Source organism: Cyanistes caeruleus, chromosome Z, assembly GCF_971803275.1.
Source record: "Cyanistes caeruleus chromosome Z, bCyaCae1.hap1.1, whole genome shotgun sequence".
NCBI classification, from domain to species: Eukaryota; Metazoa; Chordata; class Aves; order Passeriformes; family Paridae; genus Cyanistes; species Cyanistes caeruleus.
Genome location: NC_141732.1, coordinates 64,322,965 through 64,390,631, shown reverse-complemented (window position 1 = coordinate 64,390,631; position 67,667 = coordinate 64,322,965). Strand labels below are relative to the sequence as shown.

The 67,667-nt window shown below is 40.2% G+C and overlaps 2 protein-coding genes and 3 long non-coding RNA genes across 10 annotated transcripts; 2 read left to right on the top strand and 3 right to left on the bottom strand.

The window, feature by feature from the left end:
* Nucleotides 1-13,690: 13,690 nt before the first annotated feature.
* On the bottom strand, nucleotides 13,691-28,596 carry LOC111941376 (uncharacterized). Of its 4 annotated transcripts, none has more exons than XR_015280079.1 (8): nucleotides 28,307-28,596; nucleotides 23,783-23,914; nucleotides 23,117-23,176; nucleotides 19,871-20,704; nucleotides 19,331-19,376; nucleotides 17,341-17,487; nucleotides 15,117-15,319; nucleotides 13,691-14,408 (listed from the first exon to the last, which is right to left on the bottom strand). It is a non-coding gene; the product is annotated as an uncharacterized LOC111941376 (long non-coding RNA). The 4 variants fall into 4 exon arrangements; XR_015280078.1 differs by lacking the exon at nucleotides 28,307-28,596 and adding an exon at nucleotides 24,587-24,711; XR_002869992.2 differs by lacking the exons at nucleotides 19,331-19,376; nucleotides 28,307-28,596 and adding an exon at nucleotides 24,587-24,711 and having other exon boundaries at nucleotides 19,871-20,013; nucleotides 20,538-20,704.
* GZMA (granzyme A) lies at nucleotides 24,896-29,935 on the top strand. Its single transcript, XM_023944501.2, has 5 exons — nucleotides 24,896-25,007; nucleotides 25,702-25,846; nucleotides 27,437-27,575; nucleotides 28,254-28,526; nucleotides 29,229-29,935. Exons 1-5 carry the CDS (start codon nucleotides 24,950-24,952, stop codon nucleotides 29,385-29,387), a joined length of 774 nt encoding a protein of 257 aa, XP_023800269.1. The 5' UTR covers nucleotides 24,896-24,949; the 3' UTR covers nucleotides 29,388-29,935.
* Nucleotides 29,936-40,289: 10,354 nt separating this feature from the next.
* On the bottom strand, nucleotides 40,290-52,319 carry LOC111941481 (uncharacterized). The gene is made up of 7 exons (XR_015280075.1): nucleotides 52,244-52,319; nucleotides 50,086-50,204; nucleotides 45,731-49,431; nucleotides 44,668-44,779; nucleotides 43,543-43,694; nucleotides 42,088-42,175; nucleotides 40,290-40,366 (listed from the first exon to the last, which is right to left on the bottom strand). It is a non-coding gene; the product is annotated as an uncharacterized LOC111941481 (long non-coding RNA).
* A 2,765-nt stretch (nucleotides 52,320-55,084) lies between these two features.
* GPX8 (glutathione peroxidase 8 (putative)) lies at nucleotides 55,085-64,135 on the top strand. 3 transcript variants are annotated; one of them, XR_015280504.1, is made up of 4 exons: nucleotides 55,085-55,337; nucleotides 55,927-56,188; nucleotides 58,070-58,309; nucleotides 63,294-64,135. XR_015280504.1 is itself a non-coding variant. In XM_086868003.1 (3 exons), the coding sequence occupies exons 1-3, from the start codon at nucleotides 55,131-55,133 to the stop codon at nucleotides 58,231-58,233; spliced, it is 633 nt and encodes a 210-aa protein (XP_086724129.1). In that variant the 5' UTR covers nucleotides 55,085-55,130; the 3' UTR covers nucleotides 58,234-64,135. The 3 variants fall into 3 exon arrangements, 2 of the variants coding, with proteins under 2 accessions (XP_086724129.1, XP_086724130.1); XM_086868003.1 differs by having other exon boundaries at nucleotides 58,070-64,135; XM_086868004.1 differs by lacking the exon at nucleotides 55,927-56,188 and having other exon boundaries at nucleotides 58,070-64,129.
* Nucleotides 59,463-64,697, bottom strand: LOC147648520 (uncharacterized). The gene is made up of 6 exons (XR_015280505.1): nucleotides 64,530-64,697; nucleotides 64,263-64,334; nucleotides 63,700-63,749; nucleotides 60,765-60,812; nucleotides 59,979-60,008; nucleotides 59,463-59,502 (listed from the first exon to the last, which is right to left on the bottom strand). It is a non-coding gene; the product is annotated as an uncharacterized LOC147648520 (long non-coding RNA).
* Nucleotides 64,698-67,667: the final 2,970 nt, after the last annotated feature.

Here is a 67,667-nt window from a genome sequence, read left to right as displayed (position 1 = left end):
GGGTTCCATGCTGTACAGGGAACCCACAATCTAATATCAGTGAGTTGTGTTTCCAGCTGAATACTTCTGAGAAGCATTTTTCCAGTTCTTTTATAAATAATCTATTTCTTGAGCAAAAGCAGTCTGTGAGACAGTCTTGCTGTTGTTATTTATGCCCTCTGAAAAGTCTGACCCCACCTGTTAAAATTCCCATGAAATGGCAAAACTTCATGATACATGATTAGTCTGTGCTGGTATATGGGCACAGTCTCCTCACTAGATTAATAGATTTTGTTCATTTTACTCTTTAGATAAATATTCACCTCCACTCTTCTGAACTTAAGAGTTCTGGACACTGTTGCTATCCAGTATAATGCATAGAGCCCAGATAAGCAGAAAGAACTAATATCTCTTTAAACATAGAAAAATATTTAATGCATGACCCTTGTTTCTAATTTTCAAAAGACAGTCCCTAAACTAAAAATACGTTGCCGCACATTCCTGAACAATCCAACCTTTTCCCAGGCTTCCTTTTCAAAAAGCCGTAAGCACAATGCTATATGAGAAGCAAAAATTCAAAGGGAAATGCCGAAAGGAAGCTGAGCTGCAAAGTCCAAAATGAAAAGCCAGAAATAGGAAGTAAGAGATAAGAATCAGGAAAGTGAGATAGCGGCAAGGACTCCCCTTTGTATGATTTCTTTTCTTGTATCTTTTCAATGAATTACTAATTACTCTTTGTTTCAGCTGTAACATAGCAACACCACTCTGGTAAAAATAGGTGCTTTGGGACATTTCCTACTTGCTGAAGGCGAGAGATGTTTACATGCTTTCTCCAGGCAGACCAGGTGCTATGCAGAGAGCTGGGTAGGCTCAAACTGCAGGAGCTACCATAGAAAGGACTGGATATGCTGGGTTACCTGCACAGAGCCTCAGGAATGACGGACACAGCTTCTTTGGAGCACAGCAAAAATATGCTTGCCCATATGTCCATGTGCAAGTATGTAGCATGTCCAACCTGGGAGCTGCTAGCCAAACCTACTGCACATGATTTATGCTCTGAGTTTTCCATTGAAATTGAGCTGAACCCTGTCAGGTCTGTGCTGCTTACCGAGCCCATGCAGCACAGTCCTGCTCTTCCATGGGCTCCAGTGGCTGGCTCTGCAGGACTTCTGCCTGTATCACCTCTTCACAGAACAGGTATTACCAGTGATTTCACAGTCACTGCAATGATCTGCATAGCAGAAATCTCTGGCTTTCTCTCAATTCAGTTACAAACCAAGTCAAATAGTTCTTCAATGCTTGGAGAAGGTGTTCAAGAGGCAAAAAAAGTCACAGAGTGGTGTAAAAGTTCTACTACATGGCAGCAACGGTCAATTTTTTCCATGTTGCGCAAGTGTTGGGGTCAGAGGTGCAGGATATGTGCCCTTATCTGTGGTGCCTGGCTCTGCTACCCAAGAGAGCACTGAATTTCACATAACACCATGGGGACAGCTATTAAAGTTAAGTAGAGAAACTGGGAATGTGAGTGTGTGAGGTAGATAGAGTTTTCTTTAGTCACTGGGTGAGAAAATTAGAGTTTAGAGTTTAAGCTATTTTAGAAAACAAGAGACAAGATGGAGGACTTAGGATGTTGTCCCTTTCTTCTTCTTCTTACTTCTTCATCCTCTTCTAAGGGTTTTTGGGTAATAATGAGTGATTGGATAAAGAATGCAGCAGTGCAGCACACAGGTATTGGGTCATTGGATCACTAAGAAAAATAACTTACTTTTACATTTGATTATTGGACAGATATATAAAGACCTTGAAGAGATCCTTCATTATCCATTTTGCACCTCTCTATCTTAGTGTATGTAGCTCCTTGTATTCTGTGTATATGTAATATAGATAAGGAAAGAATAAGCAACCAAGTCCAAACAAGAGAAAACTGCCCCTCTCATCAATCTCAGTCCTGAGGAAAAGAACCCAACCACCAGTGTCACATCCCAACAGGCAAGTCTGAGTTTGTCACACACAATAAATATGTAGTTCATTTAAATGGGGAAATAGGATGAAAAAATATGTTGTGACTTTCTTAGGCAGAAAACTTTCTTTAATACTTTCAAGATGTCTACATTTCCAGAAGAAGAAAGGTGTTTCTGTGCCCAAGATCTCCAAGATCTATACCAAAGGATTTCTGAACAGTACAAGAAAGTAACATACTTTTTCTATACTTCAGAAAATTTGCTTCTCTGGATACAATATCTGGTCACTCACAGCCCAAAACTCTGCCTTCACACACCCCCTCATATTATCAATATTTTTGTCAGGAGCTGTTTCTTTTGTGACATTGCTTGGTTCTAGAAATCTAAATCACCCCAGATAAGTCATAAGTACACCTATGGAGAAATAAAGCCTGTCCATATAGAAAAACACCTATTTAAGACAGACCTTCAAATATTCTGTTTCTTTATCAATAAAAAACCCCAAGATGTTCTGTTTCTTTATCAATAAAAAGCCCCAAGATATGAATGATGGCTCTGCATGTTCTGCTTAGAGGGTCAGGTGCCCATATGGTAAACAGGTTTACTGCTAAGGTGGCAATTTTGTCCTTCACTGTTTGACATAGTGAACTGATGTAGAAACACACACTCATTTCTCTATTGCCATGATGCTCAGTTGTTTTCTGCAGAACTAGAAAAAAATGTATTAGATTTGAAAAAACATTTTTATCAGTTTTTTCTGGACATAAAAAATAACACAGCAGTCAGTAAAATTACAAATACAGTATAGATTTTATATTTTCTCTATGCAGGCCAAATGGTAATTATACTCTGATTCTATGAGCCCCTGATAATTAAGTCAAATTCCCACTGAATACATATTTTTTCTTGGTACCTGTGCAGAATCTGAAAGTGCACTGTTTGGTTTTCAATTCCTAGGTACAGATATTAGAATCATACATTTTAGGATTGGTGGGAAGTATACTTTTGCTTGCAACTCAAGTTGATTTTGATCTCTGTTTTTTAAAATAAAAAAATTGGTAACTCTATAAACCCTTATGGGAATAGGACCATATCTTAAGTAATAATGTGATTTCTACTTTTCTGTAGTAAAACATGCCTTTTGAAACTTCATTGCAGTTAAGTAGTGTTACTGTCTTACAACACTCTGCAAATGTTTTTGCCATGCTTTATATATAGTTTAGACTTGACTAAGTAGCTATTTCCTGTAACGAATGACAAACCTATTAAAAGCTTCTTGTGCTCCATGTGTTGCTAACAAGCAAATCTGTAGTCATATGTGTGAAATGTTGAGTTGTTTAAGGTAGGGTTAGCTGTCCTCATGAGCTAATGTTTCCATGTATTCTTTGCAATACAACCAGGATTATTTCCGTTGGCAGAGAAAAGTCAATCTGAGGTAATTAATTTAGATAAGCAAACATATCAAATTTATATCAATCATCATTTTTCTTTAAGAAGAAATCTCTCCTTTCATAAGTACTCATCTTTGAAATACAGAAGTTTTCCAGAATGATTAGATGATCTCAGAAAGGCCAGAGGAGGACGTGTGCATTTCCTAACACAGCTTCAGGGAAGAGTCAGACAAGGTCTGAAAGGAGTAAGCACAACAATGAGAACTGTTTTTCAGATTTTTTCCAGTGTTACACTTACTTTCTTTCCTTGGGATGAGTGGCTGTTTTATTTTTACTTCTCTCTGCCCCATAATCTCTCTGGTTCAGCCTTAGTCCTTACTGTACTGTTTCTCTCCTTTATTATACCATACTTTCTCTCCAATCTATGCAGAAATTTACTTATGCCATACACAAAGAAGACCCGAGAAATAAGAACTCAGCAGACTGTGTTTCTTTATTCCATCTTTATTGCTTTCTCTTGTTCACAGTCTTCACACTCCGTCCATCTTGTCTATGCCAGCTGAAGCACCTGAGATTTTGGATTAACTGGAGCAAAGCCTTGTTAAGGGAGACTTTCAGCGGAGGGTCCTCAGGCCATATATAACTGTATAAACCCTTATGGGAATAGGACCATATCTTAAGTAATAATGTGATTTCTACTTTTCTGTACTAAAACATGTCTTTTGAAACTTCATTGCAGTTAAGTAGTGTTACTGTCTTACAACACTCTGCAAATGTTTTTGCCATGCTTTATATATATGAGTTACTCATGCTACATGAGTTGGTATCTACTTCAGTGAATAGGTTTGGAAACAAACTGAATTAACATCTTGACTTCCATAAAAAGATACACCAGCCAGAGTCTCCAAGAGCAATGCAGTTGGAGGGACCTAAGATAGGACCATTTGTTTCCCAAGTGTGGTGGAAAGATTTCCACGCATATGCTTCCTACATCCTTTTTCCTTTGCTGCATAAATCATATGGCTCTTTTTGCAAATATTATTTTTTTTTCTTTCCTGGAGCACACATCTTGTGGGTGAATGCTGACCCAAATAACATGAGTGCTGTGTCACTTATTTCAGCAGGGTCAGGATTTCACTATGCATTCAATGCTTTATGATCTCTGCTGTGTGTTTTTAGGGAACTATGGAAAGGAATGTTTGCAAACAAGCACTAATCAGAAAGAAATGAGGAGTAGCAGCTGCATGTTTCCTGTGACAAATTTGCTCTCATTAAGAAACAAAACCTTTCTACAACGAGCCTAATAACTTCCAAATCTATATTGGCTTGTATTTCATTATTTTCAGCTTTCTTAATATATTTCTAAAAGAGGTGTAATAAGTAGCAATGTTACAAACACAGAACACAACCTTGCATCTTTACTCAGAAATGTGATAATTTATATGTACTTATATACACTCAGCATATATGAGAGAACAAAATACAATACATGAGTAAACTTTTTTTCTTTTTAATTTTATTCATTGATCAAATAACCTTAGTTATTTGATCAAAACTTGATGGTAATTTTCAGTCATTTAACCAAATGCCCAGATTTATTCTATAAGAAAACTGCTTGGGGAAAAAAAATATGCATGAAATATACAAAGCTGGAGCTGTCTTTCCAAGTTGCGAATTTCACAGACTGAATATGTGATTTCTCCATAATGGCACATTATTCTTCTCTTTTACTCTATCTTCTGAATTGTTAGCAACTGGAGTTATTTTAGATGTTTCCTGACCATGATAGAATAAGCTTTTTAAGCCAGAAACACTTCTGAAACAGTTCACAATCAGATGTATTTTCTTAGATGATTTATTTAAAACCAGATAGCTGCTACCCAGTCCTAAGTTTTAATTGTGCCCTGCACTGTGTTATGGATCCTCTTCCCTGCACTGGGGTTGGTCTGTAATATTTTGGACTATGAACACTGGTAAGTATCTCATCCAAACTGTAAAGCAGCTGCAAAGGGAACAAAGAGGAAGGTAAGCTGCAGATAGTTGTTGATAGTAGGAAACAGCCCCCAGAGCTGTGGTGTACAAGATGTTCCTTCATGTGGATGAGTGGCCATGAGGCTACTTGGGCCAGAACTGAGCAAGAGTACCTTCAGTGTATAGCTGTACCAACCTTCAGTTGGCTATAGTTCTTTGTTCTCTTTTAAAAACATGAAATGTTTGGTTTTATAATTAATAAAGCATTGGATGTAAAAATAAAAAGTCCCATTTTCAACAATCAGCATAAAGGGATAGGGGTTTTTTGTTTGTTTATTGCCTAAGATAAGTGCTTGAAACAGGACTTGGAAACCACTGACTGTGCAGATGGAAACACTTTCAAAGTCGCCAGAAGAGTTTGTCTGGGCAGACACTTCCCAGGATGGCTAAGCTGCAACCCAGCATCATGAGGAGGGAAAAACACAGCAGCACTGCTGGTGGCATAACAGCCCTTCTGGAAATTACTGTCCCAAATATGAGTTTCAAAATGGGTAAGCACTACTGTGACCCTGACTTCAGTAACTGGGTGCAGGAAAAACACTGGGAAGGAAAGAGGACTGGAAGAAAAACAATTTTAATATGGCTTTAAAATTTAGTCTAGCTTTTGCATTTTCTTACCACTGTCAGTGCTCTCACCTTGTTCAGGTACTCTCAATATTTCTGCTCAATGAGGCCAAGACCACTCAATAAGATCAACATCATTGTTCATATGCCAGATTAGTCTGTTAGAAAGTTTGGTGTTTTTTTAGTAATTCAATGTTCTGATGTAGAGTGCCTGTCAAACCTCACTGTGGCACTTGCAGTCAGATTGTTGCTGCAGCATTCCACAGGACAACTCCAACCATACATTTCTACTCCTAGAGGAGCACAAACACCACTCCACTCCACAGTGAATGTGGTAGCCTCTGAAGCTGATGCACCTAGAATCATGAGCACCACAGTGCCCTGTATCACCCTTCTCAGCACCCTCATGTTCTCAACTACCTACTTTTTATTATAGAGCCATACCAAGGAAACTAGCTTAGAACCCAAATAATATTGAAGAAAGAAAATTAACAATGCATTGGTATCAGCAATTTTCTCTTCTGCTTCTGTCTGTGCAATATCTTCAGTGATGCAGGTACAATTGCTGCCTCCACATTATTTGTCGTTCCTATTGGGAACGGCGAGGAAGAACGACACAGGACTCTCAAGGGAGTCACAACACGAGAATTCCCCAGTTTATTGCTTCAGCCCTGTCTTATAGACAGATACGTGGAAAGTACAGAAAAGAAACTCTTATTGGTTAGCAAAGTACTACATCACCATCATTGGTCAGGGGCACTTTGCCCCCCTGACTGTCTCCTGCAAGGAGAAACACAAGGAACAGACAAACAGCACCTGGCAGTTGTTTTCTGTCTCTGAGGATTGTTTTGAAATCCTCCTTTGAATTCTCAGGCTAGCTTCTCAGGCAGGACTGAGAGGCTATGGGCCTGCAGTCTCTGCAGCTCCCTGCAGCCTGTTCCAAAGCTAGCATCCATAACTCACCCTTTTCTGTTAGAAAAAATAAAAAAGGCAGTGTTTGTTATATTCTACTGGGCCCTTGTAGGATAGAGAACAAACACAGCTCAAGAGGTTTCTTTGCTAGAACTTTGAATGGATGCTGATCTAGAATTCATCTAGAATTTTGGCTTATGTTTTGGTATTTAAGATTTGTTCTCTTTGCAAGGACTTGATGGTTGACTCTAGTATTTCTAATTCAGTGAATTAATACACACACTATACAAAACACTATATACAACATTGTTAGTCCGTTCGAATTGACAGTCCAACATGTCAATAGAGTAGTTTGAAAGAACACCGAAGTGATAAAAACAATGCACAATGCAATTCATGCTGCTTTGATCCCCTCTTCTTATCCTGCTTTTTTTTTTTTTTTTTTTTTTTTCAAGTATAATTGAGGGATTTTTGAGGGATTTATAAAGTTTCTATGGTTGCTGTTGTTGTTCATCGGGTTTGAACAGTAGTTCATGAATTTCAGGAAGGTTTAGGGAACTCGAAGTTACCATTTCTTCACGGTTGGTTGTTAGTTTTGTAAACACAAGACTTAAAAGGTACGAAGTGAGTTAGTTTGGGTCACGCAGGGGTTGCAGGACTTTGGCGCGGCTCAGACCGCTGGAGGGTTTGTTGAGGTATTTCTTCGGGTCGGTGCAGAAGGTCCCGGTGAAGGGGCCTGCCGCTGTCTTTCTCTCCCCCCGCCACCTTTATGGGTGCGGGGGGGCCGCTGCTAGAGCTTAGATCGGGAGCGCAGCACGGCAAGCGCTCTCTCTCCCTCCCGCTCTTCCCTGCTGGAGCGCGGGGCAACCATGAGGGCGAGCCGTCTCGCACACGCGCGGGGCGAGCGAGGCCACCGGCCCCCCCCCCGCGCTTTCTCGCCAGTGGCAGCCGCGCGCCCCGCCGCGTTGGTACCGGGGGGATTGGTTCGCGCACACGCGGGGCAAGCGAAGCCGCCGGTTCCCCCCGCTGCTTTTCTGCCAGGGGGAGTCGCGCGCCCCGCCGCGTTGGTACAGGGGGGGTTTGCTTGGGCGGGCCCCCCCGGAGGCGGCGGCCCGCCGTGTTCCGGACCCGCGCTCGGACTCTTTCGGCAGCGCCCCGCGCGCTGGGTGCGGGGGAGTTGAGCGCTTAAACCTCTCTGGAGAGGGAAATTTTCGGGCTGCAGATTGCTCCCGCTCGCCGCCAAAGTCCTCCGAGGGTCTGGGCAGAGCTAAAAGAGCACTATGCAGCTCATCCACGGTTTCATCTCCCGGTCCCTTATCTTGTACAACGGAGGAACTTTCGGCATCAAAGTTTCTCCTCCCGGTTTCACTGTCCTCAGACTGGCTCCGTTTCAGCGCTTTAAAAAGCACTCCCCAGGTGGCTGCCAGGCTACACACGCTGATATCTCCGTTAATGAATTCCATACATAAATGGTTCTCTATCGACAGCCAAAGTTTGAGATCAAAGGCATTGTCCATAGTTATGTCAAAACCTTGCTCTTTCACCCACTGAAATAAAGCACGCATGGCATCTTCAGAAACACTGAGTCCCATGCGGGGCAGGGCATCCTGCCATGCAAGGTAGGCAAGCTGTTCATCAGCTGAAGTACAGTTCCCCATTATGAGGACTTTATCTTGGCGGCTCCACGAATGCAATTATGCACACGCTATCGGCTCGGACCCGGGAATTTGAGCTCTGCTTCGCCAAGACAGCCGTTCCAAACCCGTTCACCGGCAAGGCTCCGTTATCCTGTTGGTTTCCAGAACCAGCTTCCTCTAGGAAATCCCAGGAGAATTCCACTTACCCCTCTAGGGGGAAGGGCTGGCTTTTTCCCGCTTGCTGCTTACCCTCAGGGGATTAGCAGAAGTCACGTCGGTTGCTTTCTGACCTCGGGGGTCAGCTGCACTTCACGTCGGGTTACCGGACCTCAGGGGTCGGTTCAACATCACGTCGGGGTCACCAGATGTCGTTCTGATTGGGAACGGCTAGAAAGAATGACACGGGACTCTCAAGGGAGTCACAACACGAGAATTCCCCAGTTTATTGCTTCAGCCCTGTCTTATAGACAGATCCGTGGAAAGTACAGAAAAGAAACTCTTATTGGCTAGCAAAGTGCTACATTACCATCATTGGTCAGGGGCACTTTGCCCCCCTGACTCTCTCCTGCAAGGTAAACACAAGGAACAGACAAACAGCACCTGGCAGTTGTTTTCTGTCTCTGAGGATTGTTTTGAAATCCTCCTTTGAATTCTCAGGCTAGCTTCTCAGGCAGGACTGAGAGACCATGGGCCTGCAGTCTCTGCAGCTCTCTGCAGCCTGTTCTAAAGCTAGCATCCATAATTATTCTTTTCATTATGATGTGGATTGTACATTGGAGGAATTTGTTGGCAAGGTCTGAACCACTTTGAAAGACAGGACCTCTCACAGCCACAAGTGAAAAGGAAAAGTAAAGTTTTTCCACAGATCTCCATCAGCATGCCCAACGTTCTGAGAAAAATTATGAGCTCAGTGCAAATATTTGTTACTTGAACACTGCTAAGACCAGTATCCAGAAAGGACTGTGGCTTTTGGCAAGGGATGCCCAAGTGAAAGCCATGTCACTGTCAAAGTGATAGTGTCACAGGTTTTACACATATACTAGTTCACCCTATTTTCATTCTTCTATTTTCAAAACATTTCTGCTTTTTTTCTGGTAACAATTTTCTGGTATTCTTTCTGAGCTAAAAAAATATCTGTTACTTTTGGCTGTAACAGTTTGAGACAGACTGACCAGTGAGTACATCCTAACAGGTAACATCTTCTACATTGTTTCAAGATAACCTCAGCCAACAACCATGTACCATTTTTTCCTTTAAATGGAATTCCTAGAATCATTTGGATTGGAAGAGTCCCTAAATTTCATCTATTCCAACTCCCCTGCCATGGATAGGATCACCTTCCACTGGATCACATTGCTCAAAGCTCCACCCAGCTTGGCCTTGAACAGTTAACAGGGACAGGGGAACCACAACTTCTGGGCAAACAGTTCCAGATCCAGTCACTATCCTCTGAGTAAAGAAATTCTTCCCAACATCTCATGTAAACCTACTCTCTCTCAGTTTGAAGCCATTCTCCCTTGTCCTGTCACTACTTGCTCTTGTAACAAGTCCCTCCCCATCTTTCTTGTAGGCTTCCTGCAGGTACTGGAAGGCAGCAATTGGGTGACCCCAGAGCCTTCTCTTCACCAGGGTGAACAATTCTCTGAGTGTTTCCTCACAAGAGAAGTGCTCCATCCCTCTGATCACCTTCATAGCTCTTCTCTGGACTCATTAATTAAGAGTTAATGAAATACTCATAACTATTGCTTTTTAGTACAGATTTAATTATGAGTGCATAAAGCAATATTTGATTTTTTTCATTTACTGATATTACTACTGCTCTAATTATTACTTGATTTTCTGTGTGGCTGCAAAGAAGCTTGGTTTTTATTGAAATAAAGGTGCTGTAAGAATGTGTTAGTAGGGCAAATTTTCTTGCTTTTTACAAGAAAATGCATTAATAATCCATAAGAATGAAGTCTCTGAAAATCTATTGTTTATATATTAAATATAATATAAGCTTTTGTAAGTAGCTAAGGTATATAAATTCCTATTGTATTATTATAAAAGGGCTTTTTTTTTTTTTAATAAAGGTCTTTTTGTCCACCTTTCTGTGGTTCCTTGCTTTGAAAAAACCTGTGCCACCTTGAAATGTGATAAAATTAAACCTACTTGTAGTCTGTTGGACATTAATTCTGAATTGCATAAATAAATCCAAAAAGAGCTCATTCAGATGATTGTGGGGTTATAAGTGTACTGGGATAGAAGTGTCTGAACCAGCTGCCTGGTCACTGATGAAATTCGGATGCATATTTGAAATTAGTAATCTGTAATTAAAAGATAAGCAGACACACAAAAATTACTTACTGTAATTTGTCCAACTATGATGAACTGACTAATTCAGAGTTTGAAAGAGCCTTCTGAGTTTATTTCTTTTTGGTAAGTATTCAATATAATTATCTTTAAAATCTGATGGCTTGTTTGGTTTTAATTCTGTTTTCTAAATGTTTCTTGCTGATGCCAGATTGCATTGCCCAAAAAGAAGGTTACTTTTACAGCTTGTTAGGTAGCAGGTGGCTCTGTAGTCAGAAGATAAAACAAAGACTTTAACTAGAAATTATGGAGGCAGTCCATGCTTCAAACATACCATCACACTTTCAGGAAACAATAGTTTATGACAATAGATATTGACACCCTCTGTACTAAGAAATAGAAGCTTGTTTAAAAAAAATAATTAACAAAACACTGAACATGCATTAGATGTACAACCAAAATTAGTACAAAACATCAAGCACTACTGCTCAGCACAAGAGCAGGAAGAACATAAGCACTGAACCTGACTGGCATCTGCACCCCAGTGTGATGTGTATGAGCCGTCAGTCCCCTCTCATGGACAGAGGCGAGGGCTGCGTGTCAGCAGCACTGTGTCCTCTGCTCAGTGCCACACATCACATGTCAGTGCTGTTTGACAGCTCTTTGCACAGCCTTAGGGGCTGCCCTCTATGCCAAATCATGACTGAGCGACAGGAAACGAGCGAGTCAGACCTCTCAGAATATTACCCTTAAGCAATACTGCTACCTACAAGACCTAAGTAAAAACAGATACAGAGGCAAAAGTGTGACAGAGAAGTCAGCTCTGCACAGACGAAGCTGAGAAGTGGGGACATAGACAGGAGCATATGCCTGGCCAAGGGCAGAGGGATTCCTGAGGCAGGATCCCTTAATCCACTCATAAATTCCCAGTAAAGATAAAAATAGGACAGGAGAGCTGGTCTGGTAGAAGAGGCCAGTGTTTAGGAACTGGGAGGATTGCCCAAGGGGACACCTCACAGGCACCTAGAGAATAATGTCAAGGAATACTGGGTTAAAAGAGACAAGACTAAATTTCTGTCACTGAGTGAAAGTGAAATTACAAATGCTCTGTTAGTATGTAGTAAACTCTGCCACAAGCTGCTGAAAATTTGTTCTTCTCAATCTGGTAAAAAAATGTGTTTCCAGCTCAATTTTTTCAGGCTTTGTTGGTGTTTGTAATGGCAAATCTGTAACATCCATGGAGCTACTCTCCTGTTTTGATCTCAGTTCTGAGAGCCAGCCCAGCAGTGCTTTTAGCAGCGAATGACACCTGTGGTCACCTCCTTTTCCTGGACCTTTCTTCTGCCCATCTCCAGCAGCAGAACCAGTTATTCTTCCACCATGTGGAAGAGGTGCTAACAAAATGCAGAACTGTGGAATGCTTTGCAGGACTCCTTCCACTCTCCCTGACCCAAAGTACCCCTCCTCACAGGGAGAGGTGGGAGGGCAGGCACTCTCCCAAGACTCTGGTACTTCAAAGCTAGCAAAGCTTCCCTCCCATTCCCTACATGGGTAGGGAATAAAGCCTCAGGGTGGACAGAAACCGAGTGAAGGCTGCTGCTTGCTAACTGTTGCTGGGGAGAGGCCCTGGGGGCTGAGATGAGGCCGGGTAAGTGTGTGGGTAAGTGGGTGGGTTAATGGGTGGGGGATCCACAGGGGCTGGGCAGGGGCAGTCGAGCCTAGCAGTGATACTCTTCCACATAATCCATCACCCATAAACAAAAAATTGTGATGATGTGAATGAAGTAATTGCAGGAGATCACGCACAGGAAGCCCAGCATCTGAACTCTGATCTAACCCAACTCAACTGTTGGGCTGTGGTTTCCAGACTTTATCACACAGTCTTTTCCATCAGTGACAGAGACAGGCTCTGCTCACGTGAGTGAGGGTGTGAAAGTCTTGCCTTTGCCAAGTTAAACACCAGCTGGTGGACATGGGGCTTCGTGGTGTGACGTCTCCCATCATGTACCTCAAACAGTTAAAAGGGACTAATTTGTGTTGCAATATCCTCTGAGACCCCCCAGGTGTAAAGTGAGAACAATGGTACATTATTCTTCCCACTTTTATATAGCTTTTGCTTTTTTCCCCTCAGTTTTTTTCAGTTCTCTCTGTATTCCTGTGCTGAGCCAAATCCCACTAACCTCATTTAAGGTCTTCCTTCCCACAACCTTAAACAAGAGCTGGGTCTAAGCCCCCACACACCACAGTGGCAGGTTTTATTGTGCTATGGCCAATGACCAACCCAGTTTTGTAGTGTCCAACTGCTTCTTTCCTGCACATATATCCTTTTTGAGCTCGTTCTGCTCTGCTCAGGATTGTGACACAGCTCCTGGTGAATAATCAAGGCCAGTAGGTTGTTGTGCTGTAGTTATTTACTCATGCCTCTGCAACATACTGAAGTTTACAGTATTTGGTACGTGTTAGTGCAGTAAGCACAGAAGCACAGAAACCCTGCAGGTGGTCACTTCAAAAAAAGGTCTGGAAAATATTTGGCAGGTAATGGAGTACAGCAAGCTAACCACAGATTTCTTCAGAAACACACCAGGTCCTTCTGCTACCAGAAGTCTATTGAAATCTAGAGCCAGAGTCCTGCTTGTTTTGACAGATGTTAGATAGGAGCTGTGCTAAAGAACTATAATTACATCTCTTACAATCAGGATTTATACTTTTTAGGTAAACTATTAACTTAAAGCACGAGATCATGAGCCAAGCTGGAAGACTATTTAGTTGATTTGATCAACTAAACAAAACATAACCCAAAAAACCAAACAAAACCAGACCAAACATCCCACCTCCAAAAAAAACCCCACATGCACAGCTACAAAAAAAACAAAGCACCAAAACAAACAAACAAAAAACCCAAGGGAAAAAAGGATAGACATTATTTTTATCTCTATATTTGTATTTTTATTATGAAGATTATTGGAAAAACTGTTTCTCTCTATTTAATATTTTAAGTCTTTGAAATTGAATTTAGAAAAATAAAGAAATAAATAAATATTCAATAATGGTAAAATGAAGTATTTGGGGTTTAATAAAATTACAGATAAATATTTTAACATTTTAAGATTTTCCTTTTTTTTTTTTTCAATTTTTTCTCATTCAGCAGACATCTCATTCACACTCAGTCTGAAACTGAACTTTTGTGTACATACACATTAACAAATATTGCTTTATCCCAGGTGCAATGAATACTTTCCCATCCCAGTAAAAAGTAGAGTGGAATCCAATACAAATTATGTTTTCTAAGTGGCAGTCTCCTGCTAAAGATTAGTAAAGGTGTTATCTGTATAAATGTGGATATTTTGAACGGTTCTCATAAAGCTGTGGTGGTGTCAGCAAAGCTGTAAAGCTGGGAGGAACATTTCAAAGGAGGTGTGTCAAAGCAGCAGGACCCAGCTCTATTGCACAGCACAGTATTCGTTAAAATGCTCTTGACTCTTTCATGGATCTGTCATGGGAAATGGTTCTTTTTATCCTGTCAATAAATTCTTCAGTCAGCTGTGTAGAAACTCCAGGTATGCTTGAATTTTCATGTTCTTCTCCAAAAGAAACAAACCCCTGGTGCTGACCAGCACAGATTATGGCCCACCTGAATCTCCCTGGAAGACAAATAAGAAGTAGCTGTCAGTGTGTCCATTTCTCTCCAGAGGAGCATGCAGTGCCACCTGCAGTGCACAAGTATTGGAAATGCTGCCTCTAACCTTTTCCAGCCTACGAAATCGAGCTTACATCACCTCATGAGAGCTGGTTGAGGAATAGAGGGGTTGCTTTTCAAACCTGAGGGAGCCTTTGGTGCAAATGCTGTGGACCAGGAGAGTGCTATCATAATTCTCTTTCAAAATGTATTTTTTATTGCTGGTATAAATTGATTCTCTCTTCTTTATCAATTGTCTCTTCTGGATTCAGCACAGAGAGCATCAAAAGCAAAATCCAAACAGGCCTTTTGGGTATGCAGTTAATTCTGTACTACTCAGATGCTGACTCCTGGAAAGAATCAGGTAATTGAGACCCTGATCACTCTGCTTTTTCTCCCATAAATTCAGGTGGTGCCTAAGGAGCTAAAGAAATATACCTGAAGTAAGAGATAATCCCAGGCTCAAATTCCCATACTCTCAATCCTGATTGGTACACTGACCTAAACTGACAAGTTTTAACATGCCTTTTTCACTGCAATAGTCTCTCATACATGTGATTAAAATCACTTACAACATGATCAGCCTCTTAAGATGTCTAACACCACTTTGTTTCCAGTGAAAACTGAGTAATCGTTAAATATATGCCCGCCACTTCATAACTTTACTTCTTACCTCACAAGCATCGCTTGGGTATAATTTACTATTCCCTGTAGCACACAACACGCTGTTGGTTATTTTAGGGCCATTGGCACAATGTTTGTCACAGCTTTTTCTACTGACAATTTTAAGGGTTGCCTTCTGGAGATATTTTGTTGGCTTTTCTGGTGGTGTGTGTCCCCAGCCTGCCACCTGGTAGAGTGTGCCAGGTTCAACATCTACAAAAGAGTCAGGCACAGGCAAAATTTGCATATATTTATTTAGCTTGGCAGTATCATTCAGCTAAAAAGGAAATAAGAAAGAAGGAGAAACAAGGGAAAGCCAGATTTCTTTTGCAGAGAGGAAGGGAAGTATCATCTAGTTTCAATTCTCATTTATTCTCATTTTGCCAATACTTCCCTTAAAAATCACTTTTTACTATTTACGAACTGATTCTGAGCTTAATTGCCCCTTTGAAAATTCAGAAGGCTTTCCATAGTAGCAGTGCAGCAATTTCTCATCTATGGCAGCTTTCCATTGGATGTGGTGAGAAATGTAAAACCTACATGGGAGTTAGGTTGTTGGATCTATGTCTTGTTCACAAACCTAACTTGTCACTAAACTCCAGTGTTGAAATCAGATTCTGGTGCTTGACTGACAGAAAAGTCTCAAAGCACAGTGCAATGTGCCCATGAACAAAGATGAAAACAAAAGCTATAAGCAATTAGACACAAAAGCAGCAATATAATTGAGGAAAAATCAGGTCTCAGTCTATTCAGACTGCCAATTTTTGCTCTGAGAAAGTCTAAAAGGTTTAAATGATTCAAACTGTCTGTGTTTTGTTGACCTTTGCCTGGCAGATCCATCCTTCAGCAGAGGTCAGTTTAAGCCTGTAAATGAAAGCACAGCCAAACCCTGAGATATATCCTCACTGTGCTTGGTAAGGGCTCACAGCTACAGAGTAGACGTTCTCAGTCTTATGATCACTGCACCATGATTCATTTCACAGGGTGGTTCTCAACTAAACGATTCTGGCTTTATACCTTTCCAAAAATGCACTCCAACAAATCAAGAATTGATTTTTTTTAAAAAAAAATCTTTGCAGTTATTATTGGCAGTGCTGCTGGAAAGTTACAAAGATGGAAAGCTTATTCCAAGCCATTTAATACTCCATTACTGCAGAAGAGATGGGAAGTAAGATCTAGTACTGTCCCTGGTTCTGTGTCAGATTCAAAGGATTTTGTGGTATCCATTTGATTCTGGAACAGAGTTGTGATTTTCAGCTCTAGAGATATTGCTTCCTAGTGATCCATTTCAGTCTTGTGTTCACAGATACCCTGTTGCTCCTGACAAGTGGCCACAAGAGAAGCCAGTGAGATGAGCCTGTTCTACACTGACAATGAAGCAGATGCAGAATGCTCACTAATATCTGGGGGAAGGAGTTCCTCAGAGATGGGCAGTGACCAGGTGCTTGAGCCACAGATGCCTGTAAATGTTCCAGCAAACACAAAAAGGGACATGCTTATCTTCCTCTCTGTGTCATTGCCATGTCAAACTAATGATGCCATCTAAATACTAAAAAACAGGTGCCAGTCATAGAATAATAGAACCACAGAATGTTATGGTTGGAAGGGGCCTGAAAAATTATCTAGTCCCAACCCCCCTGCCACGGGCAGAGGCACCTCCCTGTAAATTCAGATTCTTGCATCCCTGCCCCACTTTGGCATCAGATGATAATGCTGGCAAGGACATTTTCCATGCTTCATTCTGCAGTGTCCTGAGCCTTCTCCAGCCTGTGACCACTCCGTGCTCCTAGAGCTGAGTCTGTATATCCTGTATCATCCACACTTTCACTTTACCCAGTTACTCCAGAAAATTAACAGAAAGTTTCATCTCCATTTTAATTTAGTCCAGCACAAGATATAAATCTGGGACAGAGATGAGAGCCAGACTCCATTGCCTACATCCCTTCAGCATTGCCTTTGCAAAATTAGTGAGGAATGTGATTTGTGGTTTGGAGGGGTTGCTGCAGTGAATGGATTAAAAAGGGAGTTTTAGAGCACAGAATGAGCTTGAAGTATCAGCCCTGCTCACAAAGTCAGTGATCCTTTAACTTCATCTAGATTAATATGACCAAAAGTAGACTTTTCTATGATACTGTTAAGATATTTAAACAATACTTCTTCAATATCCAAGTGTAGCCAAAATTATCATTAGCAAAATTTCTTTCATAAAAATATAGCAGTAATTAAAACAATACCTTGATGAGCATTTTGTCATTATAAAGGGAGGACAATCACATTGACAATGAGGAAAGGTTTCCATAATCCCAAATATCTGCTGTCTTTTTTCAACAATGGATGCCCAATAAGTTCCAGGAACAACTCTGTCTTCCAATCCATCTATTCTGTAATTTATAGAAAATATAGGAAGAGAAAGTCACCACAGGAACTGAGCAACATCTCTGATAATCAGGACCTGTAATACAATACCATTTCATTTTATAACGATGTGATTAAAACACTACAGGAATTCATTAATTTCAATGTTTTAACACAAACTTCTTTTTTCCTCTATAAACTAATGTTTCTTTACTGTGAATACAGTTTAATGAAATAATTGTATGATAACCAACCTCCAGAAATGTTCAGAGTTTGGAATTAATTTCATGAAAGAGCCTCCCATCTTTATAAGGGGAGTTGCTTGCACAAGGGCTGCTGCTACTGATGCTTTCCTTAATCTCTGAAAGGTTGCCTTTGGATTTATGACCTAATCCTGCAAAGCACTGAAACTTTGCTGATGTCAGTAGCACACCAGAACACACTTCAGTGCTCAGCACTTATTCTGAGAATTATCCATACAGGAAGATGCTCTGCTAAAGTATCTTTAATATTAATCTGTTTTTTGTATTTAATTTTCTAAACACAGGATTCAGCACATTAAGGAAGAAGGATGTGTGTTGCCTAACCCAAGACATTCAGTAGTGAATGCTATAAAAAAAGGAGAATGCTAAAATTCAAAGAGTTATATGTTTACTTCCTGCTAATAAACATTAGAGTTAAGCAACTAGTAAATTCCACTCTGTTCCAACCTCTATAAGTATCATCAGAAATGTATTTATTAACGTTTGCCTTTCCTCATTTTGCCCTGCTAAACTTAATGCAGCCCAATAATTTGATGTTGCAGAACACATACTGCCAGTTTCCTGTGCTTCATTTTCAGAACATAATCTCACTACAAATAGGAAAATTTATTCAAAACAGAACAAATAATTTATCAATACTAACTATAAAAGAACTATTTTCTTCATTCAAGATGCATATCTCACTGGAAGATACAATTAATTTATTTAAATGTGAAAATTTGTCTGTGAAAATAGCTGCAAAGGCAGTGGGAAGTCCAAAAATTTCTCATTTTATTTCCAAAGTCCATTTCTTCCTCAGAGAGAATGACATGTCTCTCTGTGACATCTCTGTCACTCTAACAGGTGGTTCACAGGCCACACAGAAATCCATGTTGCTGAATTCATGCTGTTTTACCTAAGAAAAAATTTGTTTCAGACATGATTATCACATGAGATCCATTAGTTAGGAAGATTTACCTGCACTGCAATTGCACCAGGCATAGAAGAGGTGTTGGTGGGTTTTGTGTGAGCACTGTCTTACAGCTTAGGAGAAGGAAACCAGACTGCTTCAGCTTTGTCAGTGACAAAGACTTGAAGTCAGCCCAAAACAATGTGCTGTTAGAAACCCAAATCAGTGACCAGAGCACATTCTCCACGGGATCAGAGACAGTGCCTTTTCCACTGAACAGCTTACAAATCTGAATTTTTGTAAGTGTACCTGTCACTGCATATCTCTGACATATCGACTGAAGAATTAAAGACTCCAGATCCTATTAAAAAGTCCCTTCCAAAAAGGAAGGTTTGGTTTTGTTTTGTAAATTGGAAAAACAGAGAATGTTAGGAATGAATATTTACAACCAAAACTGATTCAGCTGAAAAATACTTAAAGTCAAATTAACTTAGAAGGAGCTGTGTCCTCTATTTCAGACTAACTCATAGAAGTCTGGCCAACCTGCCCACACTGTGTTTAGGAAGGTCTGGTTTGCACATTTTTATTATAACTGGTTTCCTCTCAGATAGTCAAAATTAAAAGGAAAAATTGCAGAACAAAAATACAATTCAGAGAACATTTTAAGAAAAGCAGGGCATTTTACTTCCTAATGTGAACAGTAGATGTCCCCCTTACCTTGAGCCAGCTGTTCAACAGCAGCGCTGACCTCGGGGCGCTCCACCTGGGGAAGAGGCATTTCTACTCACACATCAAACTTGTCAAAAGGACAAGGTTCCCTCTCACATGAGAGACATTCTGGGTTTGTGAGCCCAGGTCAATCAAAATGAGAGGAATAATGTCCCCATCTACTTCATCTCTCAGGGTATTTGGAGGCTTAGTTCTGGACACGCAGGTAAGATTTGTTTAAAAAACCTTGGGACATATTCCCTTCTCTAAGACGTTGGTGTTTCACATGCATAAAGAATTAATTCGGTCTTTTAACAGCACAGTATTTATGCTGTAACTTTGGAAGGATCTGACTAACATAGGTAGCTCTGCAATGCAAATCAGTAATTTGCAACAACTAAAAACCTAATGACAAGTTCTAGGATAATTTTAGTGAGAGAGCTGCTTTTTGCAATTTATTGAAAAATCAATACTCATCTTTCTTATAGGCTTGCATGCCATGCCTCACATCAATGAAGAATTAAAGTTGCCCCATTTTAAGATACTTACTCACAATGTGCTGCTCTCAAAACCAATTTTTTCACAATAGTTCCTCCACAAAATAACACCTAAATTCTTGTGCTGGATGGCAGCCATATAAGCTCAGGAGTGAGGATGCACTTCATGTCCTCCAACAATGTCCATGCAGCCACCTGAAGTGCAACAGAAGTGCAATTATATTATGCATTATCCAGAGGAATTGGGAATTTGAATATTTTTACTCTTAGGTGAGTACGCGAATCTTGTCAGTAGAGTAACAGCAACTAAAGAGAGCAAGACAGCAGAAGAGTTTCCAGGTGATATAGCTGCTGCTATTAGCTGATAGAAGTGGTAAATTGCCATTCACTCTTTTGTATTTAAATGTCCCCTACAGGAAATGGGTTTAAAAGTTTTTATTAATAGCTCCCTCTCTTGAAATTTCCCTTTACATCATTAATATTGTATTATTTTACTGCAGATTGATTTCTCTAGATTTTCTCTTCCAATTTCTTTAAGACCTGACTTGAATCTTCTAATAAAACCTGAATAAAATCTATACCCTGAATAAAACCTAGATATGGCAGGATATTCAATGCACTTTTGGATTAAAATAAAAAACAAACAAAAAAAGTGACAAGAATTAAACGGGCCACCTTTAAGCTGGTGAAAAAAATGGGAAAATGAATGCATGGGCCACCTGAAAAGTCTTCAGAGAATACCAGTATGAAGGAATAATCAGCACATGTAGAGTTCAAAAGTTGCTCCTGAGTAAAATCAGAGTGCATAGAGTACAAAAGTCACTCCCGTGGACCAAGATATATCAGGTACATCAGCAGCCAGCAATTTCTCTCTTTGGTTGAAACACTGAAAAATATTCATACGTAAATTAGCAAGAGCCACTGAGAACTGTCAAACATCTCTTATTTTATAAGCTAAGGAATATGAGGGAAATATATAATAAGGGGTCTGAAAGACAAGCCAAGGCCAGCCACACACATGTAAGCAATTTGTATTTTGTTAAAAATAATCTGGGGGGGGTGCAGCTTTCAGATACAGAAAACCCTAGACCCTGAAAGTGTCAAAAGCAAAAAAAAAAATCTAACCTGTGGTCACACAAAAAGGATAAATTGGTGAGAGAGACATTTCCGTATTTTAGACCTCTGTGTCTGCATGCATGTTTTGCATGCCTTGCTAGTAAACCACTACAAAAAACCCAGTCTGCCTTTGTGTGAAGAAGTTACAAAACTTGCTACCATTTTCAGTATCTTTAGAAAGAACCTGAAATATCCCAATATTTTTAGCTCTCATTTTTATTCAAGAAATACAGAATGGCAGCTCTTAATCTCAATCTCATTGTTGAATGAGATTGTTACACTGAAATGTTTATTTTTATGCCACAGAATCTTATTAGTTAGAACCCAATTTGAAAACATTCACACAGTGCAGCACAATGTAACAGGATTCATGTTTCAGAAGACTCTTCCAAAACTCTTTTAAAAGAAAGCAAATTACTATTAGAATTTTTCGGCTCTTAAAAGAGCCTGCTCCTGTTCCTCCAAAGTCATTCTCCATTCTCCATCTAATCCCAGAATTCTTCACCCACTGGAGATTACCCACAGGTAGTCTCTGCAAAGAGAGTCCTAAAGGCATAATTATGTTTGTTCTTTATGGTTTTGCCCTCCCAATAATTAGCTGTACTGGAAAGCAGCAAAAGAGACAAAATAGGAAACAGATTCATGTTCTGGCCAAACAGGAGAAGGTTTGTGTTTCCAGAGCATAATATCTAATGCTGGATTCTTCTTGCCAAGTACTATCAACATCATAGGAGGAATGAGGATTTGCTGCAAGGTTTTGAGGACTCCCTGAGTTTACTACATCTACTTGTATTTCTGTGCTACTACATTTTCTGTTGATATCACATAACAAATAAACAGGAGCAGGGACACTAAGTGAATAGCTGAGGCAGAAAAGACAACCAGGTAAGTATCATGAGGCATTGGTATCAGAGGAGAAAATAAAACAGGTATGCCCCAGCATATGTTCTGACCTTTCCCCAGCAAGTCCCTGGGAATCTGTCTCCCAACCACTAAGGGATGTGTCCAGACACATCGGGATTGGAGATGGGGCAGCCCAAGGAGAAGACAGAGGAGAGTGTGGCAGCTCTGCCTTCTGTGCTCCTGGCAGCTGCCAGCTCTGCACCACGGCCCTGCCCTCCCTTCCCAGCCTAAGAAAACAGCCCTTCAGCTGAGCTGCAACTGCCTGAACTCAGCAGCAGCAAGCCTGGAAAGTTTAGGGGCACAGTTTAAATTGTTTAAATTGGTCTCCTGAACCAATGTCCCAAAATCACATCTGATGCTCACCTCAAGCACCAAAGAAAGCAGCAGGAAGGAAAACAGAACACAGTCACTACAGAAGGAAAATGGTCAAAATGACAGAGTAAAAGAAAAGGGATAGAAGACCTCAGCACAGTAATGGACAGAGCTGGAAGCGATCCACTGACCCATGAGCCTAAAGCCCATAGGAAACTTCCCCAAAGGCTGGAAATAGCACTGCATATAGTCCTGGTTCTTTTACTCAGGCAGTGGCTTCTGCCAAGTGAGTGGCTCTGCTTTGTGACCACCATAAGGAGAAAGGATGGAGTGTTTTGCTTACAATACCTCACTCCTCTCTAAGACCAATTGAGTATGCAACAGAGGACCTAATAAAATAATTTGACTTGAGAAGGAAGCTTTGTTTTGGGGTTTCCCTTTACTTGCAAAAGGCCAATAGAATCTAAACTTCAGTTTAAATTAACTTATTACCATAACCAAAGGAGCCCAGCCAAACAATTGTACACCCTAAAATTCAAACTTTTAGCATGGACAATGTAAATTACAAGATGAAGAAATTCTCTGACAAAGCATTTGGGTTTGTCAAAACTGGTGCTGGTTACATGCATATTAATCTGATCTTTAATACCCAAAACATTAGTATGATTTTACAGATAGTCAGAGAGGTCATTTAGGAGCTTGCACAGAAAGTCATCAATTGATACTGAATAGTTTAGACTGCATATTTCTAATTCTAATTAGTGAGAGTGGATCTCTTGGAATTGGAGGGGATTTTTTAAGAAGCTAGTACCTATGGATTTTTAGAAAACAACATCTTTAGAAGTATGATTTAGAAGTAAATAGAAGCACAACTAGAAATTTTAAAAAGTCAAAATAGGCTAGAGAAGATTTGGTTTTAGATACAAGGCATAGACTTACCTATTTACTTATAGATTTATCTATTTACCTGGAAAACATCTAGGAACATTTGATGATGTTTTATTCCATGTCTTTCAAATAGGTTTTCCTTGAAAACAGATCAGGCAAACATAGGATGATACATACCAAACCTCTTTTTAGTTGCCATTGCACCTCACATAGGACCATTCAAGGATCAATCATTGTAGTGCTACAAGTTTAAGCATGTCTAAGCATACAGGATTTTTGCTCACAAGATTTTTGCTCCTGACCATGTCTCTGCATAGTCCAGTCGGGAAACATCTTCAATATGGTAAGAGTGCTAATTAAAGTACCATAAAATCAGACTTTGTCAAATATTTGTAATTGATAAAAGAAAGAATTGTACCTATGATACCTGGTGGTATTGTGCTCAGGAGAACACTGTAAAAAAGAACACCAGTGCTACAAAGTGATGATAATTATGGGGGTTGTGCTAGTAATGAGGAGAAAAATTAAAGAAAGTTTAATCTTGGTAAGCTTTAGCAGTGCATGGAGTTGTCACAGTGTTACATAGGTGGCTGTGTCTTAGCAAAGACACATCAGTGACAAAGAGCTCCACAGTCTCTAAAATTAGATCTACACCTCCCTCCTTCAGAAAAATTGCCAAATTATCCTATGTCCCAAAAGGAGAGCAACAGCAAATTTAGCAAGGTCTTCTACAGGTGAAACTCACATGGTGCTGGGCCAGCTGAGCCCAAGATATGATACAGCTAGAACCCAGATGATTTCTGCAAGCTCCTCATTGCAGGGCTCCTTTCTGCAGGTTGCCTGTTGTGAGGCTCAGGACTTCAAGAAACTTTCCAGCCTGTGTGACAGTGACAATTCACTAGTTAGGTTATAGGATAATTGATACTCCAAATTATTTAACATTGATGCAAGTTATTTTTATTATTTGGGTGTATCTTTGCAAAGGAGAAACTGTGCGTTTACAAGGCTCCAGATATTATTTATTCACAGAATCGTAGAATATCTGAGTTGGACAAAACTCACACAAGGACTATTGAAGTCCACATCCTGGCTCTGCACACCCCAAAAATCACACCCTGTGCCTGAGAGCATTGTCCAAACACGTCTTGAGCTCTGTCAGGCTTGGTGATATGACCACTGCCCTTGGGAGCCTGTTCCAGTGCCCAACCACCCTGAGTTTTCAGGACTCAATTCAGTTGCCTAAAACTCAGCATTTAGTCACATTTGAGACACTGTGGGCTTTCCAGACATGTACACAGGTTTGGCAGATCTGCATCTTTAGAAGACTGATGGCCTTCTGCACCAGACCAAAGCCACCTCAAGACACATTAAATATCATTATACCCTTAGCTATAGGCCATGAAACCACACTCAGTGCTGTATGAATGCCAAGCTAATGAGATAGGATCAGATCCCAAAATGAGAAACCATCGGATTCCTTGGCCCTGAGGGACTCCTGAGCAGAACAGATATTTCATTATTGGGTAATGAACTGGAATTCATGTCTGACCTGGAAGCCTCCTGAGGTGTGTGGAATGAAACTGTTCAACTTCATGTGGACAACTGAATCAGCCTAAATCTATGTGAGCTGAGTGCCACTGTGTTTCACATGCACACATCAGTTCTCTGTGAATGCTGTTGAGAGAACACAAAGAACCTGTCTTCACACCACAGCAGATGACGCAAACTCTTACTAACATTTCTGCTGTAAGGTTTGTCGTTAGGGAGGGTTTCTGTCTCTGTCCTGGGTACAGATGTCAAACACCCTTAAGAGGAAAAACGCAACCCACATCCTCTTCATTTATGTATTTATATAGATAGATTCGTAGAGGTATGTTAAACAGTGAATAAGGAGAAACATCAGACAGAAATCATGGGTGCATTCCTCACTTGGTACACCTTTGCTGTTGTCATTCTGGTAATTCATGGAGGTAAGTACACAATTTAATACTTTTGAAGGTAAGAGCTGATGTGCAGAATTCTAGCTAAGCCAACATGTATTAATGTAAAGGAAGTAGTCACAATTATTATTTGAATTCTTATAAGTAGTTCCTCGCCATTGTTTGATCTTTCACACAAACAAAATAATTTCTGAATGTGTAGTCTTAATTAAAGCTCCATGAAGTCCAAGCTGTTTGAAGGAGTTCTGAGTATAGTACATAATGATTATCTGCTCTTTCTCTCCAGAGCCATACATACACATTAACTGCTTGATCTTCTCTTCTGAAAAACAGATCCACATAATGTGACCTACACCATATAGTCCAGTTTCCATGCACAATATTTAAGATATGGCTGATCTGAGGTTGTTACTCACAATGAAAGCCAAGAACTTAACCATATCAGTAATCTTCAGGAAAATAAATCTGTGTGAAAACAACAAAACTTTGGTGGGATTTTTGCCCAAGCTCACCCCACTGATCTCATTTCAGTATTATTGAAATGTAATGAAGTTATTCTGCTGAGCAGTTTTTAAATTCTACTCTGAAGACCATCATTGTGACATATGTGCACACTTGTGTGTCTGTATGCTTTCTAATTACAACAGACGTGTTTTCTAGGAGACTTAGAGTGCCTTACAGTATTTGTTAGCCCACCTGTCTGTCTTGTGGCTTACTTTTTTAGGTTTGTGTGCAGATATCATTGGAGGAAAAGAAGTAAAACCACACTCTAGACCATTTATGGCCCAAATCAAGGGACCAAGAGGAGTTTCTTGTGGAGGAGCTTTAATCAAGGAAAACTGGGTGTTAACAGCTGCACATTGTAAAGTGTAAGTTCTTAACTCTGATTCAGAGATAGTCCTTAGTGAATATTTGGTATCTCTTTTCAAGCAGAAGAGTTAGTATCTCTTTGTCTATGTATCATGACCATGATCATGTTCTGATTGCTGTGCTTTATAGGTTCTATCACAAAATTTGTTATAGTGAATAAAAAAAATATAACAAGGTATATTGATCTCCACTGTTTCAGAAAAGATATTTTAAAACTTCTAGCTTCATGCAAGCATTGAATAGTGACTCTGAAACAGTGAATTTGGGGGAAAGTTTTATCCCTGTTTCTCAGTCAAGCTGGAGACTAGATGAGAGGAGTGCCCAGTCTAAACTGATGCTCTAAGAACAAAAATAAATTCCTGTCATTTTATTCTGCAAGAGATACACGGTTCACCACAGAAGGAGACAGCATGTGGTTAACACAGGAACAAAAATCCTCCAAACAGGTGACAGGAGACACTGAGAGATCTCTGCCTTACTTCATATGTTGGCTTGTCAGCTATTCTTTCTTCTGCTGCCCAAATCAAGATGCAAATGGATATTTGGCTCTACTGAGCCCTTCACCAAGGCAAGGAGTTTTGAATTCCATATCCCACCCCTACTTGCTTTTGTTGGGAGGAGTGAAGCTGCTGCTGAGCCAGACCTCACTCAGGCTCTGTCAACAGCCTGACCAAGTCCAGTGAGCCACTGGACTCTGCAAACATCAGAGAAATGTATCCATCTGTCCTGTCCTTGTCCAGACAGGGAGATATGTGGGACCTACTACAAAGAGTGTCAGAGTTGTGCCTGCTGCAGCTCTCTGCCAGACACACCAGCAGACAGCTCTCAATAGATGAAGGAAAGGAGCGACCATTTTCCCAGGGTTGTGTTTTCCACAATAAGACATGAATACAACATACAAACATACACATCTGCTTCAAGAATATTCTCCCATTCAACTGTAGGATGCATTGTTTGCCCAAAACCAGCTGTACCTGTGGTCATTTAGTGATGTCTGCTTGGCCTGTTTGGGCAAGGAGTGCTAGACTGCTGGTGTGTCTGTCAGAGAGCTGCAGCAGGCACAACTCTGACACCACTGCAGGATCTTGTAGGTACAGGAAATTGCAGAAAAACCTAGAGAAGAGGAATGAGCCATGTCTCACATGGATTCAGAAAATGGTGTTGAAATCTGTTAGAGCAAAGCAATGGTACATTCGATACAGTCAGGATATCTCTGAACTAACAACGTTGTTACCTATTTTCCTAAATTTTCAGCATAAATTACAGCACAGTTGGTGAGACAAGTAAATCTGATGCATCCACCACTCATTCAGTTCCCAAAAGGAAACAATGGGGATAGACGCAGAGTCAGGTACCTGAAAACTTTCTGTGCTCCTGGGAAAAATCAAAATAAGATAGCATGAATTTTGATTCACTCAGTCACTTTTTTTCTCTCAGCTGTTGTATGAACAGGGTCATCTTTTAGGTATTTCTAAATTACTGCTGCTTTTCAGGCACAAGAAAAGAGACTGTAGCAGCACCCCACTAACCAGCAAAAAATTACAGTTACATCAAAGTGAATCCTGTTAACTATGTGGTCCTCTCCTCAGGGAAAAAAGCAAAGTTATTCTTGGAGCCCATTCATTGAAAAAAAGCGAAAGAGTACAGCAGACTTTTCAAATTGCAAAATGCATTCGTTATCCATGCTACAACCCCAGAACCAAGGAAAATGACATTATGCTGCTGCAGGTACATACATATTATATACATTATATATCATTTGTGCAATATACATCTCCTACATTGAACTATTGTCTTCCTAAAATAAATGTGGAGGAGATGAGCCAAGGGAGTTTCTGGTGGGTTTTTTTCTGGGGTGATATAGTCTGGGCTGCTAACCTAGCAGCCTGGGGAATTGGGGATGCACTGGTAACTAAGGCAATCAACAATTCCTGTGATGTTTGCCACAGCTAGTAGACAAATTCTGGACCTTGATCAAGATATTTCTGTTTTCGGCTTTTCCATAAAAGAATAAAGATTCATGCAGACAAAACATTTGGTTAAAAGCACTAATGTTCCATCTGAAAAAGACTTCTAATTAAAAATGTCTGGCTATTTTCATCCTCAATTTTGCCAGCCTCAGTAATTACTGTTATTTTGTCTTCTAAATGGTCTGAGAGACAGAGAAGCAAAATAAGATGTTTTTTAAAGGTAATAGATCAGCAGAAGGTAAGTGGGCTTTCATGAGACAAATAATACTAATTTTCCTCATTCTCACATTAATGACATAAAAAACTCCCACAAAGAATTGAGGAATCTCAAAAAGGGATTGCATTAGTTACTATAATGGGAGAGATCCAATGGTTAATATGCAAGGGACTCTGTTAGACTCTGGTCCATAATACCAATTTTCCATATCTTCTACAGCTCCAGGGAAGAGCAAAATTCAATAAAGCTGTGCAACCAATCCCCCTACCTACCTCAGATGATGATCCCAAACCAGGAACAGTGTGCTCAGTAGCAGGATGGGGTACAACTACCAGTTATCCATACACGCTGCCTACTGCCCTGATGGAAGTCAATATCACTGTCATCAGGAGGGAAATCTGCAACAATAAAAATCATTATAATGGCAAACCTGTCATAACAGAGAACATGATATGTGCAGGGGCTACGAATGGAAAAAAGGACGCATGTAATGTAAGTACATTTACTGTGACTGCATAAATTGTATAATAAAAATATAATACAATGTACCAGCATTATACATTTACAATCTCTGTCTCTACTGGAGATGGGTAAATTCACCTTTGCAGCCTTTTGATGCTGCAGCTGTATCCTCAGGCATGGCAGACAGCTATCCTCATCTTCAATAAGTTTAATACTAAAATGTCCATGAAATACCTTATGGGCCCATTCTCAAGTAGCTAACCTCAGTGGAACAACTTCTTTGATGTCAGAAGACTTTGGAATAAGTTTTGGAGATAAAAAGCATTTTGACAGAGTCCCAAGTTCAACTGTGTAAGAACTACCACATTTTAGAAGATTAAAATATTGCATTTAAAAAGTTATCCAAGAAAAGGTATCAGTCTCTGGAGACTTACACTTCCCATGAGGAAAGTTTTCAGCTTTTTTTCTCCATTTTCAAAAAGACTAATTCTTCCTTAGCACTGAGCTAGATTAATTCCACATTACACACACTTGAAAGATTAGATTGAAATCGATGAAACCTTCTTTTCATTTGTTTTCCTGCTGTAAATATTAATTTTCAAGGAGGAAAAAATAATCCCTAATAACAGTGGCCGCATTTTTATTTTCTCCGTCTAACTAGTGAAAATTTATGTAAAAGAAACACTTTTTAATTTTTGTTAATTTGAATGTCAATATTTTCCCTTATTCTAGGGGGACTCTGGTGGACCTTTGAGATGTAACAATGTGATGAGAGGCATCACTTCGTTTGGGAAGCCGAAGAGCTGTGGCAAGGCTGATGGCCCAGGTGTCTACACTCGACTCACAAAGCAATACCTTGAGTGGATAAGGAAAACCATAGGGGGGGCCTAATGGATTGGGTTTGGGCCATGTGATTTGTGTAAATGAAATGGGCTTTTGGAAACAGCTTCATCAGTGTGGTAAAAGAGGTATTCTCACACTGAGTTTTGGCAGCTTGATGTAGTTATGCTAGGACAGCATTTGTAGCTTGTGTTGTTAGCCATGGAGTCACTGGGGATATTTGGGACTGAGAATTCCAACATCCCTGTAGTTCACACTGAGCTCTACATGCATTGGTATTTCAGATCAAGAACCCAATCCTTTTTTGGGCCCTCACTGCATGTTGAGTATATACAGCACTCTTCTGTACCTGGACTTCTGCAAAAACCCTGGAAGTTAGTGGAATGCTAGGTACAAGCACAGACACCTAAAAAACTTAGTTTCTCTGCAGCAAAGCTCATTGTTTTATTGGTGTAGTGGACTGCTAAGCTTCAGAATATTACGCTTCAGCTACTGTTGGACATAAGTATTAATTTTCTAACTGTCATGTATTTGAAACCTCTAGATTTTATTCTTTTATGTACTTCGCAATTAATAAAGAAATGGCAGAAATTAATAAAGGCTGCTTTCAGCTGTCTATTTATGTGGAAAGCTCTGTCTCTGGTAGTAGAGATAGTCTATGTACTATCTGTAGGACCTGTTTACTACCTGTGTAATGTTCCGTACATGTTATGTTTGCAAAACATACCAAAATAAGCAGCACTGTGTTTAAAAAATCATCTGAAAACCCACGCTTCAGAGAAATTACAGGAACTGTTACAGTTCAATATGATAAAGCACTCTTGATAATAAAAAGCGCTCGTAATTTTATGATGCCAGTTCTGCTGTTTCAGACATGCAGTGAAATTTCTGAGTGCTTCAACAAGCATTTGTCAAACAGCAAATAGACCTGTTGTGAAAATGTTTCTGCCTGCCTCTATATTAAGATACTTGGGCATTTTCAATGCCGTGAGCACCTCAAAAAGGGCTTGGACTTACTTTGTTTTGCTTCAAGAGGCTTTTATTTGGAGACGGGCATTAGCTAAGAGAAAGAAGAGAACATTCAAGGGTGGAGAAATTTTGAAATTGTTTTAATTTAAATATTGTTGCTCTGTCCATCCTGAGCAATGAAACACCATTTACAATGAGAAAGCACAAACTAAAACTTTTCTACACAACTATCTTTACCTGATCTCCTTTAGAAGAGACAGTAGTTTTCTCACAGAGAAGTAAGGAAGGGTAAAAATGAAGGCCTGAACTACAGGGATCTTTACTGGAATTTTTGATTATGAAAAACATCTTTTTTTCCTTTTGCTACAAAACATTACACAGTCAGGACTTTCCATATTCCTATTTTTATTCCTAAATGTTTTTTCTCATTCTTGGGCTGAACATAGAAAATGTGCGCACAAAGGGACACACAAACACATAAGCAAAGGAGCAGAGAAAAGGATTCTCAGATAAATAAGATTCCATCAGTGAAACTGAGAGGAGAATTTCACTCACTGACTGCTACCAACACCCAAAGCAGTGACTTGATTCTATCTTTAAACACAAAGAAAATAAGTAAATTCAGACTTTTTATTCTTGCAAACTACCACACACCTGCTTAGACAAAAACTAATTCTAAAAACCTTCAGGATACAAAAATATCCTCATCAACCTGTAGCACATCTAGGGCTTTTCACTGTTCCCATACATTAGTCTTCATTCCTTTGCTCATATTTTCATTGCCTTTCTTTCATCTTGCTGTTGCATTATTTCATCATTCTTCTTTCCCTTCGGCCTGAGTTTTCTTCTTCCCCAAAAGTCACAAACAGCACCCTTGTCAGTGGAAAATGACCCTGAAATCCTGTAATTCAAACGCCCCTGAAATCCTGCAATTCAGTACTTCTCCATTTTCCAGGTGGGTGTTCTGAACCAAGGGTTGAGAGCCTTAAAGATCAGGAAGGAGAGGTTCTAACAAAAGAGAAATTTGTAATGCATGAAGAAAAGTGCAACAGAAAAATGTGCAGCCTTCCTCTTCTACCTTGAAATTTAGGACCTGCCCCAAAATACTTTAGAAAGGTATATTTTTACATGGATGTTTTAAGTTAATTGTGCAAAATAAGCCTGTGGAATTGGACTTACATGGTAAAACCAAAATTCCAGTCTCTGTCACTACTGCCAATAGCGTAAACCTGTAGAAAAAAGAAGCAGCAAGAGCAAGAGAGAACAGAATTTTCCTCTAGATGGGGAGGTCTCTGTTCAAGAGGCATGATATGAACCCATTCACTACAGAGTTTCCTCACTATGGAATGGAGCCCACACTAGCTAAGAAAAATGCTATGATAATTTGATGTCATTGTTTTCTTCTCAGTCTGGCCATATGAGATAATTGGAGGGAAGTAACAGATATAAACTGCATTACAAAAACTCACGTAACACATATGTAGGCAGCACCAATTCAGATCATACAGGGGCAGAACAGGGCACTGTCTGCTGGACTTAGTGCTTTTAAGTGTGGGAACAAATGGATTCCATGGTAGTTGAATTCCTGACAATTGTTTTGTCATATTGATATATCTGAGAGGAAAGACACACACACTGTATGAGCAATGAAGTTTTTCTTCAGGTAGAAGTTATTTTTGACCTGAAATTTTGGATTCTATATATTGTACAGTGCTGCTCCACCTTGGTCAAGGCTGTAGGGATGAAGATCTGATTTTGATCAACTTGAATTTCTTAAACCTCTGTGCCATGCCTGGAGACTCAGCCTTCAGTACATACAGACAACAAGTTGACTTATTAGAAATGTGTTCTGGTTTCTGTCTCATCCTGGGCCTGAACAACATAGCAGGCATGTAACTGGCAATGAGCTAAAAGAATGACATATTCTACAGGGGAAAAAGTCAGGATTTCAAATTTTGACCAAGACTTCATATGTTAAAGCATCTGCACTGGCAGAACGAGGCAGCTATGCAAGAACATGGTCAGCTTTCAGCAGCTTCATGCTCTGCACATTCAGAAAAAAAAACACTACAGTGTACAATTAGTTACAGTCTGGGATGCACACTTAGATATCTTGTCAGACATGGTCACGTAACAGACCTACAGGTCACACAAACATAAAACTCTCGTATTTATGGGGTTTTGAAATCAGTGGCTTCTCCCATTTTTAGATATTATGGTAAAATACATCAGGGGCAGTAGAGCTTGACTAGTTAACAATGAGCAGTAAGTTACTAAGATATGAGCAGTTCTTCAGCTGAAAAACATGTACTTTCTTATTTTGATGCTTCAGCATCCAGCAAAATATGCAGGTTTCAGTATTGGTCAGGTCCTTTCACACTACAGCATCCTGTCTTTTGTCATATATATATATATATATATAAGAATATATATATTCTTATACTGAATATAAATGATATAAATATCATTTAGGTGCTGCCAAAGAAAAGAGAGAATCTCTGGGCAAATAAAAAAAAAAAACACATGAGCAAAGAGACTAATTCTACCAATTTTTTAACATTCAAAATGGGGAAAAATGTTTTTTTATTCCTAAAATCTTTTAAATTATTTAAAATATTATTTTGAGTATTTAAACCAGATTCTAATTGTCTGATAAAATCTCCAGAAACAAACTTGTTCATATTTGATAGAAGACACTCACAGTATAAGTTATTTCCCATATTTAGACATCAGCTTCTTGGTAGCAGTTTCTCAACTGAAAACCAATATTACCATTTTCTAATCTGCTTTGAAGACCACGTGAGTTGATGTGAGTACCCAGTAGTTGAATAGCAGGTTTATTGCAAGCTCTCACTAAGTAAAACAGATGAGTTGTCTCAACCTCCCAGAGCTAAAGTTAGCAACCACATGACTTGTGAACAGCAGAAGATGAGGTTTTAAAAACCATGAGAATGAAAGACATCATGGTTTTGCATTCATTTACAGAGATAACCTGTGCCCCTGTCTCTCTCTTTTCATGCATTTGACCACAGTGTAATTTTCCATGGACTGGCACTGCTCTTCTCCCCTAATATCCTATTCTTCCCCAGCTACAGGAAATATTCTAAATAAATTTTCATTTGTGAAAGGAAATAAGAGAAAGGAATCCAAGGGATTCAAGTTTCTGAGCTCAGAAGGCTTTTAATACAAAAATGCAAGAATGAATCCTTGCCCCTTGCCTGTGATCATTCCTCACAATAAAAGCAAAGCTCCAAAGGTGTCTGTAGGCAGAACACACTGATTAAGCACTACTGATCTGTATCTGAATAGCTTCTGAGGACCAATCCTGACATCTTTACTTAGCTGTTGGCAGTATACAAGTCTTGCAGGGCAAACATATGTTAAAGTCCAAGGGGTTTTGTCCTTGTGAGCATTAAATAAAATTCACAATACGGTGACAGCTGCACTGCTTGCTGCCAACCAGAACTTAACTGGTAGCCTTAAGAAATGAACTAACAATTGTGTTTGGCCCAAACAGCATGCTCCTTCGTCTATGTCCATCTGAATTCTTAATTAGTTGATTACATAACTATGCATAATAATAGAATTTTTGTGGAATTGTTTGCATTTTCAGTCATTGTCAAACATAGTGGGTAGGTTTAAGGAAAAGAAATTATTAAAAATCCAGTAAAGATCGTTTCCTAATTATGCTAGTTATCATTACCATTCTGAAAACAATTAACAATTCCCTATAAATCATTTATATTTAGTTACATATTTAACCTATAACTCTAAAAGTATTTAGACAGATTCCATACAACTATTTATGTGATACATGAAACAATACAGACCCCTGAAGTGGTCTCTGCTCATCACAGTCTCTGAATGATTCAAGGCAATATACATCAATACTTGGGGACGCTGAAATAATGTAAAATTTATTGCAAAAATCAAAGCTAAAAGCAGGACCTAACACTTTATGCTGGCACTTTACACAGGTCAGATTCCTTCCATGTTTGCTAATTTAATGAAAATATACATGACATTATTATACAGAGTTAGAATATTTTTCCTTCAGGGTAAAACAAGCTACTAACATTTCACATAACAGACCAAGAAAATTTTGCTCTCTTAAATAAATTTTACTATTTTTTGCCATGTTTCTATTGGAAGGAAGACACATATTTTGAATTATTGAATGGGCTGAATACATTAATCACTGGCTTTCAAGAAAAAAAAAAAAGTCACAAGAATGAGCTCAAGTATCTGTTGTTAAAAAGCATTGTTGCTGTGCAAGCTCTCCCCAGACCCATGTTATTTTCACAGACAAGACATCCCATCCACTGCAACACAAATGAGACTATTCTGAGCTGGGCTCAGGGTTATATGCAAGACTCTCCCTTTGTGACCTATAAAATAAAATATGTACAAAAGAAAAGGAAAGATACATCAGAATTCTACACTGATTATGCCAGCCATTTTCCCCACCCACACTATGTCTTGTTCCACTTTACTGCAGCAGAGAAATACACTGCTTAGGATGTGGGAAGCTATCCTCCTCTATTGACTGTTTTCGTATTAATAAGGAGTTGAAGGAAATAGATTCTTAATAGGGAGTAGGCTTTAATGGTCTGCACCTCTTTGAGAGACATTTCTGTCAAAGGAACACATTGAACCTGAACTGTTGTTCTCCATGCATTCACAACATCAGTCTCATCTGTGTTTGGTAATGTCTCTCACTGTTGAGCTTCCCCCTCTGGCTGCACAGGCCTTGCAGACAGTTTGCAGCAGCTGATCCAACAATAATGAGATACTGTCTCCAGCTGCTCAGTTATTATCTTTTAACAGTGACTCCACTAAGCCATTTATTGGAATTGTGTTTTGAGTTTGTCTGCAATTGTAGCAAATACTGGGAGGTACACACAGAAAGCTACCCAGTCTAGCAGCACAAAGAATGTCCAAAACTCATTAATGTGGTTGTGCAAAAGTTTCACACACAAGCAGTCACTGAATTTGAGCTGAAGGTAGAAAGAGTCTGGAACTAAACTGGGACTCTTGAGAACTACATTTACCTCACTGCTCTGCATAGACTTCCTCCGTTTTCTAGAGCTATGTCAGTGCCAGGAAAAATGAGGTTTATAGGCACATGGCAGCAAGAGAAATGTGAAGTCTTTCTCCTTGAAGTTACTGGACTTCATCTTTTGTGGCTGGATGAGTTACTGACAATCACACTGATAAGCTAAACCCCCAAAAGGGAAAAAATCCTCTGAGTAAGAGTTTCTAAAAAGATCACATAAACCACATCCTAAAAGGAAACATGAGAGTAAGTAGCCACATGTGACCAGCTTAAATTAATGTGAGTGACCTGTGTCGTCCTATCACTTGTACCTGAGTTTTCCATGAATACAAGAGAATGACACTTCTCTAGCTCAAGATACTATGAGGATAAACATGTGAGGAACTGTAAAGCCCTCTGAAGCTGTGATACCTGATGAAGGCCCACAGGACTCCTGGCAATGGAAAGTCTGTCTGTAATTTGAGAAGCTGATCCAGTGGCTCTCTGGAAACATTATGACTAAATGCAAATACCTGCTGTCCTGGTGCTGAGCTACATGTGCTCCTCCTAAACATTGTAACTTGAATTTCAGCACCACTAAATTATTTCATCAGATATTAATTTTCTGGTTTTGCCCCTTCTCAAGTTACTGAAATGTACAGTATCTTTGTCAATATCTATGACCAAGAGTTTTCAACTCAGTGGATTATTTATGTTGTGTCAGTTCAGTGTCTATAATGACTCTGAAGGAGGATCTTGAGCTGTAATCACTGGAGGAATCTGAAACTATCGACAACACTGATTGAAATTTGATTAAGTCAAAAAGCAATGGAGGACAATAGGAAGAAATCAGCTGAAATTATTGACTGAAGTTGAAACTATTCATTTACATGTGTTTTGACTGCAGTTTTCTGAGTTTATTTCATTGTTTCAAGATCATGTTCAGGTCAGGTAACTTTCAAAACAATTACAGATTTTGCTTGCCTGTATGTCTTCATTGATCTACAAAAAAAACTTTTCTAAGGAGAGGGCATTACAGCCAAAATTATTCTTTTCTTTTTTTTCTAGTAAATTAGTCTAATATCTCTATCAGAAATATCTCAAAAACAGACTCAGTGATATAAAAAGGTTATTATCTTTCAGTTGTCATTCTGTTCTCAGTATGCTAAGTGACAGTCAACCTTTATTACTAAAGTGGTCAGCTGGTGCTGATGGTCTTCAGTCCCAGCTGAGGTCTTCAGCATGCATGAGGCTTAAAAATTTGTCAGATCATTTCTGTGGGTGTAAATCTTATGTGGTTAAAAGTGTCTGAGGTTGACTTAGAAACATCTAAGTCACAATCATCCAGTATTTATTCTGACTGTATTTTGATACATCCACATTTTTTTTCCACCATTCAGTTGCTTATAGTAAATTATTAGGAGTCTTCATAAGCAGGAATATGTCTGTGTAGCAATGATCTGGTCTTTTTTGTTCATGAATGGCACCAGAGACATGGAGGCTTAATAGCAATTAACAGCCTCTGCATATGGTGTAGTCCTGCAGCACCACAGAACAACACAGAGCTGTTAGAAAACTCCACTTTCTCTGGCAGACAGCAGGGTGCAAGGGAAACACTCTGAACCACATTTATTCACAATAAAATCCTCCAAACACTGACATGTCTAAATAACACATGGAAATTTTTTTCAGACATCCTTTGAAAGCTAGTTCAGTATCCTCACATCATAAGATGAAAAAGCAGTCACATTTGGTTTGTGCTGTCTAGAAGGTCATCAGCTAGAAAACACTGGAAGCAACCTGACATTAGCACATTTAATCCTGGCCTAGTCAGCCTTAGAAAGAAATGGAAATACACATCCTGCACCTGGCATGGCTTAGGAATTATAGGAAAGAATCTCATCATTAAAAACAAGGAATTTCTCAGAAGTAACTTATACCACAGACATAATAAGTCAACCTTTACAATTCCATGAATCCGGATTGTGCACATGAGCACAAATGTAAGTGACTGCTCTTTACTCTTCTTTTGCATAAGGTATGCACTTGCAAACCAGACTCATTTGGCAGATAAATAACTGAAATACTTGACATAGAGTTCTAATGAATTGACAAGCATGGGATACTTTCAGATTTTCATCTGATTTTCAGGAAGGCCTTGTCCTGTCATCAGTTGGCTGGGTAACCAGAGCAAGGAAGAAATCCACTGCAGTTTAAAATCCTGCTTCAGTTTTCAGAAGGGCTTAACATACGCCATTCAGAGATTAGAAATTTAATCTACAATGTTTAAACAAGCTACTGAGAAATAGTCTCAGCAGAGTATTTATTTATTTAGAGGGATCATTTAATTGTTTGCAACTCTTCAAAGTGAAGTTGCTTTTTTGTCCTATCCAGACATTGTAACAGCCTGTTAGTATAACACCAAAGCCCTCAAAACCCATCCTCAGCTAAGTTGCAATAGCTCCAGCTAACCAAGTTTCACTGCCTTACAGCAGCTGAGAACCTGTTCCTCTGCTTTCTAATATTCAAAACCCAGGGACAGATGGCTTCTCTCTGACTCTTACACCTCTCCTCACCCCAGTGCCCTGGGAATTTTTCTTCCCCTTCACCATTCTCTCCACATTTAGAGTTTTGTCCAAAACTATCATTGCCAACAAAGAAATAATATGGAAAGTGTCTGGCTTCAAGACTATCTCCTCTTCAATCACTTCTGTGTGGAGACAGAAGTGGTGAATGAGAAACAACAAACTGCTCTGAGTCAATCACACACTGTAGTGCTCGATGTAGCACAACTGCACATTCAGAGAAAATCCTGCTGCTCCTCTTACTGCAGAACCACCCTCAAAGTCAGTGGGAGTTTGCCAAATGAGCACAGCTATACAAAAAGAGCATAGCCTAAGTATGCAGACATTTCATCATTTCACCTGTGAATCTGCAATTGCACTTTGGGTGATTTTCTCACAATTCATGTGCCAGACATGCAAAATCCCATCTTTCATTCCGCCTCCTGTAGCAAGGACTTTTGTCTGCCAAGGACACCATGTCACAGACTAAAAAATAAAAAGAAAACAGATGCCAGAACAGATTCAGAGGTTAGCTGGAAGAACAGAGGAGTTTTAGCTTGAATTCTAGTTGTCAAAAAGAGCTAAAACAAGCACTCGGAATGAACACTCAGTGTAGTGTAGGATTCCAAAACTTCAAATGTTGTTCTCCTTGCCCTTGTTTCGTAGCCTACACTGTCCCACACACCATCATAAAACTCCAGCTTCTCTGCTTTCCCTTCAAATGCCACAGACTCACACCTCAGTACCAAAAGAACCAAGCAGGACAGAGTCTTACTGCCTAAGCCAAGTCATCACAGTAGTCTAAACAAAGTGGCCTACAGGACTTACAAGAGACCCAGTTTCTCCAGGGATGTTTCCAGGATATGCCAAGGCCCAGAATCTACATGAAGAAAAGCTTCTCAGAACTCAATTCCACCCATTTCAATAAACATCCCTGAGCCTTTAACCCCAGCACTACAGTCCAGCCCCAGATACTTTTAGGAGGACAAACAGCTTGTAAATGCTGGACTCTCCTGCCTCTTACTACTATTACCTGACCTGGGTCCTACACAGATATAAAGATAAAAAAATCTTAAATTGTTTCATTTAAAATTTTCTTCTTCATGTTATTTGTCATCAACAATAGCAAGAAAATACAGGGAGGAGGGCAAAAGGAACCTCATATATCAAACTAATTGCAGTGGAAGTAGTTTTCAAGACTCAAAAAATCCAACTAACTTGTTTGCAAACTTTAAAGTACTACACCAGCAAACTTTTTTGTGAAGGTACATAGATAGAAGAAAACATGACAGATGCTATTTCTATTTGGAAGTATATTTACAGAGGCCTAGTAATCCAGTATAAAAGCCTTAGCAAACTTATCCAGGAAGGTCTTAAAATTAATTGCATCACAGACAGAAGAAACTAATAGACATCAATAAGATAATTTGAAAAATTGCCTGAGCAATATGACTTCTTCATATACTTTAACTGCTATGGCAGGAAGTATGGTTTGCACTGTCTGTGACTGCAGTTTCACACCAGGCTTGCTAGGCCAGATATTCAATATCCCACCCCTAGACCAAATTGCCAGCAACAGGTTGGCTAGTGACAATTTCAGGCAGCAAATGCTTGGTGTTTTTGGACAAAGAATGCCAACACTGTGCTGAACATCGCAGTGATGGATAGATCCTAATAGTGAACCACTGCAGACAAGAAAAGGCAGCATGGGTTTAGTGTAAAAGCAGCTTCATCACACCAATGTTTCTTCAGAAGCAAACCACATCAGAGTGAGCCGTGTCAGCAGAACAACAGCATTTCAGTAAGAAGACACACAGAACAACTATGAAATGCACACCCTGACTGTGGAGGTGACTGATAACAAGAAGGAGCCAAGCAGCTGCTCCATTCAAGCTGGGCAGAATACCATTTTTTATCATGAGAGCAGTGTATGCCACTAATCTACACTCTGCTCAGCTGCTGAGCCATTTGATATAAACTATTTCCTGTTCTTCATGAAAAATCCTCTCACAAGGTGATTTTTTTGCCAAAGCCAGGTATGACTCCACACCCAGCAGAGAGGCGGTGTAAAACTGCATTGTACTGCTAAAGGGCTTTCTAGCAAGTTATCATGTATTCTTCAGTTCTGTCCTTTTGCTTGCCTCATTTCTTCCTCCCACTCCAAGGCTTTAGGAAAATCTGCACGGCCTGACACTGTGGTACCAGCTGCGTGTTGGGAAATGGATTCACTCTTCTACAGCCACTACCATCAGTCTACCAAAGGCAGGGAGGAATACCCTGCCTGAAGCACAGCTACTGTTCAAGTTTAGCTCCTAGATATGGCTTTTAGACATTAATAGGGGAGTTGAACTGAAAATACTGAAAAGACCTTGCAATGTACTTTACCTTTTTTTATGGATATTTCTTACATTAATCCTATGACAAATCAGAAGAGCTTCCTGCTGGAAATTTCACACCTGCAACTAGTACAACACCGAAATAAAATCAGCAAGCTCAGTACAATCCTTCTGGGTACCTGAGAAACAGATATGAGTCATTACTGCAACAGTTTTATTTAAAGGTTTTCATTATTTTAACAAGGGTTCATAACTGGAGACCTTCCCATGATGGCTTTCAAAGATTTTTCAGATACATGTTGAATTATTTGGAAGCACTAAAAATGCATATACAAACCTGACTTATTGCAAGAAACATTATTATACAAGCAATTGCTGTGTGCTTGTATAATGGACTTGATGGTAATGAAATTTATTTACAGATTCATGATGATGTGCTGTTGGACTATTTTTAACCACAACAATTACAATGCCATCCCAAAGCCAATTGATACTTTGGAAACTTCCATAGTGAAGTTTAGTGTAAGAACACTGCTCTAATTTTAACTCTAGAATAACTCATTGACTCAACAATATTAACCCTATGCCTTTTTTTTCTCCTTGTGCAGTTATTTAAACTCTGCCCTAATATTAGAATTATCTGGTTAGTTTCAAATGTAGAAAAAGAAATAAATGTTACCTCAACCTAACGTATCAATCATAACTGTAGTTCGCATGTTCACACTGAATTTTATCACCAATTTCTGCTCTAAAGTTCCTGTTGTTTCCACTGCTTTGACCAAGAGGAAATGCGAACCAAAACTATTTCTTACTGTAGTGAGGTTATGCCACTTGGCACTGGCAGGATATTACACCTGCATCCTTGTAACCTAACCCACACAGTATAATTGCAACTGCATTTTATTAACTGTTTGTTCAGCTGGTTTGCCTGTACTTCCTTGTACCTCTACCATGCAGACCTCATGCAATCACAACCAGAGCATCTTGTGAATCCAAAAATAAATCTGCCACTGCTGCTCTTATCAGGAGATAATAGTTTTGTTTTGGGTTAACGATAGTTAGTCTACCCTTGTTATTATCTTTCCATTTAAGTAAAACAGAACACTAACATACGATTTTAAAGTCACAGAAACATTCATCACACACAAGTCTCCCCTCAGCCCCTTCATGTCAAAGACCTGAAACAGAAAGTGAGGTGAAAAAAAAACACAGGAGTGCATTTGATCTTTGTCATCTGAGCCTCCATACTGAAACAATACCTAAATACAAAGTATTCACCTATTCCACTGCTATTATAAAATACACTCTTGACAATGCAAAAGTCAGCCACTACATCCCTTCTTGGGTTGTAGAGAGCAATGAGCTGGCCTTTCTTTGCACATACACAGCTAGACAGGTGTGCAACTGTTAACAGCTGTGCTTTGCTGTGCATTTGAAAAGACAGATGAGTCTTGGTATCGGTGGAGGGGCCATCTAAGTTATACACTGTCTCCCCAGTACAGGGCAGGCCATGATTTTTGAAGTTCAGGCCCACTGGAGACAAAAGAGTTTCAAGCTCAGGCTTTGCACAAAACCAGAGTCACAGTCTCCAAATCATAGTGAAATTCTGCATGTGGTGACAGTTTTTTGGAAGGAGAATAAGAAACAGAGACTGCAGAAACAGGTTCAATCCTCTCTGGCTGCTTTCCTGACATACAATAAATCTACAAATGATTTCTGAGATGGACAAGAGGTGGGGGAACAGGTAAATCACATTTGAACAAAGCCAAGAAAATCAGCTAAAATGAATGGGACTTTTGCCTGAGTAAAAGCAGCAAGACTTTATGGGAACAGACTTTACTACTCACCTGCTCAGAATACAATGATTCCAGCTCCAATTACAAACAGGTGGCCAAACATATTTCTCAGCCTCTTTTTGGTTTCAATGTTCCACAACTGACAATCCAAAACAAACAAGAAATAAAAATTTGACATCAAGAAGAAAGAAAAATTTGTTCCCTTCATTTGTTTGCAATTTGGCCACTCCTCAGTTCTGAATTGACATAAGGAAAACTTCAAGCTCATTTATTTCACAAGTAAGACAATGAGTACTTCCAAATTTCAACACATATATCAGTGGTGCAGAAGTCAGACTGAAGGGAAGTACACACCTGTGAACTTAAAGCTATTTATTTACATGTCTATGTAAATTTCTAAATTTACAGTTTCTATGAGTTCATACATGGAAACACAGTACTTCAGTACCTTCAGATTGCTGACTCATGACTGCAGCAGGTAGGGATAGTTATTATCTAGCACCTCAGCTAAACTCACACAAAATCCTCTTGTTAGTAGTGGTGTCCCATAACAGCGGGCTCAGATATATGTGTATAATCAGAATGAAATCAAATTCTCAAACATGAACCTATAAGAAGAATTTTGAACTGAACTCTAAAGACGTTCACTGCTAGAGTGATCTTAGCAAAATACATAAAATAAAAACATAGTCCATGCTGAATAAAATAATTTAGTGATAGTTCCTCTTACAGGTGGAAAAATAATCTGATTGTCACTGGAATACTGATTCATTAATTCCATCATGAGCTTTTTGGTTTCAGAAACTCCATTACACATAGCTAGTTCTGGATGTCACTAGGTCTGGATATCCGGTAAGGTGGAATATGATACTGGGAAGTGCTACATATGTTTTCAGCAGAGTTCTTATATAGTTTAGTCAATCTTTTCCATTTGTTTCCATAAGAAAAAAAAAAAATCAGTATCAAATAGTTTAGCCACTTTAGCTAAAAATGGAGAATGACAGAAAAAATTAAGTTATCTAGTACTTGCACTTCTCCATCACTGGTGCAAATTGCAAGGCATATTCCTTTTTTATTCAAGCTGGACATGAAACATTTGGAACTGGAATTCAAATCAATGCTTTCAATGGCTTGGAAAGTTCATCCATTCCAGATGTGTGCAGCAGGTCCTACAGTGATAGCAGTGAGATTCGCAATGCTCCAGCCCAGCATGTTTAGCTCTAACAAAGCTACTAAAAATTACTGAAAAAAAAGAGTAGATAATAAGCTGGGGTAAGAGGAAATACGGTTCGGGAGAGAGAGAGACTGTGGAAAAACATCCAGAGAATTCTTCTATGAAACCTTTACTGGCAACCATTCCACTTACATGAAGAAGAGTATCTCTGACAAGCCGAGGTCCTTGTAAGTCTAGTCTCCTCAAACGTGAATGTTTGCACGGCAGCATCTGTTTACCCACTAGAATTTTTTAATCTGTCACCCTGCATTTTACATTGCCACTTCACTCACCCTAATTTCTTCTACCAGAAATGAGTCTCCTTCTCCAACAGATACAGATCCAAAAACACCCTTGTTCCAAGATGATTCTTGTGACTGAGAAAGACATAGGGTCTATATGGTACAGTTTGTCCACCATCTTTGAGTTAATGATAACATTTACCCTGCAGATGGTAGGAAAAATAGGAAAAAGTTATTAAGGAAGCTTTGCTCCTCATCTTCAGGGCTTGCTCAGTAAATGTATGATGGGAGTACTGCTCCCATTGTCCCTGATGCTGGGCACATTGCACTTGCAAAACAAATTACTGTAATAATTAGCTTCAGAACACTCTGTTATGTCATGTAGGTCAGCAGCAGATGGTGTACAACATTTAATACCAAACCAGGACATTCTCATTTTGCATGACCCCTGAAGCACAGAGTGTGCTACCATAATCCAAGGTCTGGTATCATATTTTGGTAACTAAAATCTCTCTGGAGAACAGTTGAATCCATCAGCCTGTTTAATTACAGACCTGACTGTTGTAGCAGAAATTGTTTCCATAAACCACTGTTGTTAATGTTGTCAGTCTTGTGCATTATCATTTTATATCATACAACAAATCTTTGCTCTGTTCATAGATATACACAAAAATTCCCAAAGGTATGTTGAAAAAATCTTCCCAGGAGCAATTATAAGCACATACACATAAAGAAGATTGTTAGATCTTGGGAAGTGCTCAGAATCTTCAGACATGAGATTTACATGTGTTTGTGTGTAACTTGTGAGTGTTTATTTCTTGTCTGTTCACCAACAAAGAAATAAATGAAAATTTAGAATGCATCACCCAAACCACAAACAATGTCTCTGCTGTCTTCCAAAACAAGATAAAGTCCACTCAGTTAAACTGCTTCCGTGGTTACTGGCTACTAGATGGACAAAGCTGATTGCTAAAACATTTAACTTAATTTTAAGTGGAGGTAGATCTGCTTGATTTGAAAGTTGTGTTGAGATCTATGGCTGAAGGAAGCTGTATGAAAGTTATGTCCTGCAGTGATTCCATTTCATGTGAAGGGGACACGTCACCATCTTTCTTGACACATACAGAAGAATTCATAATCTGCAGAAAAAGCAACACACTGGAAGAATTAACTTACAGTAATCATGACAGCAGCCAGTAATATGAAGCTTCAATTCCTGCTCCAAAGCTGTGGACAGCTTCATGGTGGTAACCACTTCTAAGCTCATTTTAGGTCTTCTCTTGACATCCTGTGTTTGAAGATTCATCACACACAAATCAGTAATGCCAAACACCAGGCCTAATGCAAAACTTAGGCCTTCTTCTAAGGCCTAAGCCTTTCACATTCTCATTAAATTTGCCTCTACACAGTCTAGAGGAGGCTTGAAGGGCCTAATTTATCCTGGGTAGGTTCAAAACACTAGACACACTAAACTAGGTAAAAGCCACATTTCATTGGCTTTTTCAAACTTCCATGCATGCAGTCAGCTAGAACTGAGAATAGACTCCACTATATTTTGTTTAAGTTGAACCACTGTTTGGTATAAAACATGGTGGTTTTGCTTTTTTTGCCTTTGTTTTTGCCAGAAGTTGCTAGCAGCAGAATTTGTCACATATGCTCTCCCACTCCAGAACCCCCTTATACAGTAATTTACTCTTTTACTCGCTGGTGTTTATTTTCCCCCAAATGTCTACCCCACCAATCCCTAACCACAGGAAAAGGTTTTTAAAACACTGGCTCTTTGATCACACCACACTAAGCTCATGACAGCACAGTAACGAGAAACAAAAACCAATACAAGTGTGAGAGGGATGAGTCATCTCTTGTGGTTATTGTCTGCATTAGGCTGCAAAGACTCCTCAGCACTATTAAAAAAAAACAGTTTATGTACATTTTAAATCATTTAATGCTAGATTTTTATGTATAAGAAATTATATTGCTGTATGTAGTGTGAAGAGCAAAATGCTGAAGACCCACATTTTTGCAATTTTCTCTGTGTTTTAATTTCCTTCTTGAAATTATTCCCCAGATCAGTAATTACAAGGAGTCATAAAAATTTCAGGGGCAGAGACAATATTTGTCTCTACAACTAACCTCTCCTGTTCAAAAAAGAATTCAACACTGATTAAGTATTTGTACTCTATAAATATACACATACACATCCTATATAAAATTTCAATGACACTTGTGGAAAACTTACATCATGCATCTCTTCCATGCTCTTTCTTTAACCTTCTCCCCTTTTCCAAAATTCAGTTTGACAGACAGCAAATGTTTCCCCTCTCAGCAGTAGTATTCCTTCTCTCTGAAGACGAGTAAATAGATTACAATTATTTTCTTCAGTGTCTAAAATTTTGTGGAGCTAAACGACTAAGTAGGTTTGCAGGATTGACCTCAGATCTGCACAATGGGATCTGTAACACTGCATTCTAACCCTAGAAAGGCCTAATATTACTAAAATGAGGCTTTGCAGTATAGAAAAACTGTATTTCTAATATCTAGATTTTTCATTACTTTTGAAAATTTTACAAAGCCATTCTAGATCCCACCAACTAAGATAATTCAAGAAACATAAGGCACTTAATTGTAATATTCAATGAATGGCAACACTTCTGAAAGTCTGCATATAATTTTCTTCTTTAACATTGGCAGCTGGTACGGAGCAATGAGACAGCAAGATTTCTAACTCATTTCAGGATTCTCTTCTCTTGTGAGTAATTCATCTACCCCAAGTCATACTGGTTATCCTTCTAGCTCTATTCACCTACTTCATGGACACATGAATATGCATAACAGGCTTTCTTCCCAGTGGAAATCAAATTTCGTTGTGCCGTGTCAGTTTTTTGCCTGACTACTAGAGAATATCACTGGCTTTTGATATGATTTTTGTCTCTCACATGCCTGTGTCAACTCTCAAAATGAGACTCAGGAAGTGATAAGTGGTCAGTACTGACCCATCAAACTACTCAATTAACAAGTAGGTGGGAGGCATCAAGCCTGGTCTTCTTGAAGTCTATATTCATTTCTCAACAAGGGAAAAAACATTGTGATTTATCCCTATAATGTTGCTATTAACTGCTCTGAAATGAGGCTTATTTGCACTGAGGAAGGCAATGAAAGTACAAATCTTTCACATAAACCCCAACTTCTTCTGCAGGGGGTGGAATCCAGATTCATAAAGAGAAATAGCTAGAGCACCAAAACAAATCATCTGTTCAAGTCAGAAGACACCAAAATATTAGTCTGATATCTAATTAACTTTCTCACACTCAAATAACTATGGGAATGCCTGTATAATTTCACAGGTTATCTCCAGATTCTCCCTGTTTTCAAATCACTTGATCATTCACACTCCCTAATGCTCATTCACTCATAGGATATTTTATGTAGTAAATTAATCAACTACCCCACAGACTAAACCAGCAGCAGTGCTAGGGACAGTTTGACCTTTCCCTACAGTCAAGAGCTAAAAAACTCCGCTACCTCTGCATGCTCTGCACCCTCATGTACCCACTATCCACATAACATATATCCTCTGCCCATTCCACAGCACAACCCTATACTGTTTGTACTGCTCTGAAACAGAAGAGCTGAAAGGAAATTAATTTTTTAGAGCTACCAGTGCCAAAGAGAGCCCACGTGGAACTGCAGTAGATGTTTTAATCAGCCACTCAAGATTAGTGAATTCTTTCTCTCCAGTGCCTGTGAAGTCTGCCCTACCACACAGTCTGTTTTACTCTTCCTCAAAATCCTGTTGTTCCAGCTGTTCTACAGCAGGCCTTCAGCTTTGAGAGGCATTTTCTGTGTGATTTATACAGACAGCTTGGCAGAAAGCTAATCACATTGCTTGGATATGTGTCCCTCTAAAATCTGTGCAGACATTTCTATGGAAAAATGATTGTGTATACAAAGAAGTAATATTTTGGCCCAGAAACGGACCACACACATCCACTGGTATGTGAGAAGATTCTATTCTCAAGAGATCCCATTCCTTTATACTGACAGACTGCACAAAGTAAATAGTCATTTATTACTATATCTGAGAAGACAAGTAGATTTTTGTATGGGTTTAGCCAGGACTGATTTTCAAATGGTTTTAGGAAGAACTTGGGTTTTGGTCACACCACAATATATTGCAAAGATACCCATATCACAATTTAGGAAAATATTGTAGTCCTGGATCTAGAACTCTGAATGCATTTGCTCTAACTCAACTTCAACTTGTAATTTACAGTATAAATCTAGATATATATAGAATCCACATGAACCTCATGAGGTTCACTAAGGCCAAGTTCGAAGTGCTGCACCTGGCTCAGGGCAACCTCCAATATCAACAGAGGCTGGGGGAAGAAAAGATTGAGAGCAGCCCTGCCCAGAAGGATTTGGGGGCACCAATGGATGAGGAGCTGGACATGAGCTGGAAATGGGCACTAACAGTCCAGAAAACCAATTGTATCCTGCACAAAAAACAAGTGCCCAGCAAATTAAGGGAGGTGATTCTGCCTCTCTGTTCCTCTCTGGTGAGATCCCACCTGGAATGCTGTGTCCAACGCTGGGGCCTTCAAGAAAAACCTGTTGGAGTGGGTCCAGAGCAGACCCACAAAAGTGATCAGAAAGCTGGAGCAGTCTTCTCTGAGGGCAGGGTGAGAGAGATGTGGTTGCTCAGCCTGAAGGAGAGAAGAATCTGGGAACTCCTTATTGTAGACTTTCAATACTTACCGAGGGCTGATAAGAAAGAAGCACAGACATTTCAGCAGGGCTTGTTATGATGGGCCAAGAGGTAATGGTTTTAAATTAAAGGAAGGGAGATTAATACTAGATATAAGGAAGAGATTTTTTACAATGGGGTGGTGAAGCAGTGTAGTATGTTGCCTGAAGAGGTGGTGGATGCCCCATCCCTGAAAACATCCGATGCTGGTTTGGACAGGGCTCTGAGCAACTTAACCTAGTTGAAAATGTCCCTGTTAATTGAAGGGGATTTGGACTAGTTGATATTTAAGTGTCCCATCCAGCCCAAATCATTCTATGACTCCATTTGAAGAGAACACATACTCATCTTGTAAAAGATGCTCCATTATAAGAAAAAAATGTTTTCTGTACATTTCTTAATAGAAAGTGCTTATCATCTCACCAAAAAAGGGCAGTTACATTCAATTTCTCTGTTGTCTAGATTGACCTATGACTATTAAAACAATTGAGCTGTTTATTTTAAGAGTTCTAAAATTTACTCTACAATCAGTTGATGGAGGGGAGTGAGAAGAAAGAAAACATTCTTTCCTGTTGAAAAAAATATTTTTAAGACTAGTTTTTTTATTAAGAAAATTAAGTGATTGTCCCAAGAATAATCAGGTTTCCCAGAATGGTATAAAAGCGTGGTCTCTTTCCAACACCCAGAGATGAGTACCATTACTACAAAGCATCAGACAACAAGCCTAGTTCATCATCATCAATGCTGATATCACCTCCTTTTGTCAGAAGGACTCCACCTTAATACCCTCACAGAAAGTTCTCAGCAATTTAAGTTAAGGATTATAAGATGCTATTAAAAGGACATTAGGTATGCATTTCTGAAGCAGGATTACTCAATAGTTATGGTCAAAAGAGAAATCATGTGAAAACAGCTATTAATACGTTGATAGCACCTTTGGAACTGGTGCAATCCTGGGAAAGAGAGAGCAGGAGAAACTGTAATCACTGGATAAAAAGTTGTAACTTAATATAGGAACAGTCACAAAGAGATAGCAGTAGAGAAGAGGTTCTGAGTGCCATATTATGGTAACAGATTTTCTAACATAAGTACCAATGCTTCACATAAGAAGTCAATTTTCTAGTGAAGAGAAACCTCTAATGAAGATGGGTAGTTGAAACATAGATTAATGGTCCAAAAGACATGGATAATGCCTAAAAAAGAAAAAAAAAATGGTGTGCCAGTGTTCACTATGAAGTATAAACTGATAAAATGTACAGCAATAGAAAATAACACTTAAACAGGAAGTGTTCTGAAGTCTTTTTTTTTGCATATGTTAAGCAATTTCCTTGTGTTCTTTCAACCTTGACCAAAATCTGACCACCTATTTGCACAGCAATATTCTGAGAAAGGTACTTTTTGGTAACGCTTTGGTAATTTTTTCATAGCACCTCATTCTTTCTGTGTGAAAAAATCAACTGCTTCATCCTGCAGAACTTCTTCACACACAGTGCTTATTAAAGCAAGTGGCAAACTGAGTCATTCATGCTCTTCGTGCATATTTCTTACAATATATGCATTCCCTCAGAGGTAACAAACCTATCTCAGGGGCTTCATGAGTTTAGTTTCGATTTTAGTTTACAGGATAGTAGCCCAGAGAAAGAGGAGAAAAGCTGAATCAAATAAATGACAAAAAAAATTACTCCTGATTTTTCTCCAGCAGACACTTCCTAAATGTGCCTTCTCATGTTTCTGTTATCCATGTCGATAAGGTAGTATCCTCATAACTGATTCCAGGCCAAAGACAAGGTAAAAAAAATCAGAATAGCAAATATCCTGTCTGTGCATTTGAATATGGCATAACTCACCTCTCACTTTTCTGTTTCAACTCTCCTGCTGTTTCTTCCTTCCACACCTGCTGCAGCATGACTGCTAGGTGGAGTAGTTTTCATGATGAAGAATTTCTTAGGCAATTTCTGAGGTGTTACTGGAAAAACAGTTTTAATAGAAAAAAATTCCTTTTAAAAACATGCATGGGAATATTAGTCAAGTACTTTTTAGAATAGCACTGATTGTGTAAGAGCAGTACTCAGAAAGCAGATCTGCACACTAAGTAGGGCAATGCAATACTGACATGTATTCAAAGCAGTCATCCTCCTTTCCTTTTGTCGGTGAGGAAAAAGAGACATTTCTACAGCATTATTTATCTTATAAAATACATTTTATATCACTTATAAGATATTAAGAACTAAAATAATGTCTAAATGAGATATCTAAAAGAGCTGTCTAAACAAGATTAGTTTGATCATTCTGTTTATAAAGAATGCCTGTTTACTTTTACAGCTCATGTCCAGCCCTAGATTTATTGACTAAATAAATTCTCTGTTACAGAGAATCCTGCTTGTTAGAAAATTAACATCTAATTTCCCAGGACAACAGAGGCTTTCATCACTGTTTGCAGAGGCAGCATGCAGAACTTTCTGTTCTAGAAACTGAAGATGGAAAGACTTTTGACTGTTTTAGAGCCAGAGTTTCCTATACCTGAGTATGCATTACCGAAAAGCTCTAGTATTCTCCTTAGTAGAAAATAGAATTGCACTTTCTGGCCATAATAATAGGAACATATCCAGAGCACTTATGAGCATTTTTTACTCGTTTTCTAAATATTTCAATTATTAATCAGTAAGTCAACTGTGTCAAGTTCCCAGAAGCCCTTCGTGGACAAGCAGCATGCAAACCCTTCCCCACTTTCCCCTCGCAATGCTCGAAGCTGGAGTCAGCACTCTGAAACCCATTTGACGTTTCATCAGCTCCCTCTGTTGCTGTCAGAGAGAAACAGCCTCACCTAGAATCATCTCTCCTGCAGACTGATTCAGAGTGCTGGAAGTTTGATCGGCACTCTGAATGGCTCTCCACTAGATCTCTTCTAAGGTGAGTAGAGTGTGGGTGTCCCCTGGGGGATGCCCCTTCATCAGTACATGAGGCCTGAGGCATTGGAGAGGGAACAACAAGGCAATCTCCTCCTTCCATGAGTGTACACACACCAAATCCAGGCCTGCAGACCAACCCCAGTTCTGCAGCTACAGCTGGATCTGCCGGTGCTGCACATACAGTAAAGGACAGGCAGAAGAAAGTGAATGAGAGAGGCCTGTATGAGCTCTCCTGCCCTTCTGTCAGTTGTTGATAATTTTTCCAGCTGTGAAGGTGCTGGTACAGACCCCATGCCCTCTTGCAGTCCAAAAAAATTTAAACATTCCCGTGTATCCCACATCACTGAGCAAAAAAAGGCCAGCTAGTCTGCCACAGGCATTGCTTGGCTAGGGATGAGACCTGTTTTTTCCTCTTTCCCTTCACCACACTCAGGGTCAGCTGTCTGAATGACCTGCTGCCCTAAGATGTCTGCACACTGGGAAGGGGAACCAGTGGGCCCAGCCCTCTCTTCATGACAGCAGCATGCTCCTGTGAGAAAAATCACAGAATCAATCGGGTCAGAAAAGACTTCTGAGAGAGATCATCGAGTCCAGCCCATAACCTAGCACCACCATTTCAATACGTGGCAATTCAAAAATGTGGCACTGAGTGCCATGCCCAGTCTTTCTTTAAACACCTCCGCCACTGCCCTGGGCAGCCCATTACAATGTCTAATTATTTCTGTGAGGAAATTCCTTATAATGTCCAACCTAAACCTAATGGCTTGAGGCTATTTCCTCTTGTCCTGTCACTGGTTGCCTGGAAGAAGAGACCGCCCTCCACCTGACCACAGCTGCCTTTCAGGCTGGGGAGCGATAAGGCCACCCCTGAGCTTCCTTTCCTCCAGAATAAAGAACCCCCAGCTCTCTCAGCCGCTCCTCACGGGACTTGTGCTCCAGACCCATCACCAGCTCGGTTACCCTCCTCTGGACTTGCCCCAATATTTCGATATAAATAAAAGAAATGAGAGGATGCTGTTCTGGAGCTCTCTCTGCCTGGGCAGCCTGCGCAGCTGCGGAGCCCCGGCAGCGGGAGACGGCAAACACCGACACTCACCTCTCACAAATTCCCCGCCGCAAGCCGTTTCAGAAACCTCTGCTGAAGGCCATGCTGTCTCCACACGTTCTGAGGACGCGTTTCCCTGCTCGCTGCCCCGGTGCCCCGCCGGCCGTGCGGCTGTGGCGGGGCTCGGCGGCGGCTGCTCCGCTCCGGCAGCGCTGCGCTCCCGCGGCACGGAGCGCTCCCGCCCGCAGCGCCCCGTCCGCTCCGGCCCCGCTCCGGCCCCGCTCCGGCCCCGCTCCGGCCCCGCTCCGGCCCCGCTCCGACCCCGCTCCGACCCCGCTCCGGCCCCGCTCCGGCCCCGCTCCGACCCGCCGACAGCACACCGAGCACTCAGATCCGCCAGGGCTCGGTGTCAGCCCGTCCCTTGGCGCTGCTTCCAGCTCTGCCGTGCCCTCGCCTAAGGAAGACAGCCGCGGGCGCTGGGCTGAGCACGGCTCCGGCAGACGGGCAAACGCGCACGGGGGAAATAGTACAAAACAAAGGTTTCTGTTCAGATAAATACAGCTGAATCAACGCTGGCACGGAAAGCCTGGAAAGGGAAAACTAACAACGAACGAACTAACTAACGAACTGACTAACTTTGTATCACTCATGCACTAAAGGTACATCACTGGCTTTTGAGGACCCAAGGCACCTCCAGCCACATAGCAGCGTAGGTTTAGGGGTCTGGGGGCTCCTGAGAGAGGGACACTGAGCAAACCCACTTGTCTGTCTGGAACCAGGCAGGTTCTCTGATCTCCACCTGAAAAGAACTTCGACCTCTTCTGGTGTCTGAATTTTCTCACCACCACTGCAGCTTACTTGTGTCATTATTTTTAACATTATCTTGTACTTTTTTAATATATTAAGGGATACTAACTAAAGATTAAATTGTTTGGTTTTGTTGGGTTTTTTTAGTTTGCATTTTTTCAAATTCATTCACAGAGCAATTTGTGTCAGAAAACCATAAATCCTGAAAAACTATCACAACTTAGAATGTAAGAGCCCAGACAACATTAAACAACATATTTTGTCTTTCAGAACAGCTTTTGAGCAAGGTTTTAGTTGAGAGTAACAAAAGGAGACAGAGATAATGTAATGAGCTTCTGGGTAATTATTAGGTATGCCAGTATCATATTAAATTTTGTTTGTTTGTTTTTTTTACTTAGCTCTGAAATAATATTAGGCACAAATTGCAAACACTTGAGATGTAGCTTCAACATCAGGATGTTGCATGGATTTTCTGTAACCAAACACGTTTGTTCTTGCCTTTAAGGTCAGGATTAGTCACCTGTGCCTCCTTGTTGAGTACAGCTTTGTTCATTTCAGCAAAGAAATCCATGTGTTTTCTTCCCCACTATCAAAACACCATGCTCACAGGCCTCACTGCCAGGCAAAGTCAAACAAGTCCTCAGATACAAATACTGAAATTTCACAGTTTCTTAAGCATCTCTCTGTTAAGCAGAGCAATAGAAAACTGTCTCTATAGTCTTGTTAAACAAAGTGAACATGGATTTTAGCTATTTAGAGATTGTAGAAAGAGTTGAACATATCATTATGATATTGTACAAATCAAAGACCCTGGTAGCAACACTAAAGTCACTAAAAAGGAGGAAACAACCAGATTCAGGTTTTACATACCAAAAACCTCCTTCTGTTTCCAGCCTTTAAAATGCATCCTCTAAGTGCAGGAAAAAATCAAGGTGACATGGAAAACCAACAGAGGCAGAAATGACTCTTCAATGGTGGCTTGTACCAGGAAGGAAAAGAGTAAGCAGAAACTCATAAGCAGCAAAGCATCACTGGATGGCTTACACCTGAGACTCTCAGCTTGTTACAATATTGTCACAGTACAGCTGGCCTGGACTGGACAAGGTAAATCTGACCATAATACAAATCTAATTCAGGTAGCCTAGTTCATGCTGAACATGTCCCAGAGGGGTTACAGGGGACCCTTGGCCAGCCCCACTCAAACTGAGAAGGAAGCACATCACTAGCCAAAGATCTGGGTGGAGAGAGATCCCAGCCAATAGCTATCTAAGCCCGGGAGTTTTGAATCAAGTGTATAAATGAGATCTGCACAATAAACGTGGCTGTTTTGTCTCATGGGCATCTGGTTCATGAGTCGTGGATTTTCATCTGCCCACCCACAACCCGCACATTATATCAGCTAACTCTTCTCTCATGCAGACCTTCAATCTTACCATCTCAGTACAGCTCGTTGCCAGGTAGCCAGCAGCAATTAAGAAAGCAACCCATTTTCCATTATCATCCCCACTCTCATTGCAAAAAGAATCCACATTATATATTATCTTCCTTAATGACAGCCTATTAACAAGGAGTTTTTCTCTGCTCCATGTGCTGAAAAGAGTTTTATATAGCTGCCAGTGACCCCACAGCAGCTGATGAGATGCGGGGCTGAGTTTGTAAACAGGGTGTTTTCAGCCATTCCCTCTTTCCTACCCGAACAGCTGTCCCCCAGACTGCTTTTCCAAGTCTGTCTGATAGCACAGCTGCCTTCTGCTGACCACCTTGGCCAGATACATCTGGGGGGCCCAGGGGGTGTGCTGGAGCTGCGCTACAAACCCGCTCTTGTCCCCAGCAGCTCTCAAGACAGCGCAGACCCACACTGGAGTATCCCCACACAGCTCAATCATCCTCCTCAGGTGATAGTTACACCTTTTTCACTCATTTCTTCTCCCCCTCCCTTCCCTCCCGGAGAGATCCCCATGCTTTACACGAGAGCCCAGAAGCCCAGCAGGCACTCCGAAACGTAGCAGCTGTTTTGCAACAGGGACAAAAATGAGCAGCGTGTTCTTTCCGGCTTCAGCTGAGAGTCTCATGTTTCAGCTCCTCCTTCACATTCCAGGCCTGTCCAGGCTCCTCTCCAAAGATTTCAAAAATGGAGCCTCTCACAACTAGTTATCCTCTGAAGTACTCAGTGCCCAAAACCAGGGTCTTTGTTGTCTTCCTGTCAATGCTTTTGTGCACCACCATTCTCTGCCTGCTGCAACTAAGGTTTTTTAAACCTAAAATCAAAGATTTTTATTCTTTTGAAGTCAAGGATTCACGAGGAAGGATCATTTCATTGGAGAAATACAGAGGAAAAGTAAGTTATTATTTCTTTTTTGAATCCATACTGACAAAAAATATGTGCATTTCTAGGTAAATAGAAGGTTTGGTTACGGGAGTTTTTGGCAGAGATTTGTGCTAAAGTCCTGTTCTTCATACTGGAGAAAATTTGTTCTATCTAGGCTTGCTCCAGGAATCAAATATTACATCTAGTAAATCAAGAAAATAAATTATATTATTTAGCATAAATCAATACAGCTAAACAGGCAAATTGGTGGGTTTTAATCTTTGTTAGAAATGTTGGGTTCAGATTTTGGAATTTTATCTAGTAAATATGATTGTAGTGCATGTCCTAAATATCTGCTTTTTAAAATGCTTATATTTAAACAAAGCTGTGAAATGAAGTTTATTAGTTTACTACATTTTTACAGCAGCTTGTTTGGAAGTAAATATCTTCAGTTGCTTTCATCTTTATCTGTTTTAATGAAATGATGATCAGACAGGTTACATTTAGCTTTCTGAGAGTAGCCATCGTGATAATAAAAAATGACATTTTAAGATTTAATTGTGACCTCTACAACATCTATAGGCTTTTCCCTTACTATTCTAACTTTATTTTTCTGAAGGCAACTTTGGTTGTAAACGTGGCCAGTTACTGCCAATACACAGACAAAAATTACATCGCGCTACAAGAACTGCACAGAGAGTTTGGTCCCTCCCACTTCACTGTGCTGGCGTTTCCCTGCAACCAGTTCGGAGAATCAGAGCCTGGTTCAAGCCAGGAAATAGAATCTTTTGCCAAAGGAAACTATGGAGTAACATTCCCTGTTTTCCACAAAATCAAGATCCTAGGATCAGAAGCAGATCCTGCCTTTAAATTTCTAATAGGTAACTGTTTTATTTTATGTATCTAAGCTGTCTGTGACCGTGGTTCTCTCATTGAATCCAGGCTGCATGTTTTTGTCAGGAAACACTGAAGTCTTCACAAAGTATGGAGAGAAACAGGCACTTAGCATACAATTACTCTCTTTTCATTCTGGATATCAAAAATATGGGAAAAATAATTGTATCCTGAAAACAAGAGTCTCTCCTCACTGCTTGTAAAATTGGCCTTCTCTGAACAGCCCAGCTAGGAACATCCATTTTGTTAGAAATGCTAGAGCTAGAAACTCCTGCCTATTCCAAAGTATGTGATTTAAAAAAAAAAAAAACCAAAAAACTTTTCTTATGGACAAAAATGGAGTTATAGGGTTCATAAAGTTACTAGAACATTTTATATAACTACATGCAGATGAGATTTTTAGCTAGGTTCCATGTCCACCTTTATGTAAACTGTATTGTAAAGCAGGTTTGCATATACTAGTTATATATAACCACTGATTTGTTTTAATTTGTCATGCGAACTTCAGTGCCTAGCCTGCAAAATCCTGTATGAATACAGGGAGCATTTACAGACTTACAACCTCATATTCTCATGAGCAAAATGGAATGTTCTCTCCTTTCAGTTGACCAAAGATCTCACTTGAAAAGCCTCTCTGAATTTTCCTGAGCTTTGACCAGGTCAAAAATAGCTTAAACATAACCCTTTTCTAACGCAGCATTTTACCCAGAAGATAAAGTAGCAGAAAGCCCGAACCTGTATTCCATCTCCTTGCCTTCAGAGTCTCTCATAGTGCCTCTTGTCAGAGAACTATTTTCAATATCTTAATGAAGTATTTTCCAGAACACTTACATGCCATATCCTCTATAATACCTCCTGTTTACTTAAAAATTGTTTTTATTGAGCAGTCATTTAAGTGGTCCCCATTGTCATTGTAACAATGCTCATTCCTACCTCCTCTTATGCTACTAAAATCCTCAGGTAACTTTGTCACCCTGTGTTGCCAGATGTCCAGTGGAATCATCTGTGTTTTCTCTCAGTTTTTCTAGAAGAGACTAGAGCACAAAGGCACCCACTTATGGGATGAATCCAGATTCTACATATCCCTGCCATCAGAGTAAAACATTGATACCTATAAAGAAAACAATTTTTACCCATCATTTTCTTATTTGACATGCTGTTCACCCACAAAGAGAAAGAAGATTTGTTACTTCAATATTCTGAAACAAAGTTTTTCTCTTCCTGCATTTCTGTGTTTCACATTAAATTCCTGTACATTTTCAATTGTAGTACCTGTTTTCTTCATGTAACTGTTTTGACAATCAGAAAGCTGAACATCATACCATACCACCCTTTGGTGACTGTGACTACTAGCAACAGGATGGCAACAGCACTGTCCAACAATCTAGTGCAAAATTAGTCCACTTACAGAGTAAGTGTGGCCCCAAACTTCAATAAATCAGTTTAGGGTTCAGCACCACTCCCAACCAAACACATGTTCTCCAGTCAAAATCTACTGGAGCTTTTCGTGAAAGCAGCCTAATTAAACCATCACCAGTACAACTGCCTGTTCCCATCTCACTTCCCAAAACTGACATAAAACTGGGGATCCCTGAATAAATATGCAGGCCTTGTATCATCTTCCCTAGGAAGTTAAGCATAGTAAAAGTAGGAACTCTCAAACAGTTTCACAGGAAGGGGGGAGCATCACTGAGTTCCAGCTTTTCAGATCATCAGCAATCAGTAAATCTATGCCCACACTACTAGCAAAAAATACGGTGGGATTACTTCATAAATGGTCAATAGCATAATTAGTCAAAGACACAGTGTGGGGCCTGGAGATAATTCCAGGTATAAGTCACTAAAATGATCTGATTTCATCCTTACAGATTCTTCAAAGAAAGAGCCTCGATGGAATTTCTGGAAGTACCTTGTCAGCCCTGAGGGCAAAGTTGTGAAATTCTGGAGACCAGAAGAGCCAATAGAAAGTATCAAACCAGAAGTAATATCATTAATCAGGCAGATTATCATGAAGAAGAGAGAAGACCTCTGAAAAAGCCATTCAACACCATGGGTATACACAGCCTTTCTACATCCCTGGGAAATGTTGCTAGAAGCTGAACCATCAGGTGATTTTGCTACTCTTTAGCATTGGTGTTTGCCATTTGTCTGTTAATTCTGGATTGGCTCCTGCCGTGGCCTCAAGAACAACTGAGGTTACTGGTGTGGCAAGGCACTCAGTACCTTGCAGGGAGGGACCACCTGTTTGCATAACAGCTTTATGATTTCTTTTTCTGAATTGCTGACAGTAGCAAATTAAATTAAAATTGTCACCAGCAGGTAGATAGTTAGAAAGAAAGTTTATTAATAAATTACTCAGTATTTACACAGGGTTTTTCCCCCATCTACAAGTAACAAGCAGATTTTATATTCCTTTAACACATAATTGCCCTGTTCTGAAAGACATGGGACCCAGAGACATCCATAGTATGGTTTCTAGACACAAATATGACTGAAGATACCAGCTTTGCAATATCTTCTCAAGAAAGACTGCTCAATTGTGAAGCTGCCAGTTGCAAAAAAATTGTGAGTAGAAAACAAAATTATTAAAAGAAGCAAAAAAAAAAAAAAAAAGAAAATAAGTTTATTTGCTTGCTTCATATTTTGATTATTTTACAATTCAGTTTTACAGCACAATTTTACAGTGTCTCAGTAGAGTTTTCTATATGAAAAAATGGGTAGAATTATGCTGTTCTTAAAGCGCTTCAAAACATTTTACAGTAAAGACAGCCACTCAGCTGTATAAAAAAGATGAGAAATTAGAGTGATTTTTTTTTTTTAAAAGAGGATTTTTTTCATTCACTTATTGAATTCATTGAGAATTTCACAAAAAATAACCTATGACGATTGAGTAAAGGTACTGATGTGGAAGATTAAACAAAGGCACTCTCAATAATGGCAAACATCTTTTTGGAAAGGAATTCAAACTTAATGCATGACAATTTTATACACTTAAAATTTCAGAGCCCAGTAAAGGACTATGTAAAAGTCTCATTAGACAAAACAAGCCTGCTGCTGGTGTTTTAGACCAGACTCTGCACTGTTTGCCATTATCCCCAAAGATTCCTCTTCAAATCTGTCAAGACAGTGCCTGATTTATGCTGAAGTTCTGCATTTACCTCCTGTCTCCTCCTGCATGTACAGTGTGACATGTAGTGGGAACATGGTTTTTGGCATAGGTCTTCTCTGTTTTGATGGAGCAGGAAAGGAATTGAGATATGGCTCCTCTCCCCTCGCTGGGAGTACTCAACAGTCCATGGAACTAAGTAGCAGAACACAAGGTTTTACTCATAAAGGTAGTTATCTTAACTTGAAAATGTACAAGTCTAAAACATGCATGCATGTTCATGCAAAATGACAAAGCTCTTTTTGTACCATTGAATAAAAAAAGAGTAGGTGTAAAGAAATGTTGGGTGCAGTTAGTGGAAGACCCAAAAAAATGCCTGTTTTAGTCCTGGTAATGCCTGAGACTTACTCAGCATATGGGAAATCTCACCTGGGTCCTTAAAACACTCAAGATAAACAGTGTGGTGTGATTTTCTTGTTTGAAAGCGATCAGGAGGGAAGGAAATGTGTACACCTCGTTTGTGACTTGCTCACTAAAGCTCATATGGTTTTTCAGAGGACACAGTGCAATCTTGAATATCTCAATGCCAGCATTAAGATTAAGTGTCTCTCCTGGTATTCAGAAAGAACATGTGATATTAGCAAACAAGTGGACAGAATTACTTAACTCACAGCCTCCTGAATCATATTCACTCCAGAGTCCTAGAAAAAAAAAAAAGGTTTTGTCTGAGAAAACAGTCATGGAACTTCCCATTCCACTATTTAGTCACAATGTACTACTACCATCTTCTGAAGAAATTTCAGTATAGGTACCATTCAGTCCTGATTTTACACAGTTCAAGTTTTTCAAAATTTACTGTTAATTAACATTCCTCAAAAAATTAACATTCCTCCTTAACAAAAACTCAAAAGTGTGTTTGTATTAAACACCATGAGACATGCCAGCTCTTCCAATATAATATTTAGGGCAGATCATTGATAAATTAATCACACCTTTCTTAAAAGTATTTTACTACTTATATGGTAAAAATAAAGCATCTTTAATGGCCAAGTCTACACAAACCTTGAAAGGCAAATTAATAAACTGAAAGTCAGAATACTGTTGTATAAACAAACAGTTATCTACAGTCAAAAGCCAAGAAAGTAGTGTTAATTCGTGTCTGTAAAAATATCCACTTAGAGTTAATTTAAAATATAGCATGTAAAAAACTCCAACATTTTAAACAGATTTAAACCTATTTCTTGGATTCTTGAATAATCCCTCCAGTTTAAGATTAAACTACCCTCCTATGATGCTTAACAAAGGTCAGTCTGTGAGTGTTAAAGTTATTTGATATCCATTTGAGGATACCTATTTTATCTTTCATCCTAACCTCTCATTCCCATCTTATGCTTCCTTCACTCCTTAGGTCTGACATTCCTTATTTTCTCAAACAAATACCATTTATCTGAAGTTACCTTTAGAAAATGTTCTAAATCCATTTCCATCACCAGTAGTACATGTTCCTGTAAATTCAAATAAAAAGAGTTTTTTGCTGAGCCAACACATCAATGTTCCTTCAAACATTTAGTGATGTAGGAGAAACATGCTCACATAGGGTTCAAACCTGAAACTGTTACTTAGTATTTACATAATTCAGCAGATTGTTTATAAGCCAGTTGGGGTAGCTGTATAACCACGTGAAATACAGCTACATTTACTTCTATAATCACTTACACACTTTGTTTTAAACCCTGCATTCACTCAGTCTGCATAACCTAGCGCAGCTCCATTCAATCAGGGAACCAGGCAGGTCCTGGACCAGATAGGGAACTATGAGATATTTATAACAGCAGTGTTTACATCCTTGTCTCGACAGTGATGTGCTAATCTGACAGTGTAGTCAGTTGCTGGTGCCTGAGGAGCAGCTAACTAACAATACACTGCCTAATCACCACACACAATGAGGGCATGGCCATGACTCTGCACACCTTCACCAGCACTGGGGCTCTTTCTCTTCACTGTCCAAGGCAAATACAGCAGCACCGAGATAAAACAAGTGGCAACAAAGACTTTCTTGGGCACTCTGTAGATGGCTGAAGTGCCAGGAGGAGAATAAAATTAACACTCTGTTGGCTGTGGCAGCTTGTTTGACAGAAGCTCGCAGTGTAACATGAATCAAAAACATCAATGTGCTTCCAGCCCTTATCCCAAGTACATTTCACTTGAATTTAGTGGATTATTCATAGTATATTCCACTATACTATTCCAATTATACTGGTATGTCCTATTCACACTGTGTGGTTGGTAAGATTATGTGCAGTTGTTTTAATGTGTTGATATTAATGAATTAAATTATTCAGAGCAGCAATGAGAGAGGAAAAACTTTAAGGCTGACTTTTAAAATCACATATAATGGAAAGGTAATTATTTTTCAGATACAGTATTTAGGAGGTTAGTGAAAGTGACTTTGAGCCATTGAGGGCTCTAATTACTTAATTTAAAACAAACAAACAAAAAATACCTCTCAAGAAACTATCAAGCTGCTCAGCCCTTGAAATATTTTAAATAAATTAAATAAATTGTAATATCTGCCAAATAATACAATTTAAAAAATTAAAATCAAGTTTAAAATGCATGTGAAATTTTTAACTGTGCCACTTTTGGATGGAAAAAGCTCCCAAGAGCTTAAATAATTTTGAAATATTTTATTATTTACCTCGTCCAGATATTTATCTGGTATCTAAGTAGATGAACACCAGAGTTTAAGTCAATCAAAAATTCTCACTGTTGTTAGAATAATGGAAATGCAAGATAACACTTGCATTTGCCTGGCAGTCAAGGAAAGCAATAATCAAGAGAAGCAAGAAGATTTCTTATACAAAAGTAGTAGCTCTCCATTTTGATGACCAAGGTATGTGGGAAAAGAGAGCAGCTGCATGTTAGCTGCTGTCAGAATTTCAAGCAGCCAACATACACTGCCATCCCATCACACACAGCTGCACCACCATCACGAATTCCTGCATGAATCCGAACACCTTCCAAAGGAATTGCCTTGAAACAGCGGTGAGCCAGCCCTGCAGCTGGTGACAGTGCAGCAGTGACTGCTGCATTAGGTACAGCAGTCAACTAGCAATACACTGCCTGCCAGACACAGGGTCCTTATGAGGGAGATGCCTCCTGAAATAATACATCTAGAAACATTCCTTATTTTTTACCTAAATTCAGCATTATTCACCTGTTTTAAGGTTCATGTTTCATATATGTATATATACAAGTTCAAGCTGTATGTGGCTTCAAGAAATAAATGTCACAAGTAAATGTCTGACTCAGGAAGACCAACACAAGTGAGAGCAGTAGTATAAACCCTGCCTGGAGTTCCCAGGCTGTCCAAAAGGAACTGGATAGTGTTGCAAACAGTTTCTTGTCTTAATTGTTGAAATACCAGTATAGTATGTTACCTCTACTGGTTAATTTGTATCATATGCACTTACTTCAGTCCTTTTGTCTGTGAGACATTCATTTGTGGCCACCGTTGCAACCCTGCCCTTAGTCTAGATGAGCCCAGAGTCAAACTCAGTGTAGTAAATTTTATTTTGGCATTACAATTATCATTGGTTACTCTATAGTCCAACTTACCTGTAGGTTAGAAGCCATAGCATACATCTATTTACAGCCACCCAGATGGAGAACAAACAAAGGTTTCAGGACTGAAGCTTATGAATTTAGTCTGGATGGAGGTAACATTTTGACGGAACAACATCCATTTTGACTGAAAGTCCTTTGAAGTCATGCTGGAAGGGAGGTACTGAGGTAGTCACTTTGTATAAAGCAAATTAATACTGCATTTGAAGCCTTCACTTTGTTCCTTCAAAATTGGTCTTAAATCACTCAAAATAAATCTTAACTCGATACAAAACAAAACATAAAACATTTACTTCCTTGAGTGCTGCTGCTGTTAGCAGCCACAGAAAGTACTGGCTAATTGAGTTCTTCTTGTTCCACAGCAAGAGGAGGCCACCTCTGAGTTTTCCGTGATGCTTTTGAATGAAACAATATGGAGTGCAGCTAGCAGCTGTGGACACATCAGGGACAACAGCCAGCTAACATGCACTGCCAGACTGTTACAATTCTCGTCAGTTTTGGCTGTTAGTTCCCCTTCACCACCAAACCCATAGTTTTGTCTCCCAGAGCTCAGTCGTTGCTCACTTCACCAGCACGGCTTTTCCCTAAGGGGTCACTTACATAAAATACGTATGTTGAAGCAACATTCTCAACATGCTAGAAATTACATTTCTATATTGTCATATTTAATGGCATACTGCTTATCACCTGCCTCACTTCTTTTCAGTGTGGTCAATCCCACCCACACTTTCACTTCCCACTCCATCAGTTTGCACATTACAGTCTTACCTGTTTTTGTGATTCATGTCAACTTAAGACACAAGCTGCCTGGATTTTACCTATTGAAAACAGTTCAGCAATTACTTTTGTGATTAATACGTTTCCTACCTATGTTGCTACTGTACTCGTGAGTTCTTTGTGGTGTCCTTTATCATCTACCACCCCCTAAATGCAGGTAACTGAGTTTGCAGTGCCAATGAGAAGAGAGCTCTGCAAATCTATACAACTCTTTAAACCAGGTCATGCAACTTTTGCTTTTAAAGAGTAAGTGACTCTTCCAGTGTACCAGGAAAGAAGCCCAAAGGTGTTTTTGTTTCCTCCCCCAAACAGATGTCAATTGACCATAACTTGTGTTTTTCTGACATTGCAGATGCTAAACTTGAATAAGTGTCATAAGGATTAATAGAAAATAATAAAAATTACATGTTGTGGGGTTTCCTTCAAATTTACTTATTTTTCCATGGTTTCCTTCTCTCCTTCCTCCCTTTCTCCCTCTGTCCCCCAGAAACGTGCAGTGGAACTCTCAGTTCAAGTGCGTACAAAGGAGCGCAAACGTCTGTGCCTGTCCTTACCTTAGCCGCTCTCTGTGGGCTGTGCTTTCTGCTCCACTTCAGGTCTTTTCCAAGCGTTCTCATCGCGTCATGCTTGAAAAAAACAAGAGACACAACACTTAGCAACCGCGCAGCTCAGTTTATTCACCCTACATCACCCTCCATCCAGCCTAGCTGCTGGCGAGGCTTCCCTGGGAGCCACGGTCCCGGGGACAGGGCAGAGACGGCCGGGAGGATCGGTCTCCCCAGGGCGCCGGCAGCCCCTGCCCTCCCACGGGGCACTGTTACCAGAGCAAGTCCTCATCCCTCCTGCTCGTCCTCCGGGAGGCTTTTTCTAATTTCCGCTCCGTCTCTGTCTGAAGACGGAGCTGGCTGAAGCCGCTGCCGCCACCTCAGGAGAGGTACCCTGACGTGGGGCAGGATCCCTCCCAGCGGGTCGGCTCCGGGCAGGTGCGTGGCAAGCAGCCTACTCTCGTGGCAACCTGTGCGGAGGGAATCTTTATAGCCCGGCCAGCCCTCGGGGCGCCGGTCCCCGCTGGAGGCGGTGCCAGCTGCTCGCCGCCCACCGCACCGTTCCCTGGCGCCGCACGCCGTCCTTTAAGCATCCCGCAGGCGCGCCCGCCGAGGCGGGAAGCCCCGTCCCGTCCCGTCCCGCCGGCGGGACCGGGCTGCGCGGTGGCGGTCCCGGCTGGCGGCAAAGCACCCGGCACGGCGGCTCCCGCGGCTCCGCGGGCAGGGCGGCGGCGGCGGCCGGTGCCAAAGGGCCCTGGCTCGGCATCGGGCACGGGCAGCACGCCAGACCGACAGCCCGGGCGGGCGCTGCCCGCCTCCCCGAGGCCGCTGTGTCACCGCCCCAGCCGGGCCCCCTGGCGCTGCCCCGCCGCCGCGCTACGGTCTCCGGCTGCCGCCACTCGGCCCCTTCTCCCTGCCTCGGGAACAGGGCAAGGGCAACTTCACTGAATCACGGCTTCACAAAATCGATAAGGTTGGAAAAGACCTCTGAGGGAGATCATCGTGTCCAGCCTGCGACCGAACACAACTATGTCAACTAGACCAGGGCACTAAGCATCCAGCCCGTTCTTAAACACCTCCAGGGATGGTGACTCCACCACATCCCTGGGCAGCCCATTCTAATGTCTAACCACCCTTTCTGCGAAGAAATTCCTTCTAATGTCTAACCTAAACCTAATGGCTGGAGGCTATTTCCTCTTGTCCTGTCACAGGTTGCCTGGAAGGTGAGACCGACCCCCACCTGGCCACAGTCTCCTTTCAGGCAGTTGTGGAGAGTGATAAGGTCACCCCTGAGCCTCCTTTTCTCCACACTAAACACCCCCAGCTCCCTCAGCTGTCCCTCACGGGAGTTGTGCTCCAGACCCTTCGCCAGCTTTGTTGCCATTCTCTGCCCGTCTCTTCAGTACACGCTACACACAAAACCCCTCACGTCTCACATCAGCTGTTTCCCACTTCTCCTGCTGTGAGGAGCCGAGCACCACCGCAGAGAGAGAGGGGTCTGGGGGCAGTGCCATTCTGAGGCACTCAAAGCGGGCTCTCTGAAGCTGAGAGCTGAACGCGGTGCCGTTTTCCCAGACGAGACTGAGCACACGGCATCGCAGCCCAGTACACACTCTCCTCCGGCGCAGGTCCCCAAACCCAAACAAAACTTCAGCACTTCACCACCATCTTACATTGACAGACTCCAAAAATAACCTGCGATCAGGTTATTTGCTTTTACGTGACAGGCAAAGGGAGAAGTTGTAGGAGAAAGTGTGAAGAATCGCTCAGCAGATGAATTGCTCACGCACGTGTTTTATGGAGTTCGCATGCCGGAGGGACAGTACCCATACTTAGGCACCCACTTCATCTGAGAAAACCTGAGCACAAGTTTGATAGAAGAAGGGTAAAACACGGTTTGGGTTGTTTTTTGGGGGTTTTTTTGTTGTTGTTGTTTTGTTTTTTTAAAAAAAGATAGGATTTAGTTAAATCGAAAGAGGTAGAAAGAGAAGATTTACTGGCACATGTAACATGTCTTTTTTTTCCAATGTAAGTTCATAATCATTCTTTTTCAGTCCTTGTCATAGTGTCAAAATTTGGGGTGACACAGAGGTTTCCAAGAGACAGATGCAGCCAGACATACAGCATGTAAAAGAGCACATATTTTTCTATTTCTGGCTTTTGGATGTCAGGAGCAACATTACAGGTGTTTTTTCCTAAGAGTAAGAAAGAGTATCACTTTTTAAAATATGCTGAAGGTGTTCTTCACTCTCTTACTGTTTCTAGAAACCAGGAGAGATTTTTTCTATATTTTCCACTGGAAAATAATTTGAACCAATAAAAAAAATTCTTTTGCAAAATCTTCTCATGTGATTTTTTTATTTTCTACCTAATTCTATCTTGCAGCTGCACACATCACATCTGCAGAAAAACACCATGCAAGCCAGATGATGGAGGACAATATTTTTATTGATGCATGTGTAATAAGCAATTATTAAATATCAGTTGATGGAGCTGATTTGCCAAATCAAAGTAAAACTCTCTCCAAAAAGTGCCACCTTATTACTTCCCTTTGTGCTGGTAAGGACACAACTAAGCACACCCTGCATACAAAGTGGCTGGGTCACTCAGCACCTTCTTAATGCTTTCTGTAAAACAAACAGCACACAAGGCACTGCTAGCATAGCTTCACAAAGGATTGTTTGCAATGCTTCAGTTGCTCGTTTAACTGAATGCGAGTTTTTTCCTACAAGACTAACGTTTAACGAGCGCGGCCAAGTATCGTCACCCTGCCTAACAGCAGACTCTGGCATGGGCTGCAAAGCCAGCTCGCTTGAACACTCAATAAATCAGCTGCACTCAAGTGAAGTGTATTGAACTGTTACCTATCAGACCAGTGTTTGAGGCTCTTAACAAAACTTTTTCTCACACTGGAAAGTCTCTTTCAGACGAGAAAACCTGTAATGGTGAAGTTTGTTCAAAAGTGGGAGGAAAGAGGTTGCAGTTGAGAGCTATATGTCTGTAAACCATATCAACAAAATAAAAGTCGAAAGTCTTTCAAAGTCAACAGGGTTTTGTTCGAATGAATTAGAATTAGGATTAATTAATGCTGAGCAATTCATTAAAGAGTAAACAATATGACCCACTGCAACTGGTGTTACAAGTAGTGACTCCTACCTTCAACCCACCCATACACATATGCACTATGAATGGATTATAATGAAAGATCTGGACGTTTTTCTGTAATATTTCTACTGAAGACTGATTAGCAATTGGAAATATGCCAAGATATTATGTTTGGTAGTAACCTTAAGGTAAGTAGCTCACTAGGTAAAGTCAGTGATAAATAAAAATAAGCAGAAGTGCTATGGGGAAGTCTGAACTTCATTGTGTTTGTTGAGGAGGATGTGTTGGATTGTCAGGAAGGTATTATAA

Coding starts and splice junctions, on each gene's coding strand:
- GZMA (XM_023944501.2), top strand. CDS start 24,950: ATGGGTGCATTCCTCACTTGGTACACCTTTGCTGTTGTCATTCTGGTA. Junction 25,008..25,701: donor CATTCTGGTAATTCATGGAG/GTAAGTACACAA, acceptor TTACTTTTTTAG/GTTTGTGTGCAGATATCATT. Junction 25,847..27,436: donor ACAGCTGCACATTGTAAAGT/GTAAGTTCTTAA, acceptor TCCTCTCCTCAG/GGAAAAAAGCAAAGTTATTC.
- GPX8 (XM_086868003.1), top strand. CDS start 55,131: ATGGAGCCTCTCACAACTAGTTATCCTCTGAAGTACTCAGTGCCCAAA. Junction 55,338..55,926: donor TGGAGAAATACAGAGGAAAA/GTAAGTTATTAT, acceptor ATTTTTCTGAAG/GCAACTTTGGTTGTAAACGT. Junction 56,189..58,069: donor TGCCTTTAAATTTCTAATAG/GTAACTGTTTTA, acceptor TCATCCTTACAG/ATTCTTCAAAGAAAGAGCCT.